We start from the raw sequence: 72,089 nt of genomic DNA on the forward strand, positions 1-72,089 counted from the left end.
AGTTGAAGGGAGCCATACATTTATCGAACATATCAAAGCAAAATAAAACTGTTTCTAAAGTACTTGACCTTTTTACCATTACAAGGACAATGTTTTGGTAGGTGGGAATGAGGTATTTGAGAATGGGAAGTGATGATGACAATGACAGTATTAAAACTAGTAATGTTAACAGTGGAGTCTAGAAAATCTCGGGGAAAGTTAAAATTTTTGCAAAGTTTCACTTTTATCTGGAAAAATATTGCATGATGCTATACCAGTTAAGGCAGTCTAATTAGATAGAAAGCTTAGTTGTGATGTTGGTTGTAACCTTTGTGTTCTACACCTTTTCTAGAGCTATCTGGTTTGGGTCAAATTTATCCATAAAGAGAGCAGAGTTTCAGCCTAATTCACTAAAATGAACTTTTAAAATAGCTCATCCAACAGATTTGATATAGAAACCTTTAACTTCATTTCCTAAACTCTACTTACCACTCTCTAGGCCATATGGCTTCACAGAAATCAAGTGATAATGCCAATAATGTTCTCCTTATGTCTAAGGCTTTGGTTTGCATGTATCAACAAGCTTATGCAGACAATCAACAGGAACAAGTTAACAGAAGAAACTCAGACTTCATAATAGAAGGTAGGCCCATCAAGGATTGACAAATTATTTTAATCCTAGATGGAATTCGGAAGAGAGATACCAAATGGAGTGGCATGCTTTTTTTGCAAAGTCTAGAAAAGGACGAAGACCCTTTGTTGGATGTTTTAACATCATATTCTTCAACAGTAAGGTGGCTTGATATAATGCAGCATGAAAAGCAAATTTTCAAAACTCAAATATAGCACTAGATTTACAAATAGTGACTCTTGATATCAGGTCCATTGCTAGATAATTTGGATAATGGCTCTCAAAAAAGATTGAGGGTTTAAGTTGGGAATTAAGTTTCTATTATTTCTCCATGTATTTATACCACTCCTTTCTCTATTAGAAAATTTGAGGTGAAAGTGTTCTTAGAATCTGTGTTAAAACCATGCTGCATCTCATGTTCTCTAAACTTATTTTTGAGTTGGGTATTTTAATTATTAAAACATTTAGCTTGGTACTTCGAAAGATATTATGATTTCCTGTCCTGATCCCTGTAAATTTGGTCTTTCAAGTGTGGTACATATTCTCTGTTTGATACTCTCAGTTAGCCACTATATAATGTACTTGTTTAGAGGTATTTGCTTCTTCTTTAGTTCTATTCTTTTTGTTAAATTGTTATGTATCTGTTGGGTTCTAAGACTTTAGGTTTAAATGTATTAGAACTTCAATTTGTAATATTGGCAAACCATGATCAAAACGTTTAGTCTTGTTTTAGACTTGCTCAAAGTATATTTAAGTGTAAAGTTGGAATCGAGTGTTCTGCAGGATTTACTGTGTAAATCTGCCTGGCTTGATCGATCGAAAATTAGACTCAATTGATCGAAGCTCGTGTAGATTGTTTTTTTGCAGAATTTTCTAACTCAGTCCAAGCCCGTTTGACGTGTAGGGTTTTATATTTTGTCTTAAGTATAAAAGGGAAAACCCTAGCCACGTTTTAAGGTTGCTCTTTATGCTCTGTGTGTGAATCTCTTGTGAGATCTAGAGGTGTTTGCCTTCACATACACTTAGGGTTGTCAAGATCTAGATTGATGTCAAGAGCTTGGTGATCAATTTAGTTGAAGATTCAAGAGCTTAAAGAAATACAAGCGGGAATGCTTGTGCTTGCTGGGAATCCAAGAAAGAAGTAGTCCATGGACTCGGAGCTGTAACATGGTTGTGGTAGTAAGTTTTCTACTCAAGGTAGCAATAGGATGTTAGTGGTCTAAGTTGCTATTGTGTAAAGTTAGATTCTTTCATAGTGGATTCAGTTTACCTTGAGGATAGCTAGGTTAAATCCTCTCTAGGTTTTTTACCGGTTTGGTTTTCCTGGGTTATCATATTGTTGTGTTCTTTATTTTCGCACTTTACAATGATATGATATATTTGTGTTAACCTAGATCTGTTTAATTTGACTAAGTAATCACTTGGCTAATTAACTAGGTTAATCTGGTTGTGTTTAAGGGGTCTAAAAACCATACAAGTGGTATCAAAGCAGGTTAGCTCTAGTGTTTAGATTTTTTGATCTAAGAGTTGATCCTTGTCCCCTGTTATCATGGAACACGGTCACTCTCTTGTGATCCCACCTCACATTGATGGGAATAATTATGCATATTGGAAAGTAAGGATGAAAGCATTCCTGAAATCTATTGATGAGAGAGTTTGAAGCTTGGTTGAATATGGATAGGAGACGCCCACTACTCCTGTGAGTGAGTGGCAAACTTCTCAGAAAGAAGCAGTCGCTTTTAATAACAAAGCTATGGATGCTATTTTTAATGCTGTTTCTATGGAGGAATTCAAGAGAATCTCTAATGTTGAGGTTGCTCACACTGCTTGGAATATTCTCCAAACTATGCATGAAGGCACAAAGGCAGTTAAGATCAATAAGCTACAGCAGTTAACAACTAGATTTGAAAGCATTAGGATGTCTGATGATGAAACTTTTGATGAATTCTATGCTAAGCTTAATGATATTGTGAATTCTACTTATAATTTGGGTAAAATCTATGATCAACCTAAGATTGTTAGGAAGATACTTAGATCTTTGACTGAGGACTTTAGGCCCAAAGTAACTGTCATCATTGAAAGTAAGGATGTGGACTCCATCCCTGTTGATGAATTTGTAGGATCTCTTAAGTCCTATGAGTTGGACCTACCTAAGACTAGTAAATCCAAATCAATGGCTCTTAAGTCTGTGATGATGTTGATGTAAGTAAATTTGATGATGAACTCTCTGTTACAGAGATTGCCTATCTTGCCAAGAACCTTAGAAATTTTCTTAGGAACAATAACAGAAGGGCAAGAGGTAAAAACAATACTAAACCTAGAAATTTTAGGAGGAATGAACCTACTAAGGCAAACAATAATGAGAAACCTAAAGAGAAAGTTTGTCAACCTTCTAATAATTCTATGGGTCAACAATGTTTTGGTTGTCAAGGGTATGGTCATGTGAAATCTGAATGTCCAACATTCTTGAGTACTAAGGGTAAGGCTATGGCTGTAACCCTTAGTGATGATGAAGTTTCTGATAATGAGTCTAGTAGTGATGAGGATGGAAACTTCATTGCTTTCACTAGTATTGCTGTAGTTGATGAAAGTGTTGCTGTCGAGGAGAACCCTTTTGATGGAGAACTCTCTAAGGATGCAGATTTACAAGAAGCTTACAATAAGCTTTGCAAAGTTGCTTCAAAGGATGCTATGAGTGATGATTTAGGCTTAAAGAAAATTGCATCTCTTGAACTTGATAAGAAAAATTTGCTTGTGAAACTATTTGATGCTAATAAATTGTTGAATAATGTGAAGACAGAGAACATGCTTTTGCTTGATAAAGTTAAGAATTTGGAACATGAATTATCTGTTGGTAGAAAATAATATAAAAGGTCTGCTAGTTCCAAACTTGATCACATGCTAAGTGTTCAAAAGTCTCCTTCAGAAAAAACTAGCTTAGGTTTTGTAGAAAGCATCTCTGTTTTTGAAACACATTCTACAAACTTTGTTCATTCTTCTGAGCCCACTATGAGTGAGGTTGTCAAACCTGTAGAAGTTACACCTCCTAGGAAGATTAGGGTTGATCTTCAAGAGTCTAAACCTAAGACGTCTAATCCTCCTAAGGGCAAGTTGCATGATAGACCTACATGGGTTTGTCATTTTTGTGAAAAGTCGGGGCACATACTTCCAAACTGTTTCAAGTTGCAAGCTGCTAAGTGAGCAAATAAACCAAAAGTGTCTGTGCATCAAGTACAAGATCCAATGGTACTTATTAGTGAGTTGGTAAATACTTTAAACCTTTATTCCAATCCTAGAGTTGCTCAGAATCCTAATGTGAATAATAACTCCAATGCTAGAGTTGCATCTAATTGAGTCTTTTTGACATGGTCCTTGTACTTTATCGCTCTTCTCTTTGTGACCATTCTCCTTTATTGTTTTTGTTTTATTTGTCTTTGTAGGATTTGTATTGCATAACATTCATGCATTTCATTCTAGGTTGTTTTTGGTTTTTTCTTCAAAACAAAAAGAAAAAGGGAAGCAAAATGTGTTTTGCATTTTTTTTCTTGGATTTGAAATCAAGGTTGGCCAATTTATCTTTACATAACATGTTTATGTACCTTGTTTAGCTTGGATGAGTTTATTTTATTGCACTTTATTAGTTTGAGCTTTGTAGTGCATGTTGTGTGGGAAGATGTTTATAGTTTTTTATCACTTTGTCTTGATCTTGAAGTCACATGCCTTTGATTGTTGGACTTGATCTTAATGAGAAAGACATAAATAACCATCTCACCACTGTTTACTAGTCAATCCTGAACACCTTAGTGCATATTGTAAGACTTTGTGCTCGAGAAAGTGTAGCACATGCACAAAAAAAACATAAGGTGTAGCCTCGGTTTAAATGATAAAATTGATATGTGCATTATTGGACTATAATTAAATCAATCAAATAAAATTGGTGTGTACATTATCACGGCTATTTACAATAAGTTTCTAATCAAATAAAATTGGTGTGTACATTATGAGGCAAGTCAAGAAACTTACATGATTACAAGCTTTTATTCTAGAAGATGTAAGAGTTATATGGTGTAACTCTTTAGGTGATAGTCTCTTTCAAAATTATGTGATGAATTTTGTAGAAATTGTGCTTAATTACCATTCACATATCATCTCACATGTATCTCAAACTTTTGCAAGTTGCACACATTACACAAGTTACTCTTTGCTAAACTTTGTACATGTTATTGTATGTGATTTTGGTTTGGCCAACCAAGTTTGAAAAATTCCTTGAGTTTTATGCAAAACGTATTTGAAGTTTGAGAATTTAAGGTGAATTGATTGAAAATCTTAATTTTTGGGAAAACTGGGTTCAAAACATGTGTTTTTAAAAAGCATTTCATCTCATACTCATGCATTTTATTCATAAAATAGTATGTTTTGAGGAGTTTCTGCATAAAATTGCTTTGTTTTTCAAAAAATTGGTTTTTCCAGAATTTCGATCAATTGAACCTGTTTTTTGACCGATCAAAATTGTGATTAAAATTTGGTTTGGTTCTGTGAGTTTCGATCGGTGCTCGATTACTGTTGGATCAATCGAAGGAATTTTTGATCGATCGAATCTAATTTTTGATCAATCAAAAATTGTATAGAGAGTTTTTTATTATTTTTAAACTAAGTTTTTCACGTGTTCAAACACTATTTCAAAATTTTCAAAACTCTTTCTCTCTCTATTTGATTGGTTTAAGAGTCAAAGCAAGATTTTTGTCGTTTTCCCTCAAATTTCTTCAAGGGTTTTTTTTCATCTAAGGCCGGTAAGACCTTTATACCCCTCATTTTTCTTTTTATTTTCATGTTTACATGGATTTTTACCATGCATTAAAGGGAAATATCGAACCTAAGGGAAATTTGGATTTTTGATAATTCAAGTTTTTTCTTTGGAAATTAATCAATGGGTTTTTGTTGTGGGATAATATCCAACTGTTCTTGGTGAATTAATTTGATCAATTTGATGAATTTTGAAAAATTGAAATTTCTAGGGCTTGAAACTACCCGAATTGGGGATTTTGTTCAATTGGGTTTGATTAGATGAAATTGGCTTGTTGGATTGATTAATATGATTATTATAATGTGTTATCTATCTTGTTTAATGATCAATTGGTCAATTTCTTGAAAATTGTACAAGTGGGTCTTCAAATTTTTGGGGTTTTTGATATAAACTCTATGCTCAAGCCAATTTTGTGATCTTAAAGTTAAATTGAACTTAATCTCACTACATTAGATCAGGCATCATCTGATTATACTGTTCATGCATCACATATATTGTTATTTTTCTATTCTGTTTTGTGCTAACTTGCAGTTTGCCATTGGTTTTTTTTCTTTCTTTTTGGTTCTTTTCTGTGTGTCTTGTCCTATCCTTAACACCATGACTAGGAAGACTAGAGCCAATAGGAAAGCCTCCTCTTCTTCTGCTCCTTCCTTTGAGAGTGATAGGTTTTTGAGTGAGAAAAACCAAGAAACATATGAGACTTTGAACCTTTTTAGAAACGTTTGGGCTGAGAGAAAGGTTCTTTTAGATGATCCTGACCCTGAGATTAGGAGAAACTTTGAGCCTAAGGGTTGGTTACCATTGGTGGACATTTCACATCCCCTCCGGCTACCTTAATTAGAGAGTTCTACTCGAACCCCTCTGTCCACTCCTATGATGCCAACACTCTTGTGAGAAATTGGATACGGGGTGACGAGTACACCATTACTCCTTCTGTAGTGGCTGATGCTCTTGGGGTGCCACTGGTCCAGCATCCTGTTTATCCTTACGATGAGTCTCCTCCCCTTGATGACATCATGTCATACATTACTGGTACTTCTATCCAGTAGGGTTCTGATCCTCGGATCACGTCTGCTGAGTTGACCGAGATTCATTATCTTTTCTTTCGAATTGCTTGTCATTCTTTGTGGCCTATCTCTCATTTGCACACCATCCCTATAGAGAGATGTGCATTTTTATATGCCCTTGTTACCAATGCACTTATGAGCTTTCCTTATCTTTTCATTCGTTTTTTGATTGTGGTTCATCGGAGTAGTTTTGTTTCACATGCTCTTTTCTTTCCTGTTTTTATTCATCGGATCCTTTTGCATTTAAGTTTAGAGGATATTTCCCGCATTTGAGCCTGTCCATATAGTTTCTCCTCTAGGTGCCACCTTTCTTAGGAAGAGGGCTGCTCAATCTCTAAACGCCCTAGGGTTGAGTCTTCTGGTGCCGCACCTCCTCCTCCCTCTTCTACAAGTGATACTTTTGCTGAGGCGTCTGTCTGTTCCTCTACCTCCTACTTCGGATGATTCAGACATTCGTCGTATGTTGGAGACTATCATGACCGTTCAGGCAGCTCATGGTTAGCTTTTGGTGGACATGCTTGATGAGCTTCGTGCTTTGCAAGTGGATTTGGATAGTATTAGACGATCACCTCCGCCACCTCCTTTTGATGATGAGTGAGTGCTCTTTAGCAATTCATCACAAAAAGGGGGAGTACATATGTAGAGGAGATTTTGTTGTTAGGGGGAGTTTTTTTTTTTTTTTTTGGAGCTATGGAGCTTTAGATTGTATCTAGGTGCTTCATTATGTATTTACATTTTTGGCTCATGATGTATTGTGTATGGGTTATCCATGATAGGGGGAGATACTGTGATTATATATGTCTCTTGTTTCACATTGTTTATTGATTTATATTTATGAGGTTTTTCATGATATATGTCTTTATTTTGTGTTATGTGAAATCAAGAAGTTATTTTGTGTTACTTGTATTTTCCACACATGTGTTTATGTGTTTGTTAAGTGTTACAGGAATATACAGGTTGATTCAGTCGTGCTGCTGTCTACACTTGCAACTGATGGATAGTAGTTGGGTTGAATTTGTTGTGTTGAACAATGTTTTATAATGGGCTATTTGTTTTGTAACTTTGAGCACTTTGTTTAAGTTTGTGTTTTGTCACAGATTGCCAAAAGGGGAGTTTGTTGGGTTCTAAGACTTTAGGTTTAAATGTATTAAAACTTCAATTTGTAATGTTGGCAAACCATGATCAAAATGTTTAGTCTTGTTTTAGACTTGCTCAAAGTATGTTTAAGTGTAAAGTTGGAATCGAGTGTTCTGTAGGATTTACTGTGTAAATTTGCCTAGCTCAATCGATCGAAAATTAGACTCGATCGATCGAAGCTCGTACATATTATTTTTGTGTTTTGTCACAGATTGCCAAAGGGGGAGTTTGTTGGGTTCTAAGACTTTAGGTTTAAATGTATTAAAACTTCAATTTGTAATGTTGGCAAACCATGATCAAAATGTTTAGTCTTGTTTTAGACTTGCTCAAAGTATGTTTAAGTGTAAAGTTGGAATCGAGTGTTCTGTAGGATTTACTGTGTAAATTTGCCTGGCTCAATCGATCGAAAATTAGACTCGATCGATCGAAGCTCGTACATATTATTTTTTTGTAGAATTTTCCAACTCAGCCCAAGCCCGTTTGACATGTAGGGTTTTATATTTTGTCTTAAGTATAAAAGGGAAAACTCTAACCACGTTTTAAGGTTGCTCTTTATGCTGTGTGTGTGAATCTCTTGTGAGATCTAGAGGTGTTTGCTTTTACATACACTTAGGGTTATCAAAATCTAGATTGATGTCAAAAGTTTAGTGATCAATTCAGTTGCAGATTCAAGAGTTTAAAGATATACAAGCGGGAGTGCTTGTACTTGCTGGGAATCCAAGAAAGAAGTAGTCCGTAGACTCGGAGCTGTCACGTGGTCGTGGTAGTAAGTTTCTTACTCGAGGTAGCAATAGGATGTTAGTGGTCTAAGTTGCTATTGTGTAAACTTCAATTCTTTTATAGTGGATTCAGTTTACCTTGAGAATAGCTAGGTTAAATACTCCCTAGATTTTTTATCGGTTTGGTTTTCCTAGGTTATTATATTGTTGTGTTCTTTATTTTTCGCACTTTACAATGATATGATATATTTGTGTTAACCTAGATCTGTTTATTTTGACTAAGTAATCACTTGGCTAATTAACTAGGTTAATCTGGTTGTGTTTAAGGGGTCTAAAAACCGAACAATATCTTTTCTTGGTATGTAATTTAATTAATTTCAAAATGGGAATGGAGCATTATAACATTCTTGTTTTTCTACCGTTCTCTTTATCAGTTGTTCAATATGTTTCACTTAGTCTTAGTAATGCATTTACGAGTGTGTTTAATTTTCTCAAGACGATTGACTTAATGCCTTGTATTCTACACCATCTATCTGTATCACGGCAAAATATGCAGTAAATGAATCATGGCAACTGAAAACAGATGATTATTTCCTGTAAGCATTATTATTTTTCCTTCTACCTTTAGTTGACTAAGCAAAATTTATTGAAATTTACTGCCATTAATAATCAAGGCCCATGCTTGTCCAATGCTTGCTAGAAGGTATGCAGACAAGGCAAATGCTTTTTGGACTGACTTTTTCACTAGTCGCCCAGCTAGCCTTGAAGCAATATGTTCAAACTCTGCCTAGGTAGTTATGTTGAATCAGTATAGATAGGGAATAGCTATTTCCTCCATTCCTCTACATTCTCTCTCTCATCGAGGACCCAATTTCTGTTTTCTGTTTCTGCTGCCGACATGTATCATGTTATTATTGTTGTTGTCTTAATACCTCTTCTGGTTCATACATAGTAAATCCAATGTGTTAGATAAAGGTCTATCACACTTATAATATCTGATTCTTAGAGATAAAGAGGAAAAAGGTCTCACCTTTATTTACCCTAGAGGATTTGTTTTGTGTTTTTTTAATTTTTGATTATTTCAATTTTTATTTGAATTTGCGCTCAAGTTTGGTTTTTGACTGTTTGCCTGTTTTTGCAGACTGTAATAATTTGAAGCTAAATTGAAAAGAAAGTTCCAACACCATGGAAGGGATCTCAAGTAAGAAAAGGAAAATAGGGCAGCCTGATTCAAAATTTCCTCTACTCAAGGTGACACTTTCACACTTTGTTTCTATGCATTTGATCTGATACTATTGAAACTTCAAAATATCCTTTAAGGTTGCACAATTTATTTATTTTTATGTGCTTGTTGCTGACATGTGTCAAATTGACTTTTCTTTGAAATTTTTTAATGTCACAAGACTCAAAATTACCTGGAGGATTGGATTGGTATTGATAAACTGCCAGATGAAATACTTGTTTCCATTTTGTCTCTCTTACCTACAAAAGAAGTAATAAGAACTACTGAACTAGCATCCTTGCCCACAGATGGCTTTACTTGTGGATTTTTGCTACTCATTTAGAGTTAGATGATGTGAGCATTGTGAATCTTTTAAACGCTCAACCTCCCACTTCCACTCTCTTTGATTTGTCTCAATTTGTACCTACATACCACCATTTCTTGTTCAAAGGAACAGATTTTTTTATTGGATAAATCAAGTACTGAAACACATTTAGATAAATTTTGCCTTCAACTTATCCAAAAAAAATAAATAAATTTCACCTTCACTTTTCTATGTATGGTGATCATTTTAAAAGTGATATTGATAGTTGGATCAACTTTTCATTTCAAAAGGGAGTTAAAAGGTTTCATTTGATTTTCACATGTAACTGGGCTTCATTTGATAGTTGGGAAGTCTTGATATTTATGTAGAAAATCTTGTATCATTTAAATATCTTCATTTGATTGTTGGAAGATTTCATTCAAGTGCACACCCCAGCCTTTTGCAAGGCCTCATGCCTGCTATATCATCAAGATTCTTTTCCAGCTTCCAAGCTATATCTTTTAGCTAGAGACACTTGTATTGGACATAGGTACCGAGGTTAGTACGTAAATCCAATTTTTTGCTCCCCCCCCCCCCCCCCCACCACTCTCTTTATTTTTTGAAAGAAAAAACATAGATACAAAAGAAGAAAGCTTCTCAATTTTTCTTGTGATTTAAATTTTTCAGTAGTTAACACGGTTCCCAAAATTGCCCAAGTTTAGGAATTTCAAATAATTGGAATTTGTACTGAATTTCCCGCTTGTTTTGCTCCTCCTTTGCACATCCCTACTATGCGCAGCTCCTTCATTAAATAGTTTTACAATTAAGGTGAATATTCTTACCTCAAAGCAATAGTTGTGGATTGGATGTTGTTTCTTTTTGGGTGAATTTTACTTTACCACCCACCCTAAAGTATTACTGATTTTGCAATGTTACCCTAAAATATTGATGTGTGCATTTCACACCCCATTTTAAGAAATTCTAGCAATGTACCCCTAAATGTGAAAAATGCATAAATTACCCATAACAAAAATAATGAGATGGCAGTTTAGTACACTTGGCATTGCAACTAAAAATAAGAAATTGTTTATTTTCTTCGTTTTCTAATTAAATCTATTGTATTTTTTCTTATTTTTTAACGTAAATGCCTGACATGACATATGCCACATGTACTAAACTACCATGTCACCAAATAGGCATTGCTTTTGTATATTTTTTCGCTGATTTATGGGGTGCGTGATACAGTTCTTTGAAATTGGGTGTTAATTGAAAATTTTAGTATCTGAGGGGGTCGCAAAAGGGGTGTTAGTTTTGGAAGGTAAAGTGTAAGCTTCCTTCATTACTATGCATTTTACATATTTGTTTTATGCTTTTATTATAAAGCTTTCCTTTCTCACCAGTTATTTTGAGGTTGATAGTTGGTCAAGTGTGTTAAGAATATAAAGTGAGAGAGAAAGACTGAATAGTCTGTATATTTTGTGTAAACAATAATGTATAATAGAGAGCCTTATATAGGCTAGGTATGTGTGTAGTACAAGTAATATGAGTAAGCTACAAGTACAGTATACTGGGCCAAGCCCAATGGGCTAATCTAGTCTAAGCTATACACTAACATCCCCCCTCAAACTCGAGGTGGCAAGGAGGAAGCCAACTGGAGTTTGGATATAAGATCTCGAAGACGACCAGGCAGGTGAGTCTTGGTGAAGATATCAGCAGGCTGGTCAGCAGAGGAGATGGAGAACAACTGGAGATTGCCTTTCTTGAGATGCTGGCGAGTGATGTGGCAGTCAATCTCAATGTGCTTGGTGCGCTCATGGAAGACATCATTATGAGCAATGTAGATGGCATTACGATTGTCACAATAAAGAGGAGTGGTAGTGAGCTGTGGAGCATCCATGTTAGCCAAGAGCTAGCGAAGCCAGACAAGCTCGCAGGTGGTGTCGGCAAGGGCACGATACTCAGCCTCAGTATTGGAACGGGAAACCACATCTTGCTTCTTGCTACGCCATGAGACAAGGGAAGTACCCAACAGGAAACAGAAACCTGTAATAGAACATCAATCAGTCGGATCACTTGCCCAGTCTACATCTGAATAAGCATGAAGCTCGAGAGAAGACCGAGAGGAGTATTGGAGACCATGATAAAGTGTGCCCTTGACATATTGGAGAATCTGAAGAACTGCAGCATAGTGGATAGAACTAGGGGCATCCATGAACTTACTAACCATACCCACGGCATGTGAGATATCCGGACGAGTAACAGTGAGATAGATCAGACTACCAACCAACTGACGATAACGAGTAGCATCAGATATAGGTTCACCATCCAAAGGTGTGAGCTTTGCATTGTATTCCAAGGGAGTGGAAACAGTCTTGTTGTCGGTGATGCCAGCTTTGGAGAGAAGATCATAAGCATATTTAGCTTGGGAAAGATAGTATCCATCAAAGGATGAGGTAACCTTAAGCCCAAGAAAATAGCTAAGAGTGGCCAGATCTTTCATCTCAAAATGCTGACTAAGGAAGCGCTGAAGAGAGCGGATACCTGCTGAATCATCTCTAGTAATAATCATATCATCAACATAAAGAAGAATAAGAGTGATACCAGCAGAGGATCTTCGGACAAAAAGAGCAATGTCATGAGGACTCGAAGTGAAACCCTGCTGAGCAACAACTGAGCTAAACTTCTCAAACCAAGCTCGAGGAGCCTGCTTGAGGCCATAAAGAGCACGATGAAGGCGGCAAACTTGACTTCCTGAGTGTGGATAGCCAGGGTGGTTGCATGTACACTTCTTCTTGGAGGTCTCCATTAAGGAAAACATTCTTCACATCCATTTGATAAAGAGGCCGATGGCGAACAGGAGCAAATGTTTCCTCATAGTCAATGCCATACTCCTGAGTAAAGCCCTTGGTAATGAGGCGAGCCTTGTATCATTCAACAGATCCATCAGCCTTAGTCTTGATCTTGTAAACCCACCTACAACCTACTACAGACTGACCAGTAGGCTAATCAACCATATCCCAAGTGTGATTCTTATGAAAGGCATCTAGTTCTTTGTTCATAGCTTGCTGCCAAAGAGGGTCAGTATAGGCCTCATGATAGGTGTGAGGTTCATAGAGGGTGGCAAGAGCAAAAGAGCAGTGACAATCAGTGAGATAAGGGGGAGGAATGCTTACCCGGGTGGAATGACGAAGTTCAGGACCAACAGGTAACTCAGGAGAGGGTGGTGCCACAGGATCCAAGATAGGCGGGTCATATGCCAGGGACAGAACTGGAGATGAGTCGTCTAGAGAGGCAGCTGATGTCGAAGAATCCTCCACAAGTTCAGGATAGAGAGGGAGGAAAAGATTGGTAAAAATGGGAGACTCTGAGGAAGAGGATGCAGGAAACTGCTGAAGACTCGTGAAAGGACGATGTTTCCAAAACTCAACATGACAGGAGACACGAAGCCGATGAGAAATGTGATCATAGCAACGAAACCCCTTTTGAGAAACACCATAACCAAGGAAACAACAGAGACGAGCACGAGGGTGGAGCTTTGTTCGTTCATGAGGAGGAATAGAGACAAAGCAAGCACAACCAAAAACCCGAAGAAAGGAGTAGTCAAGGGTTTGATCGTAGAGAAGCTTGAATGGTGATTTGTTTTGTGTAGTTGGTGAAGGAATACGATTAATGGTGTACATAGCAGTGAGTGCTGCCTCACCCTAAAAGCGCTCAGGAAGAGAGGTAGAAATGAGAAGGGTGCGGACGACAACAAGAATGTGACGATGTTTTTGTTCTGCACGACCATTTTGTTGAGAGGTGTAAGGACAAGACCGCTGAGGAAGTGTACCATGATTGTCTAAAAAGGATAGGAAAGATTTATCATTATATTCTTGGGCATTATCTGATCGAAACATTTTGACGGTGCAATTAAACTGTGTTTCAATCATTTTATGAAATGTTTGGTAAATAGACACAAGTTCAGACCTATAGTGAAGCAGATGAATCCAAGTATATCGAGAAAAATCATCCACAAATATGACAAAATATCTAGATCCCCCCTAGTGGGAACCGATGCAGGACCCCAAATATTAGAATGTATAAGATTAAAAGGTGCAGAAGAAAAAGAGTCACTATTATTAAAGGGCAATTTTGCTTGTTTGCCAAAATGACAGGAAGTACAATCAAATTTTTGAAATTGAACTGAACCTACCTTGAGAAGCTAACAACTGAAGACGAGATAAGGATGGATGACTAAGACAAGCATGTCATAAATTAGGTGAGGGGGTGGCAGTAGCAGCAGCTACAGAAACAATTTGTGAAGAAATCTTAAAATCATGAACTTCAAACATGCGACCAACCTTACTGATAGGCCAAAAATGTATTGACCCCTTGTGATGAATTAAGTTGATAAATTAGCCAAGTTATTAATTAATCAAGTTAACATGCAAAGCGCGTGGTAGCACAAACAAATCACCAATTAAACTAAGTATGCAGCGGAAATTAATGACACGGTGATTTGCTTACGAATGGGAAAAACCTACACGGCAAAAACCCCACCGGGTGATTTTAAGGTCACCACTCCCGAAATTTCACTATTATCACAACAAGCGGTTACAAGTAAAGGAATTCCAAGTACCTTAGCAACCTACAGTTGAACCCTTATCCCAATACCCAATTGGACTTGTTCTGTAGTGACAATCTCTCATTTTCAATGCACGGCTCCCAGTATGTGACTAACCAATTTGATGCGCAGATCCCAGTACGCGACTTACTCCTTTGCACGAATCCCAGTACGTGACTAACTCCACAACAACCCTTTGATTGTTGTAGTTGATTTGCAGCAGCTTCACATAAAAACACCAATAAGATCTTCAATGTTAGTGCAAGAGACTTTGCTTGGTTACAGAACCCAAAGGTGTACAAGAAATGCAGCAAGAACTCTTTCTTCTGTAGGAGGAGGCTAGGGTTTCAAAAAGAAAACCTTATGAAACTCTCTAGGGTTAGGTTTTTCTTTTTCCACCTCCTTTAAATAGGAGCTTAATGGGCTCTCCTATTCCAAATAGGTTTACACAAACCTTGGGCTTTCCTAGTTCAATAAGAATTATACAAACCCATAAACAAATAGCCTTTTAGAATAAAAACGTTGTTGGCTATAATGTGAAACCCGTAAGCTCGATCGATCGGGACATCTGTCGAGCTTTAATGAATCTTGACAGATTGAGCTTCTGTCGAGGAGGTATCAAGACCTGCAGATTGCACTTTTCTTGAGCAGTTCTTGAGTAATCTTCATGTCTTCAATTTAACCACTTGTAATGATCATCTTGAACCTACTTAGATTTACCCAAGTATAAGTAAAGTGCGTTTTGTCAAAGAATATGTCAATTACATAAAAATATGTCCCCAACACTTACGCCCGTCCCAAGCACTTGACCCGTTCGGGGATCCTGCACATCCACACCATGATTAGTAAATAGAAGATTTACGTCTAATTCACAAAGTTTACCAACAGAAAGCAAATTGAGGGATAACTTTGGAATATGAAAGGTGTCATTTAGGGATAAACCAGGAGAATAGATTGTTCCTTTATGACTAACAGGCATAGGAGTTCCATCAATAGTGTAAATAGTGATAGGGTGTTCTAAGGGTGCCTTATCTGAAAATTGGGATTCGTCAGGAGTCATATGGTTACAACATGCAGTATCAAAAAACCAAAGTTGTTTACCTGAGGTGACAGAAAGGGCAGTGGAAGTTCGGGATAAAACCTGTTGAACTACTACCTCAATATCAGCCGTAGTAAGTGAGGAAGGCAAAGATGGACCTGTAGGAACCGATGGATTTGAAGGAACCGATGGATCTGATGGAACAGCAGCTGCCCGAGGAATAGAAGCTTTATTCTACTCTTGCACAAATTTCTGCAGTTTGCGACAAACTGAGATGTCATGGCCTTTGGCACGACAAAACTCGCAGTGAGTACCTTTGGAAGACTGAGAGGTGGGACGCCCAAAGTTTATTCGTGGAGGAGTAGTGAAAGCAGCAACAGGAGGCTGCGGAGATGGTGTAGCCAAGACATGATCAGATGATAATGGCATGTGATAAGTAGGCCGACGATTCTCCTCAGAAATGAGCTTCTTGACTACAGCATCAAGAGAAGGAGTTGGAGACCGGCTCAACAGAGAAGCCCTAGTAGGCTCAAAATCCTCACGTAAACCCATCATGAAGTGCATAAATTTACGGCAATCCCGATATTTGACAAAGAGCTCAATGTCCTTAGAACACACTAGTGGAGGATCTGCAGCAGAGAGTTGTTCCCACATAGTAGAAGTCTGAGAATAATAATCAGAAATAGACTGACCTATCTCTTGGCACATTTGATAAAACTTTGATTCAATGTGGAACTCCAGGCTTGAATCATTAGTGCAATTATAGCGATCAGCTAGAAATTTCCAAGCTGCCTCAACAGTCTGAAGACGAGGAAGAAGATTATGAATGGAGGGAATAAAGGTATTGATAAACCAAGACAAAATCTTACTCTGAATACTCTCCCATTCCTCTAGGCGTTCTTCATAATCATCCACTGTAGCAGCAGTCTTTGAGGCATCTTCAGCAGCTGTGGCTTTGGATTTAGGTTTTGGTACTGGCTTAGGAATTGAACTAGTCACATATCTCCACAATTTACGACCCTTGAGAAAGATAGTCATATTCTGAGACCATGCATGATAGCTAGCAGGACCATCCAACATAATGGTGATAGGATGTATGATATCTTGTTCGTTTTATGGAGCCATAATGAAGAAAATGACCAAAAATTGGGATTTAGATACCTCAAATGCAGAAATGGAGCTCAAAATTAGAATCTACATGAAAAACTGAGCAAGACAAGTCCTGTTGAAATTTTTTGACTTTGGTTAAAAAGTCAACGCAAAGTCAACGATCAACAGTGATGGTCAACGGTCAAAGTCAATGGCTGGCGTGTGCTGACGTAGGCGGATGACTCAGACGCTGACGTGTGTAGGATGACGTCAGCCTAGGGCTGACGTGGACAGACGCGGATGGTCTTAGGGGCGTGGCACGAGTGGAGGCGCGTGGAGGATCTCGATCCAGCACATGCAACACGTGAAGAACCTTTGGTGGCGCGTGGAAGCGCGTATTCGACAGTCAGAATCTTTAGGCGGCGCGTGTGGGCGTGTGTGAGGTATTTTCTGGCTGTTCTTGGTTGGGTTTTGCTCGGGATTGGCTATTCTATCACTCTATGTCTTTGCTTTGACAGTTGGATGAACAGAACGGTGAGATCCAAGAGTTGCAGGGACTGTGGGCGTGACGATGGTGACTCGCTTCTGACAGTGGCTACTGGATGAAGGTGAGGGCAGCGGAAGAACGCCGGAGATGTTCACAGGAACCAGAAAGTCAGAGGAATGGCTCTGATACCATGTTAAGAATATAAAGTGAAAGAGAAAGACTGAATAGTCTGTATATTCTGTGTAAACAATAATGTACAATAGACAACCTTATATAGGCTAGGTATGTGTGTAGTACAAGTAATATGAGTAAACTACAAGTACAGTATACTTGGCCAAGCCCAATGGGCTAATCTAGTCTAAGCTATATACTAACAAAGTGTACAATTCTTTTTCATAGTCTGAGTTTTTTTTAATCTATTATCTTCATTTACATTTTGAATGTCACTAAACAACACAGCTGCATCTTGTTTTAACTTCTAAAATTATGTTTTGTTTTTTCGGACCTGATGTGCTCATATTAAACATAGCATGGATTGATTAGCTTTATTTATCATGAAGTTTGTGTTACTCATTAATGTTTTTATCTTCATTATAGTTCAATGTTTTGAATCCAAGTCAACTACTGCTGCGCAATAACGTAATAAAGAGTTTACTCTCTTTTCTAGACTTTCATGTACATCACAACACAAGTCTATAAGAGACTTCTCTCCTATCATAAGATTATCATTATTTGAATTTTCCATGTGGTTTACTGATGGAAAATTCAGTTCAAATGGAATGTATCACCTTGAGTAATGTAAGATTAACGTTTGAAGCATCCAATGGTTTAGAATTATGAAACTAGTTTAAAATAACCTAATTCCTGAATTAGCTGTGCCTCTCTAACCCATGAGCCAACCTGAACATGTTGGACCATTATTTTGAATCCAATCTGACATGAAAATTCTCTGAAACATGATCACAATTTATTGGGTTGGGTTGCAGTGAAGGATTGTTGAGGTCCTTTGGTTTTGCATATATTTCTTGCACCAAAGAATCCACAAGCAAGCAACTATTCTGCAGATTTGCATTGAGGGGCATCAAACCCTGCTGAGTGTATCTTGTTTTGTCTTCCAATACCTGGGGTAGACGTTTTCCTTACACCTGGATAGGTTTGTACAGATTGTACTTGAAGAGTATATGGATTGATTACTAAAAATATTGAGTATGTTTAGGATTGAGACATGGCCTATATAAAAAAAGGATGGAGACATGTTGGAATTATTGTTCTTTTTTCTTCATTTCTCTTATCTCTTTTTTTCCTCTACTTCTCAAGATACTTTTCACAGATAGTGTTAATAGAACTCTATAAATTTCTGTCCCTCCATCCTTACAAGTCAAAGTCAAATCCTTCCTCATCTTTGGAAACCCTTAAACTTTTCATACTTATTCTATCAAATAGGCATAAAAACATTACCAAACTAAAGCCAATTTTGTGTTGTAAAACTTTCTTCTACAAATCTAAACCCTATATTTACAAATCGTTATAAACCTGAACCCACCACAAGCATATGTAGGCAAATTCTCCAATTTCTTGTTTCATTGTTAGAGAAGTTAATTAGATTACTTGCATATAGCTTTCCTAAATTCTGGATAGTATTTTGTAGAATGTAGAAAAGAGTGGAAACATGGTATTTCGCTTGCATGGAATGTGGTTTGATGGGTCTAGACCATTTTGCAGCTCATATAAATTGCTCATTAGAAGGTAAAAGCCCTTAAGGAATAACTTATAATAAACAAGAAGTGTGTGGTTTAAAGTTTGACTATTGGATCTGTAAATACATTTTCCATGCTATTGCCGGACTTGTTTATTCTGTGCTTTAGATGCCCCTCTTAGAATCTTGACCGCACCCTATTTTGTTGGGCTGCATTCAATGGATTATTGAGGTCTTTTTTTTAAAAGAAAAAAGAACCTTCTTTCTTTTCTTTTTTAGTTTTTAGACTTATGAAATAGGAACTCCACTTTTTTATATATAAAAAAAAAAATAAAAAAATCAAAGAGGGTGCAACCCTTGTACACAAGGCATATACAAGAGAACCTTGGGGAAAAAAAAATCTAAGAAGCAAAAAGATCTAAAATCAGCAAGAAATATGTTTTTTTTTTTTTTTTAAAGGTAAAATTGGCAAGAAATATGTATATGAAAAGGAACAAAGTTTCTCTCCAAACTAGTTTGGAGAGAATCTCTACAAACTCCTCATATATCTCTATATTGAGTGTGAATTTTGAAAATCTAACCGTTAGATTGCATGTTCTTATTATATTCTTCATGCATGTAAAATTTCAAGAAAATCAAAGATCAATTGCTATCTCATCAAACAAATGTTAAAATTTCAAAATTTTATGATCTAAAATCGTGTATACAAAATAAGTTTATTAATCGAATAGTAAATAATATCCAATTTGAATGAAATTTGATATGCATGTTAAGAACATAAGGAACATAAAATTTATCGGTTAGATTTTCAAAATTCACAAAAAAAAGATATATATGAAAAGTTTCTCTCCAAACTAGTTTGGAGAGAAACTTTGTTCCTCTCCCCTGAAAATAAGGCACATCTTTTTCCTCTTAATGCATTTCATCAAACTTAAAGGAATTGCCTTCCATACTTCATTACCATCTTGTTTACTGAACTGTTCCTTCCAACATGCTTGATAACGCTGCCATTGTCTTTGGAATCATCCAATTTAACCAAAAAGAAACGACCTTATGATTTGAATAGATTTAGGCTAGTGTTTTATTAGTGCAAGGACGCAATAAAACCATAATCTTGCATGAAAATTGTGTTCCAAACTTTTTCTTTTATGAGAGATTGATTTTTCCCCCTTTTATTATAGAAAAGATGAAACCCTATTCTGGTTTATTTCTTATTTGCAATTTGCATTTATCTTTTCGCACCACATATTCCATAAGGACAGTAGCAGCTCCAAGAATTTTTTTCTAGGGTGCTCCTCAATAAGTATAAATTACACAATCTAATAAAAAGAAAATTTTATATATTGACAACAATAACAATAAAAAAACACGCAAATACATAAAGTTTTACAGCATAAAACTTGTGGAGTACAGTTGTGGTTGTTGTTAGTGTTGCTAAATAGGGATGGACGTCGATGGTTGGAGAGAGTAAGAGAGTTTCTTATTTCCTTATAGCCTTTAGGTTTGATTTAGTTTTAGTTTAAATTGTTTAATGACTTGTGAATCCGAGAGGCACTAAGGCAGTGAGGATTTTTTTTAAAATATTTGTTGAATTAAAAATCGTGTTGGGTTTGGGCCTTTTTAGTGGTTTTATTATAATTTTTTTTCCAGATTTTCGTTCAAGGTTTTTTTTTTTTTGGGGTTTTCACATGGTTTTATAAACTAGTACATTGAAAGAACCGAAAAATGGACTGGTTACTAGTTTTTTGGTCGAACCAAAATCCAACCGATGGTTGAACCGGTGACGTAATAAATAATATAATTAATAAAATTTTAAATTAAATAAATAAAAATATAATAAGTTTATTACTAATAATATGATAGAAAAATGTAAAAACATAATATTTAGTGACACTTTTCATGTAAATTTAATCAAATTTCCTTAGAATGGACAATCACATGTTTAATTATAATCATAAAAATAAAAATTTTATTTTATATATATATATATAATGAATTAATTGATGTTATATAAAAATTAAGTAACTTTTTAAGTTTATTCACTTAATTAACTAAAACTACTATTTTTTTCTAATCAAAATTATCGGAAAAAGAAAAAAGAAAAGTAGTTGTACAATGAAAAAAGCTAAATTTACATGACTTTGACCAATTAGTTGTATAATATATGTTATAATGTTTTTAAGGAAAAATAGTCGTACAATGACAGTGTGTCAGGTAAAGCAAAAATGAAAAGTAAAGTCGTAGTATAGGCTTAAAAGAATATAAAAGCATGTGATTCTTTTTGCTTGAAATACCCTAATATATTGTTAAGTTACTCAAATTATGGACCAAAATTTAATTTTATTGGCATAAAAAAAATTCAGGGTGTTCCCAAAATTTTTTTTAAAGGTAGATAAATATAAAATTTTAAATTATTATGTATAATATTTTTTTTAGGTCAGGGTGGTCCTGGGGATCTACCTCAAGGGGCATCAAACCCTACTGAATGCTAACAATTTTATTTAGTCTTACAATACTTGGGGTAGAACTTTTCTTCCCATTTTGGTAGTTTTCCCTGAACTGGTGTTGTATTCTCATACAGTATGAGATGAAATGACTTGTGAACAAGGTAGGCCTATTAACTTTCTGTTAGGCTTATGCTATGATGTATACAGTATACATGCAATAACATTTGTATTGATAATTTGGATTTGGGTCATATTATTGTTGCACACTAACTTGTGAACTCTTGGATTAGCTAGCCCCTCTCTAACCCATAGTTCTTAGAAACCCATCCAGGACATGTTTTGTCTTTTTGAATGTTAGTCATATAAAACCATATGAACTATTCTCTCTCTCTCTCTCTCTCTCTCTCTCTCTCTCTCTCTCTCTCTAAAAAGTTGTGGGATGGGGATAATCTCTATCTACACTTGGTTTCTGTTAGGATGTGTGCCCTTAAATCCTATTGTATGATGCTATGTATGTTATTATGTATGACTTAATGTTGTGATTAATAAAGTTGTTTTATTATTATCTAAAAATAATGGTAACATGAATATTGGGACATTATCATATAGTCTATGAGATGCATAGTATGTGATTTATGTGAAAAGTCACAGAAGATATAAATCACAAGTTCTTTGTAAACTCAGAATTGTAGTTTATAGTCGATAATGAAATTGGGCATTTTATCTGCGAAGACTATAACATATCAACTAAGATGATTTGTCTTGATCATGGAAATGTAGATTTCTAGTTGATATGTTTTAAGAGTTAAAATATATTGAACTGAACCGGTGTGAGATCTATTATTCTTCTAACGACTGTCAAATGAATAATAAACTCACGATTTGTATTTGCATGAACTCTTAATCCTAAGAGAATAATGGACTTGATCATGAGATGTAGGTTGCTTTGATATATCAAGAGTGAGATCTAGTGTAACAGTCAAAACCTTAGTATGTTGGACAACCACATTTAATGTTGATGGAACATATATTCTCAAGATGGAATTCATAGTCTCTTAACGGAGATACAAAATATTCCCTTGAGATAAGTTTAATGGGTTTGTTATTCAGAATGTTAGGCCCAATTACTCTAGTAAATTGTTGCTAGAGTATATATTTATGAAATTGGATTTCATAAATATATGATGAATAACTTAAAAGATTAAACCGGGTACTCAAGGATAAGATGTAATAATTTACAAAGTGGCAGTCTACATTCATGACTTTGTGTTACTAGGAATATTTTATGAAGGGGTTGTATGTATAATAAAGTCTTGGGATATAATTTATAGATAAAGTCTAGAGTGCAATTATATTTATATAGTGGTATTAAATATAATTAATGGTAATTTTGGACTTGTCAAGAGTTGACAGAAAAACCCAAGGCCCATTGGAGCTAGTGTCCTATTGGTCCATTTTGGTCCCACTCCAAGTCACACACTTAAGCCCAATTAGAAAGGCCCAAAAGGCCAACCCAATTAGATAATCGGTTAGACACAAAGGGAGAAACATACAAAATTTTCTGCAGAGAATTGAAAGAACACGATTGTGAAATGGTGTAAGAAGTGTTAGACACTTTGACATTCTCCCTTTGGAACTGATTGAGAGACCACACATCTTGGGCGTTAGTGGAATTGGAGTAAAGATTGAAAGTGTTTCCAAGTGCTTCTGATCTTCGGTTTTGAAATTCATCGCTCCAAGGTACACTCTTTTGTTCTCAAATTCTGAAACTTATATAGTACATGTAGATTCGTTATTTTTTTCCGCTGCGTATGTTTTCTATGCGATACAAACATGCATTTTTCCTTCAAATGGTATCAGAGCGGTCTTCATTTCGTATCTGTTTAACATGTTTTGAGTTTTGGAATTATAGACAATAGTTTCATGTTGTTAGAAATTCATTTTCTACATGGTTATTGAAATTATTGCTTGATAAAAAATGATTTTGATGTTATGATGTTGTTTAATTTTTAGTTTAAGTATGTTAAACTGAACTTTAAGGCTATAGCATCAATGAAATTCAGTTTTGATATCAATTTATGTTCATTATGATCGTATGATGGTTGTTTTGTTCATGAAAACGTTAAAAAACTGTCTTTTAAAAATTCTAGAAAATTCGAAATTCGCGACGCTCGATCAATCGAGAATCTGTCGAGCATCTATCGAGCTGGCAGAAGTTTTCTCGATCAATCGAGGATCTGTCAAGAATCGATCGAGTTTCGTAGAACTTTTTCTCAATCAATCGAGAATCTGTCGAGGATCGATTGAGCAACCAGAACTTTTCTCGATCAATCGAGGTACATCCTCGATTAATCAAGGACTGTGGATTCAGAATTTTTCTAAGTGTTTTTACATATATAAAGAGCAAGGTAATGTGTAATTAGTTTATGAAAGTTTTCTCGATCGATCGAGGATTTGTCGAGAATCGATCGAGTTTCGTAGAACTTTTTCTCGATCAATCGAGAATTTGTCGAGGATCGATCGAGCAACCAGAAATTTTCTCGATCGATCGAGGACTGTGGATTCGGAATTTTTCTAAGTGTTTTTACATATATAAAGAGCAAGGTAATGTGTAATTAGTTTATGCATGTTTTAAATTTAAAAACCTTCATCTTAAAACATCTAGTGGGAGAGAGATACAAGGGTTGCATCTCACGGTCTCCAATGTTGGTTCATAGTAGTGTGAAATATATATTTTTTCTTTGCCTCGAGCTTAATATTCCATGCAGAGAGTATTTATTTCATAGTCCTACAATATTGAATTTCTTGGTTTATAGTGGTTTGATCAAACGCCTTGTCTTAGCTTCGAGCTTTGCATTCCATGCGAATGGTGTTTTATCATGGTACTACAAAATAAGCCTGTTAATGGGATGAAATGTGGCTACACATGATTCTAGACAATGGTATACACTAAACTAAGTATTATAGTATCCTCTATGCTGAGTTCTTACTATTATTACTTAGAGGCTAAATTTAAAAACGGCATATTATTAGTATTTGATAAGAGTTATCATGATAGCACTAATAATGAGAATAGTTCTCAATCAATCATAGTATTTAATGTTCACTCTATGCTGAGGAATATTGAATATGAGATTAGGTTGTCATTGCATATATTATGTTATGGTTTTATTAAGGTTCCATACTATATGTTTATATGCTAAATTGATAATGTCCAGTTAACTTATTATATTCATGTTTATTATTTTCAGATTTGAACATGGCATCATTTAGCTCACTTGTTTCTATTCTTAATCAAAACAAACTGACTGGATGCAACTATATTGACTGGAAAAGAAATTTGGACATAATTTTAACAGCTAAAGAGCACAAATATGTGCTTACTCAACCATGTCCTAACTTTTCTTCATTAGATGCTCCTTTTAAGGAAAAACAACGATATGATCGTTGGCAAAAATCTAATGAAATGGCCAAGTGCTATATCCTAGTATCCATCTCAAATGTTCTACAGTATCAAATGCAGGATGTAGAACTAGCTTCGGACATTATGCATAGTCTGAAGGAGATGTTTGCTAAGTAAGGCCGTTCTGCAAGGCAAGAAACCATGAGGCAAATTTATAATACCACAATGGCTGAAGATAGTTCAGTGAGAGAGCATTGTCTTACAATGATCTCTAATTTGAATACATTAGAGGTTTTAGGTGCTGACATTGATGGAGAATCCCATGTGGATATGATACTCCAGTCACTACCGGAATCATTCAAGGAATTTAGACTAAATTATAATATGAACAAAAAGATTTATTTTTTGTCTAAATTAATGAATGAGTTAGTGGCGGCGGAAGGCATCTTTGGTACTTCTAGTGTTGAAGCCAATGTGGGTGAAGCTTCTACTTCTTAACCTAAGTCGAAAGGCAAGGGTAAGAAGAAGAAGAAGAAGAAGAAGAAGAAGAAGAAGAAGAAGAAGGACTTCACTAAGCAAGAAGGTAAGCAAATTGTCTTAGGGGTTGCTGATAAAGGAAAGAAGCTTAAAGGAAAGTGTTTCCATTGTGGTGAGAAAGGACATTGGAAGAGGAATTATCCAAAGTTTAAAGTTGCCAAGAATAAGGGTATGAAAAGTTCATTTCTTCTTGAAATATGTTTGGTACAAAATCCCACGGATTCCTGGTGTGTGGAATCAGGTTGTACTACTCATATTTGCAATTCTTTGCAGGGGTTTTAGGAGACCAGAAAGTTGAATAAAGGAGAATTATTTCTTACCTTAGCGAATGGGAGTAGAGTTCCAGTTGTAGCTGTTGGTGTTGTTAATTTATGTTTTGAGTCTAGGGTTTTAATATTGGAAGACTGTCTATTTGTACCTAATGTTCGTAGGAATTTAATTTCTGCAACTTATTTAGGTAAACATGGGTATTGTCTTATCTTGAAAGACAATGTTGTAATAAAGAAGGATAAAATGTTTATCTGTTCTAGCAATATTGTGGATGGTCTTTATATTTTAACTCCTGATAAGCATAAATTATACAATTCTGAATTAGATAATAATTCACATGTGAAATCATTAAAGAGAAAGTTCCTTCTACTAGTGAAACATATCTTTGACACTTGAGTTTGGGTCATATTAATTCAAGAATTCAAAGACTTATCAAAGATGGACTCTTAGGGCCCATGGACTCTGATGAATTTCCAGTTTATGAATCTTGTTTGGAAGGTAAAATGATCAAACGACCTTTTAATGCAAAAGGTAGAAGAGCTCAAGATTTGGTACAATTAGTACATTCAGATGTATGTGGTCCTATGTCAATCCAAGCAAGAGGTGGTTATGAGTATTTCATTACTTTCACTAATGATTACTCTAGATTTGGTTATGTGTACCTAATAAAACGGAAGTCCGAAACTTTTAACAAGTTCAAAGAGTTTAGGGCTAAACTTGAGAATCAATTAGGTAAACGCATAAAGGCCATTCGATCTAATCAAGGTGGCGAATACCTTCTTGGGGATTTTAAGGATTACTTGACTAAAATGGGATTATATCCCAGTTGACTGCACCTGGAATTCCACAACAAAATGGTGTAGCAAAAAGAAGGAATAGGACTCTTCTAGATATGGTTAGATCCATGATGAGTTATTCGACTCTACCAATTTCTTTTTGGGGATATGCCTTAAGTACTGCAATGTATCTTCTGAATTTAGTACATTTGAAGTCTGTTCCTAAAACACCTGTAAAGTTATGGAATGGGCGTAAGCCTAGTATGAGACATCTCCATATTTGGGGTTGTCTAGTGTTGGGAAATTTAGACCCTGGATGATAGAATTAACAAGTTTTAAATTCAAGTTGTTAATTAAATTTATTATGCATAAAACTTGTTAAAACAAACAAACATCAATATCATGTCAAATATAAGTGCAACGGAAAAATAACTAAGACAAGATAAGATGACCTAGGAAAACCAATGAAACCAACCAGTTTTACAGTAAAAAACCTGGGGGGAAACCTTCCCAAAAAGCAATTCACTATAGTAAAAAGAAGTTTTAGATCTAGTACAAAACCTTTATCCCTAAACTCTACAATCCCCGTAGGTGAACTCACAGCAGAAGCCTTCTACTGCTTCAGAACCTTTAAACTCTTCAATATATGAACGCCACCCTTTAATGCACAAATCCCAATACGTGACTAACTCCTTTGCACGAATCCCAATACGTGACTCACTCACCAACTTGAGAAAGAAGAATGTTGGCTGCAAAGTTCTTCACTTCATCAACAATGAAGATCAAGAAGCACTTGGTTACAAAACCCTAAGGCGCAAAGACGCAGTAGCTTCTTTTAAAGAGAATAAGGCTTTGGTCACCTTTTGCATATGTTCTCATTGTATTCTCTTATGTGACGGCCTCTAAAATAAGCCTTATATATGTTTAGGGTTGTGAGAAAAGAAACCCTACACAAATACAAAAGCCTGGCCCAAAAATCAGATCTGAAAATTCTGATTTCCGTAACTTTGATAGATACCTCGATAGATAGCAAGTATCGAGCCTCATTAAACCTCGATAGATAGCTATCTGTCAAGCAGCTGTCCGCAGGTGTCCACAGGTCCAGCTATCTGTCCGCAGGTATCCATCTATCTGTCCAGCTTTAGTGAATACTTTTTCTTCACTTGTTTCTTGGTCCAATCTTCATGGCTTTAATACTAGACTTGAACAACATGTTCTTTGAAGTATTAAATACATCCTAGATCTACCCAAATACAAGTAAAATGCGTTTTGTCAAAGGATTAGCCAACTACATAAAATATGTCCTTACCATCCAACACATGTGTTGAAAGGAAAGTTTGACAAGTTACAGTCTAAAACAGAAGTGGTTTTCTTTGTAGGGTACCCCAAAGGAACAGTTGGAGGATTATTCTATACTCATAAGGATAATAAAGTGTTTGTTAGCACAAATGCCAAATTCTTGGAAAATGACTATATGAATAATTTTACTCCTAGAAGTAGAGTTGTCTTGGCTGAAATGAATAAGCCTATAGTTAAACAACCAATGTATGAAGCTAGGGATGATGTGGTTGTATTAGATACACAACAAGATACTACTCATGAGATGTCTAATACACAGGTGCCTCGTCGTAGTGGGGGAATTGTTTGGCCTCTTGTGAGATTTATAGGTTTGGGAGAAACTTATGAAGCTATCTCAGAAGAGGCTAAATCGGATCCCTACACTTATGATGAAGCAATAAATGATATAGATGCACATCATTAGGTCCAAGCTATGAAATATGAATTGGATTCTATGTATTCCAATGATGTATGGGATCTTGTAGAGGCGCCTAACGGCATTAAATCTGTTGGTTGCAAATGGGTTTATAAGAGAAAGAGAGAGATAGATGGAAAGGTTGAAACCTTTAAAGCAATGCTAGCGGCGAAAGTGTATACACAAAAAGAAGGCATTGACTATGATAAAACTTTTTTGCCAGAAGCCATGCCTAAATCTATCAGAATTCTCTTATGTTAGGACATATGTGTTTCACTTGTTTAGAACATATGTCATTCTTTTATGTAATTGGCTAATCCTTTGACAAAACGCATTTTACTTGTAATTGGGTAGATTTAGGATGAGTTTTATGCTTCAAGATACTGTGTTTCAAGATCAAGTGTTGAAGTCATCAAGTCTGTCCAAGAAACAAGCTGAAAAGTGCAAGTTCATTAAAGCTCGATAGCTAGCATGTGTCGAGGTTTAAAGAGTTGTTCCAGCCCCGGGGCTCGACAGCTTCTCGATAAGTGCTCGACAACTTCTATCTGTTGAGAATTACGAATTTTAGAATCCTGATCTAATTTTCTTGGAATCCATGGATGTGTCTTTGGGCCTTCTTTTATCACAACCCTAGACATATATAAGGCTTATTTTAGAGGTCGTCACATAAGAAAATACAACGAGAACATATGCAAAAGGTGACCGAAGCCGTATTCTCTCTAGAAGAAGCTACTGCGTCTTTGCGCCTTAGGGTTTTGTAACCAATTGCTTCTTGATCTTCATTGTTGATGAAGTGAAAAACTTTGCAACCAACATCTTCTTCTCTAGTTGGTGATTGAAGTCGCATACTGGGATCCGCGCCATTGGTTAGTCACATATTGGGATTCTTGCATCAAAAGGGTGGCGTTCATATATTGAAGAGTTCAGAGATTCTGAAGCGGTAGAAGGTTTTTACTGTGAGTTCATCTAGGGGGATTATAGAGTCTAGGGACAAAGGTTCAATACTAGATCTGAAACTTCTCTTTACTATAGTGAATTACTTTTCGGGAAGGTTTCCTCCAGGTTTTTTACTGTGAAACTGGTTGGTTTCATTGGTTTTCCTAGGTCATCATATCTTGTGTTATTTACTTTTCCGCTGCACTTATATTTTGACATGATATTGATGTTTGTTTGCTTTAACAAGTTTTATGCATAATAAATTTAATTAACAACTTCGGTTTAAAACTTGTAAAATCTATCAACTAGGATCTAAATTTTCAAACAAGTGGTATCAAAGCGGGTACACTCTGATTGGATTAATTTCCTGAGTGTGATCCTTGACCCCCATTGTCATGGATCGTGGACAATCTCTTTTGATTCCTCCTTTATTTGATGGCACTAATTATGCGTACTGAAAAGTTCGTATGAAAGTCTTTTTGCAGGCTCTAGGTGAACAGGTATGGCAAGCTGTTGAAGTTGGCTGGATTAAGCCAAAGGAATCACCAGTGGATTGGGATGATGCAAAAATCATAGCGGCAAATTTCAACAGTAGGGCCTTGAATGCTTTGTTTTGTGGGGTGACCAATGATGAATTCAAGAAAATATCATCCATGGAAGTTGCCAAGGAAGCATGGACCATTCTTGAGACCACCTATAAAGGTACCATGGCTGTAAAGACTGTGAAATTTCAAAGACTCACTAGTAGCTTTGAAGAAATAAGGATGGAGGAGGATGAGACATTTGATGAATTTTATGCTAAACTCAAGGATATTGTGAATTTTGCCTTTAACCTTGGAGAGTCTATAGCAGAATCCAAAATTGTTAGGAAAATTGTAAGGTCCTTACCTGAAAGATTCCATGCCAAGATCACTGCCATTGAAGAAGCAAAGGACATTGATCAAATTCCTTTAAATGAGCTTGTAGGGAACCTTCAAACCTATGAGATAGTATTAGGCTCAATGGGAAAAAGTGGAAAGAGTAAAAACTTGGCTCTTAAGGGTATAGAGGAAGAGATTGAGGACTCTGAAGATGAAGATAATGATGATGATGAGGATATGGATCTAACCTTCATAACTGATGAGATTATCAAGCTTCTTCAGTTTAGGAAAAAGGATAAGGGCAAACCTCCTAGGAAATCTAAATCCCTTAGGAAATCTAAATCCTCTAGGAAATCTAAATCCTCTAGGAAGGGTAAGAATGAGAAGCCCCTCATCCAATGCTATGAGTGCAAGGATTTTGGTCATATGAGGATAGAGTGTCCAAACTACCTTATGAGGGAAAAGGCCAAGAAGTCAGAAGATAAATGGTTGGTTGCTACTTGGAGTGACACTGAGAATGACTCTTCTGATGAGTATGTGGATGAATGAAGTCACGTTATGGCCTTTGCTGCCTCAACCGATAGGGTGATTGTGGAGAGTACTAGTGACAGTGATGATTCTTCTGATGATGAAGTATCCAAGAAGTTGACTCTTCAGGAAGCTTATGATAAGCTATGCATTGAATTCATAAAATTTGAAAAGACTTCTCATCTTTATAGAAAAGAGCTTAATGAGGTAAAAACTGAAAAGGCTGATATGTTAGTCAAATTGGATGAGACTACAAGGTTAGTTGAGACTTTCATTGTGGAGAACACCTCATTAGAAGAGAAGGTCAAGAATCTTGAGGTTGAGCTTAATCAAGCTAGAACTTAAATAGAGAGGATGTCTAGTGCAAAGCTTGAAGAGGTCTTGAGTGCTCAAAAGCCTAGTTCTGATAATACTGGCTTAGGATATGCTGTCTCCTCCAGCCCCTCCTCTTCCACGGCTTTTGGATTAAGGACTGTCATTGTGCCTCAATCCGAGAAAGGTAATAGAGGTATGAAATCCAAAACTGTTTTAGCTAATTCTAAATCCTTTATTGGACCTCATGTTTGTCACCATTGTGGTGTTTCTGGACACATTCGTCCTAATTGGTTTAAGTTGTATCCTCAAAAGCAAGTGTCCAAACGGTCACATGTTTCCTCTCAAGGACCTACACCTTTGTTTGGAGAGTTATTAAAAGTTTTGAACTTTTTAACTCAATTTTAGGAGAATTTTAATTCTTCTATGTCCTTTAGTAGTCATACTAGGACACGTGCATTTTCATCTTTACGGCCAAAGACTCGTGCTGTGTGGGTGAGAAACGAGTCTAAGACTTAATTGTCTTTTCTGTTTGTCCTTTGCTTTAATTCTTTCTATCTAAAGTAGGACTCTCTTTGCTTGATTTCTTTTCTGCTTTTGGAATCATGCTTTTATGCATCTGCATCTTTCTATCATGCCTTCATGCATTTGCATCTTTCTTTCATGCTTTCATGTTGTTTGTCTGTTTTTGTTTAGTTGTTTAGTTTTTATTTAGTTTTTTTAAAATAAAAAAAAATTGAGAAAAATTGAAAAATACAAAAACAGTGTGTGTTTGTGTACATCGGTTCCTGTGAACCTTAAAATGGCCATTGAAACAGAGTTTTCTAAACTTTGTATCTTTTGTAGCTTAGATGAGCATCCCTATGCACAACTAAGCAAGTGAGCTTTGTGGCTCTTTGTTTGTGATGAGTAAGGTTAAGTGATCTCTTGTACTTAACACTCGTATCACTCTTTTTGACGGGAATGACTAGAAAATCCTAAGAGAAAGGCATAAATAACCATCTCACCACCATTACCCGCCAATCATGAAATGACATCTGTATGTTTCGGCATAGCAAAAGTGCAATGTCAATGACATCTGTATGCTTAAGCATAGCAAAAGTTCAATGTCAAAAGCTTAACATAATTGGGTATTTCTTTTCTCTCATTTGTATACCCATGCATGGTTTGCTTAATAAAAAGAAAATATGCAAAGAAAATGAAAGAAAAAAGAACAAAATGCTTTAAATATGATTGCAAGCATGTTTTCAAGGAGATGTGAGAATTATAGGATGTATCTCGAAGGTGATAGTCCCTATCAAAAAGTTATGATTGTGTATGAGTTAAAGTGATTGCAATGGCACTGGCACTAACATGAGAGAGAGAAAGTTGGGACCAAACGCGGCCTAATCTCTTAGGTGAGATAGTACTAGTTCTAGTAGTAGTATAAGAAAAAGAAGAGAATAAGAGAGTGGAGTGGAGCGGATGACGTAGACACACTCATTTTTTTCTTGCTTTTTTTTAGTGTTCTACTTGCTCTGTTATGGACTATTGTTTAGAGTTTGCCCATTTGAATTTCATTCCAAACTTGAACTTAACACACTACGACTATAGAGTGGAGACACCGTTTTCTTATCAATGCTTCTTCTAGAGGCAGAGGGGTGGTTAAGTAATTTTGGGTTAATTTTGGGTCCATTTTAACATGGATGAACAACACATGTTAAACGAATAATCCAACGGTTAAAAAAAAAAAAAAAAAAAAACACACACACACATACACACACATTGTCAAATTGTAAACTCTCTCTCTCTCAATTTAGTGTTTTTTTTTTTTGGTGATTTCCCATCAATGTAGGACAGGGTAGCCCATTAAACCCATGGACTAGGTCCCTTCAACATATGGCTACCTTGGAAAGTCACACATAGGGTCCGTTTGGATACAGCTGAAAACTGAAAACTAGAAACACTGTAGCAAAATAATTTTTAAATATGTAAATAGTGCTGCGGGTCCCATTTTTAATATTTTTTTCTAAATAAAGTGCTTGTGGGTCCCATGAACAGTGCGTGAACAATGCAGCTACAGTGCGTGAACAATGCAGCTACAGTGCATGAACAGTAAAATTGGTCTCCCGCACAGTGAAATAACGTGCATGAACAGTACCGAGTACTGTTCATGCACGTTGAAAAAAAAAAAAAAAAGCTACAAAACGTAGAATCAGAAACGTGGCAACAATAATTTGTATCCAAACTAAACTATAATTTCAATTACTTTAATATCCCACTTGGTTGTTAGGAGTTTTACTTGTTGCTGATAATGGCATGAGGAATGAGGGTGCTTGGGCAGTATTAGGCCAATCACTTGGCTTCATGTTTTCTCAACACACTCATAGCTCCTCATGCTAGATTCGTAATGCTCCTAAGGGCTCTTTAAAGGGGACATGCCTAGTCTCTCTACTCGAGTTGGATCGATGAGCAGGATGAGGGGGCAGCATATGGAAGGACCTTGCTCCACATGATGCCCTAAGGCCATGGCAAAGGAAGGCCATTGTAGGTAGAGTTGGTTTTGATGGTAGGCAGCTGCAAATGGTGCTGACCCTACTTAGTGGTCTGTGGCATTGGTGGCTTAGTTGTTGGTTGCTTGTGTGTGGGCTTGGTTGCTTGAATGCAAGGCAGGGATGGGCTAGTGTGATGATTAAATGCTATATGCAAGGCATTGGAGTGGTGGGTGCTCTCTGATTTGTGGAAAAATGCTAGTGGGCTGATGGCAGTTACTTGGTGTGTTGCATATGGACATGCGGTGTGGGCTGTATTGCTGATGGAGGAAGGCTTGAGCATGGGCCAAGCCTCTCAAAACAGGGGAAACATGCTGTGTGGGCTACTGTGTGATGGGAAGAAGCCCCTTGATCTATTGAGACATGAGCTGTGAATGTGCTGATGTTCAGGAACAATTATTAGGCTGTTACCAAGTAGTTTCTAGCTCGCTCGATTATCAGACCTGCTGTGTAAGGCTGAAAATGTGGAGAACAGATCAAGACAGCATCAATTGAAAGTATCCTAAGTCAAACCACAAGTGGCAGAATGTCCAAAATCTAGGCAATTTCTTGGCAGTAATTGCCATAACAGTTACTTGACAGTAACTGCCATAATAGTTATTTATGATGTGTATATGACCCTAAGGCTGTTAGGGGTGTCAACAGCAAAATGTATTTGCCTTAGAGAAAATTCTATGTATTTCTCTTGGCTTCTAAAATGGTTTTCTTTGTACTTGAGATTAAGTAATAAAGGTTGGGGATGGGTTCCTTGTAAACATAGTGTGTGCTGTGTGTGTGAGTCCCTATATAATATGTTCTAAGTGTTCTTTCAGTGTGTGTGTGTGTGTGTGGTGTTGGCTGAGACCAAGTCTATGACTTAGGGCCGTCACAGGCAGAAAATTGAGTGAAAAATTTAGCCCTGTGACACAGGCTTAGGCTTGGCAATTTTTTGTGTTTATGTGTATCTTTATCTCTTTGATTTTTTTTTTCTTTTTTTCTAACATCACTATACGCACGAACCTCACTTACCTGAGCTTAGCATCAGAGCCATCCAATTTGGTAGATCAAAACTTGACAGCAATGGGTTTTGGGGACTGAAATTGTCTGTGGGTTTTGTGGCTGAGATTGACAGAATCAGAAAAAGAAACTGTGGCTGTTTGGACTAACGTAGTGGGTTTCACGGTGGTGGCTCCCAAAATGGACGTCCTCCGACGGGCTTGGGCAGTGTGATCGGGTTTGATATGGGTTTCTAGCCGTGGGAGTTCCGATGGGTTTTAGGTTTCTGTCACGGGTTTGGCCCTCCTTTGATCATTCTGTGGAAAAAGTTGCTGAGAATTGTGAAACTGTCATTGATAATTTGCTATCAATCTATGAGAGAGAGAGAGAGAGAGAGAGAGAGAGAGAGAGAGAGAGAGAGAGAGAGTATGATGGGAATGCGAGTAAGAGACTCATAAACCGATTTGTAATCCTTTTAAAAGCTTTGATTAAATTTCAAAATTGACTATTATTCTTCTCCGGCAAATTCTTGTTTTTATTTTTTTGAAGAATTCTCTAGAAAGTTCATAGATGAGAGAAAGAAGACACAAAATTGAGAGATATGTTGCATTTGTGATAGACTTTTATTAACCTTTTGATTGATTATTTGTCACGTGTCTTGCATCCACATTAAAACGAGAGAGAAGGAGAGGGAGAATTATTTTAAAAATAACACTGATGATGCGAAGAAAATCAGTAGGCTAGATGCTTCAGATTAGAAAGAACTACTAGCTGTCTTGATGGCCTAAAAAAGAAAGAAAAGCGATCAAAGGTGATCGGGGTCACCGGCCAAGAACCCTCTGATGGAAAAGTTAGTTTTTTTCTCTCAAATTTTGGAGTTCCAACTTTTTAGGATGTGTAAAAAACGTACATTTTTTTGGTCTAAATGAGCGTTTATATAGTGTCCTAAAGACAGTTATCAAACTTGTAACCTCCCTTGGATTTGAGGAGGTGTGAAGGTTCAGAGATAACTTCCACAACCGCTTAGGAGTTACATATTTCTCACATAACGGTTGCTGGAAGTTATGCGTGTAATAAGGAGTTGTAGTACACACTCAGGAATTTTCCTAAGTGTTAAGGGCCTGTCCAGGGGTCCTTCTTTTGAGCGTACCTCGCTTTCAAGGAAGGTCGCTCCCCTATGAACGACCTTATTCAAGACGAGGTTGATGGCTCCCTTGGACGAGACGGTGTGGTTTTATCAAACCTGACCAAGCGAAGCTCGTCCAAGCACTGTCCTGCATGGACGAGTTTTTATGGATGAGGTTCTTACAACCTTTGCTTTCCTGGTCTTGTCCTAGACGACCTCCATGGACAATATTGGAGTTGGTATTTTATCATACCCCATCAAACACCATTTTGCTAACAATTTTGTTAGTTAGCATCGTTTCCAAACTATTTTGGAAACTAACATCTTGAATTTAAGAGACTCGATTTTACTGTAGCAAATCGAGTTTTATGTTCTCGCAGTGTTGAGGTGTGGAACTCGAGTCTTAGAAACAACGAAGAAGGCAAATATCAACAATGAAGAAAGAAGAAGGCATATCAACACAGAAACAACGAACCCAAATCAATAAAAAATAACGAACCGACGCCTCTGCTCTTTGAACTTCCATGATCGAGCCTCCTTGGCTCTTCCTCTGACCATCATCGCCACCATCAGAAGTGATGATGACGAAAAACCACCAGTTAGTCACACGGTCCTTACAAGCTCGAAACAATACCTGCACAACAAAAAGAGATGACCTAACAGAAAGCACCGGTGTGGTGCCGGCCCAATACCCTCCGAAGGTCAATTTAGAACTTTACACAACTCTAGATTGCCATAGCTGGGATGAATTATGCGTACCTTGATTTGTGAGGGTTTTGGGGTATTTATAGTAGTGTAGGGTTGACATCGATGCCTTGGCCAAGAGGTTTTTTCCTTCTAGGAAAGAACCTCTTGGATTTTGTGTATTTCATAGAGTTCTTTTTCTTGTAGAGAAGATCATCATTAATGACATATATTGTGGAATCTTTCTTGATTGGAATTTTGTTCATATTGGGACTCGTAGAGTTGATTGTGAGACGCAAGTTGTTTCCATTTACGAGTCCTTGGAGATTTGTCAAACCAGATGAATACCACGTGGCCCTCAGATCCATCCACTGTGTGTCCGTGCACCCTTAACCCATCCACTATCAGCCTACCAATCTAATACCATCACGTTCGTTTAAATGTACCCGTCATCCATTATTTTTACTCTCTTTAGTTGCCCCCTCACTCCTTGGGTCCGTGACCTCAAAGTGGACGGACTAGTGGAGTGACGGTCTATCTGTTTCTTGGGAACCAGACCTACCGTGACAAGCTGGCTGAGGTTATTAATAACGTTGGACATGTGGTGTTCACTCAGTGGCTTATCACTCAAAACGAAGCACCCCTTCATATTACGTGCCAATTCTTCTATACAAACCTGCCTTTCTACCCCTCATTCTTGGCTTTCCATAGAAATTTTGAGATCAGAGTGCCACCGTCGCCCTTGTCAGACAATCATACCGTTCAGATAGTTCATCTATCATCTATCCCCCTGTGCTTTTCTATTTCGACCGGTATGTACTCCTCTCCTTTCATTGAATAACTTTTTTTCCTTTTAAATTTTTGTACTATCGTCATCTATTTTAGATATGTCAGTGTCTTAGGGTTTACCGTCACATGTAGGTGACAGATGTCTAGTGCATCAAGTAACCATTCGTTATCTGCGACGGGGCAGGCTAAGATAAAGGGTTCCAGTTAGGCCAGAAAGACCCTGACACTTCAAGTGAAGAGAGGAATCCGTCCGCTACTTCTCCTTCCTTAGATGATGAGGGTTTGGAGACGGATAGGCCAGAGGATGTTTCTAGTGACGGCCTTGACGGCATTGATCCCCCAATCCAATTTGTCATTGGCCCTGACGGATTTAGGGAGTTCATAATACTACCCTTGTGGACGGTTAATGATTTTAGGTCCACGGTCAAAGAATCTCACTTCAAAACACTTAGGGCTGAGTACCAAATACCTGACAACATTTCTCTCTATCTACCCCATAAGTCAGAGAAATGTTACTATAAGGGTGTTGAAGGCGTCGGGGTTTATGAGCAGATGCTAAAGGCAGGGCTCAGATTTCCCTAAAGTTCACTCCACCGTCGCCTCTTCCAATATCTAGGTTTGGCCGTCACACAAATCTCCTCAAACGCCTGGAGAGTCTTTCTTGGCGTGGAGGTCTTGTACGGGGTCATGTCTGACGAAGCACGAAGGTTGACGGTGGAGGAATTCTTTCACTGCTACCGTCCCACTGAGATTACATAATCAAGGGGTATGTATAGCTTTATGCCTAGGAGCTCGTTGTTGAGGCTCGTGCGTGATACCCCCAACCCTAATAGGAATTGGAAGAGTCGGTATTTTTTTATGGAAGGGAATGAGTGGATGTGTCGTCCAGGTGATAACAAGTATATGCCCGTTGACACAACATGGGGAATAATGCCCCCGTCTGGTATGCACTCGTCCAGTTTTGCATCTGTATATATTCATGTCTTTATTCCAACCATCTTCTTTGGCAGCTCGGGACCGTCCACATGTCTCACTTGAGCACTGGAGCTTCCTAGAGAAAATCTTTAACAAGACCAAGCTAGAAGTGAGGACGTGGGCTAAGTTGGTCACCCTAGACACACTCTTTTGGTATTGTGACGATCCTAAACCCTCTATAGCTGCCCGTCGCTACGACGCTCAAGTTTGCAAGCATAAGTCCGTTGTCTAATTCTTTTAATTTTATTTCTTCTCTTTCTCTTTTTTTTTTTTTTTTTTAATTTCTTATGCAAGGCTGTATGTCCGTCCACTTTTTTGCAGAAATGGACGACTCCAAAAGAAGGGCCTTCATCAAACAGCAAGCCGCCAAAAAGAAACAGGATGGTGGCCAACCCTCCAAGGGGATGAGTTCAACTGTTCCGTCTTCTAAAAGGAAGCAGCTGGAGAAATCCGACCGTCCTCCAAAGAGACCTAAAATCACCCCTGAGCCCGTTGTAGGGCTTGAAGTTGAAGCTAAGAGAACAGTCACTCCCTTCAGGCTAAGAAAAGGCAAAGGCTTCATGAAGGGTCCTGCCATTATCAGTGAGAAGCCACTTGTCCTCCTTCGTGAGGATTTGGAGTATGCATTGGAGAAGCCCTCGTCTAACATTACAACCGACGACTATGAGGATCTTGGCAACCATGCTACCGAGGCGATGGGAGCGACGGGTCTTTTTACCATTGCTCAGGTAACACATATCTGTCTTCTTTCTTCTTCTTTTTTTTTCTTTCTTTTTTTTACCTTATTTCTAACTTCCTTGCTTCTAGGCGATGTTGATGATGAAATGACTGATGGGCTATTGCTTGAACCATGAGACGGCCTTGGACAGTCTTAGGAAAAAGGCTAACTTGACGAAGGACGAACGAACTAAGGGCCTGGAAGATGGGTATGGAGAAAAAGTTTGCCTGCTCAAAGCAATTCAGGGGGGAGCTTGAAAAGCAGACGGAGAAATTGATGCAAATCCTAAAAGATAAGGAAAAAGAAATCATGGACACCAAGGATTAGCTTCGTCAAGCTAAGGAGGAGGCAATACAATGAGTACCGTGACTTCGACGCCCTTCTGGCAGAGCTTGTTAGCTCATTTGTTGAAGGTTTTGACGATGCCCTCCATCAGGTTAAGACTTCATACCTAGACCTGGACGTGTCCTATGTCACTATTGATGTTCAGGCGCAGACTCTAGTCCAATCCGTCCATTCTGAGAGTACGGATGATTTGTTTGCCGTTAATGACCCTCCTGTAGATGGAGACCCAGCTCCCATTAAAAGCCAAGCCAAGCCCGTCAAGGGTGGCGCCCGTCAACCTAATGAAGAGAAGATTGGAAGTATTCCTCCGTAACAGTAGTTTTTTTTTTTTTTTTTTTGGTGCAACTGTAAGGATTTGAAGAACAGTCTAAATTTTAATTTGACTGTTGTTTTTTGTACATAGACATTTCCCTTTATGGGTCTTTAGTGATGTTCAATTGCTTAATTTTTAATCCGTCTACACTTATGTTTGGATAGATCTGTTTTAATCTAAGGTGTATCCCTTAATTTAGGATATATTGTCTTTGTCAAACCGTCCTATAGACTTGTGTTTTTATCATGCTGCTAGAATCTGTCTTGTGGAATTGTGATTCATCCTTTTGGTGAATCTGTCATGTGGTCTTACAAACCCATCTACTTATGGATGTTAAGGACATATTTTATGTAGTTGGCTAATCCTTTGACAAAACGCACTTTACTTGTATTTGGGTAGATCTAGGATGTGTTTAATACTTCAAGAAACATGTTGTTCAAGTCTAGTATTAAAGCCATGAAGATTGGACCAAGAAACAAGTGAAGAAAAGCTTTTCACTAAAGCTAGACAAATAGCTCGACAGTTGCTCGACAGATAACTATCTATCAAGGTTTAATGAGGCTCGACAGATACTATCTATCGAGGTATCTATCAAGGTTACGGAAATCAGAATTTTCATATCTGATTTTCGGCCCAAGCTTATGTATTTGTGTAGGGTTTCTTTTCTCACAACCCTAAACATATATAAGGCTTATTTTAGAGGCTGTCACATAAGAGAAAATAAGGAGAACACATGCAAAAAGTGGCTGAAGCCTTATTCTCTCTGAAAGAAGCTATTGCGTCTTTGCGCCTTAGGGTTTTGTAACCAAGTGCTTCTTGATCTTCATTGTTGATGAAGTGAAGAACTTTGTAGCCAACATTCTTCTTCCTCAAGTTGGTGAGTGAGTCATGTACTGGGATTCGTGCAAAGGAGTTAGTTACATACTGGGATCCGTGCATCAAAGGGTGGCGTTCATATATTGAAGAGTTCAGAGGTTCTAAAGCAGTAGAAGGTTTCCACTGTAAGTTCATCTACGGGGATTGTAAAGTCTAGGGACAAAAGTTTTGTACTAGATCTGAAACTTCTCTTTACTATAGTGAATTGTTTTTCGGTAAGGTTTCCTCCCAGGTTTTTTTACTGTGAAATTGGTTTGTTTCATTGGTTTTCCTGGGTCATCATATCTTGTCTTATTTACTTTTTTGTTGCATATGATTTTGACATGATTGATTTTTTTTTTAACAAGTTTTATTCATAATAAATCTAATTAACAACTTGAGTTTAAAACTTGTTAATTCTATCAACCGGGGTCTAAATTTCCCAACAGTGGAATTGCAATTCATCTTTTTGGTGAATCCGTCATGTGGTTTTATAAATCCGTCCACTTGTGGAATTGTAGTCCCAATATAACTATTTTAACCTGTCCAGTTATGGACTTTTATTTTACATGGTGGTTGAGCCCATCTTATGGACCCGTCACCTAATTGTCGTCTCGTTGGATGAAACCGTCCACTATGTGGGCTTATCCCATCGTCCTCTCCGTCTATCCTGTCTTTGTCTTTGTCCATTTTTTGGACATGCGTTTTCGTGGACTTGTAGCCTTATAGCTCAACACATTGTTGAAGCCGTTCACTTTAGGATTTTATTACCATCAACTTTTTGGATGATGAAGGCATATAAACGTAGATAACACATGATATTTCTGAATGACTTCTCTTATTGTGGTAAACATGTATTTAAAATTGTTCCATAAAACAAAAACTTGCCCGTTGGGCTTAAAAGGACTATAAGTGAAAGCTTCAACTAAAATAAAAAAATTAACTAAAAAAGAAATAAACTGGGATTGAGGAGCGTGATATTATTGTCGTCTTTGTCACCACCTACTGGTAGTACTTCTTCAGGTGCTCTATGTTCCATGGGTGATGCAACTTTTTCCCTTCCAGCGTCTCCAGGTAGTATGTTCCCTTCCTATGCCATAACGTGATCCTGTACGGTCCTTCCCAATTCGGTCCTAACTTTCCCTGAGAGGTGTCTTTTGTAGCGTCGGTTACCTTCCTTAAGACAAGATCTCCCACTTGGAAGTCCCTGTGCCTGACTTTGGAGTTGTAATGCTTCGCCATGAGGTTCTGGTACCACGCTAATTTTTGCTCGGCTGTTGCCCTAACTTCCTCCACCAAATTAAGCTGTAAGCGAATCGCTTCATTGTTCTTGCTCTCGTCGTGGTTCCCTACCTGGTAGCTTGTAAACCCCACTTTTGCTAGGATGACTGCTTCGCTACTGTATGCCAACTGAAATGGTGTATCTCCTGTTGGTGTCCTTGCCGTTGTCTTGTATGCCCATAAAACACTCGGTAATTCATCTGGCCATATGCCTTTTGTTCCTTCGAGCCGAGTCTTGATGATTTTGAGCAAGGATTGGTTCGTGACTTCAACCTATCCATTGGCTTGCGAGTGGGCGGGTGACGAGTAATGGTTCCTGATTCCTAGTTGTGAAAAAAAGTCTCTAAATGCATCGTTGTCGAACTGCTTCCCGTTGTCTGAGACAAGAACCCTAGGTATACCATACCTACAAATGATGTTCCTCCATACGAAACTTCGTATATTCCTTTTCGTGATAGTGGCCAAAGCTTCCGCTTCCACCCATTTGGTGAAGTAGTCAATGTTGACCACTAGGAACTCCAGCTGTCTTATCGCTGTTAGGAAGGGACCCATGATATCTAACCCCCATTATACAAACGGCTATGGAGCCGTCATAGGGGTGAGCTCTTCTGTTGGTTGCCTTATTAGATTGCCAAACCTCTGGCACTTGTCACAGGCTCTGACATATGCGTCGGCATCCTTTTGCATGGTTGGCCAGTAATATCTTGCCCAAATTAGCTTATGCACCAAAGACCGCGATCCAGAGTGATTTCCATAGATTCCTTCATGGCCCTCTCTTATAACGTAGTTTGCTTCTTCAAGGGGGAGGCACCTCAGGTATGGTTAGGAGAAACCCCTCTTGTATAGGACGTCTTTATTAAAATGAAACGGGCCGCTTTAACCTTCAACTTCCTCGCGGCCTCCTTGTCATCTGGTAGCTCACCGGTCTTCAGGTAGGCTGCTATTGGAGTCATCCAATAGTGTTCATCGCTTATCTCATGCACGTTGGTATTGTCTATTAGTGATGAGAGTTGAACGAATGATAATACCTAATCGGGGACTAACATAGGTTCTGCTGAAGCTGCTTTAGCAAGGTAGTCGGCACATTGGTTCTCCTCCCTTGGGATTTGAACCAATTTCATTTGGAGTTTACTAACTCGACCCTTCACTTCCTTAAGATACCTCTTCATTCGTTTATTCTTGCACTCATAACTGCCATTAACATGACTGGTTACGATTTGGGAATCGGAGTGTACAATCACACTCTTAGCTCCTACTGCTATTGCGAGGTCCAGTCCTGCTATCAAGGCTTCATATTCTGCTTCATTATTGGTTATGGAAAAGCCCAAACGGTTCATGCACTCGATCTTATCTCCTTCTGGAGTGTGGAGTACCACGCTGGCCCCACCTGCATGTCTATTGAAGGATCTATCTGTGTGGATGCTCCATTGGGGAACTTCCTCTGCCCTTGGTCTTCCATGAGAGTGAACTCAGCGATGAAGTCAGCTACTACCTGTCCCTTCATAGCAGTGCATGGTCGGTACTGTATGTCGAACTCACTCAGCTCGACCGCCCATAATGCCATCTGTCCTACAGCTTCAGGGCTACTCATAGCTCTTCGCAAGGGTTTATCTGTCAGGACAATTATGGTATGTGCTTGTAAATATGGCTTGATTTTTCGTGCCGCAGTCACTAATGTGAAGGCTAGCTTTTCCATCTGAGGGTACCTTTCTTCTGCTCTTCTGAGCACTCAGCTTGTAAAATATACGAGCCTTTGCACCTTATCTTCTTCTCTGATAAGAGCCGTACTGACGGCCGCTGGGGAGACGGCCAGGTATAGAAACAGCTCTTCCCCTAGCTTGGACGGGCTGAGTAATGGCGGAGAAGAGAGATACGCCTTCAAATTTTCAAACGCCTGCTGGCATTCGTTTGTCCATTCAAACGATCTCCTCAGCATGCGAAAGAAAGGGAGACACTTATCCGTCGCCCTTGAGACGAACCTGTTTAGAGCTGCTATTTTGCCATTCAAGCTTTGTACTTCTTTTACCATCTTTGGTGGAGCCAATTCCATTATCGCCTTTACTTTCTCTAGATGGGCCTCGATACCCCTTTGGGATACCATGAATCCCAAAAACTTTCCTGCAATTACCCCGAACACACATTTGTTCGGATTAAATTTCATGTTGTAAGACCGAAGGGTATCGAAGGTCTCCTGGAGGTCACTCAAGTGGTCGGCCTCCTGTATGCTTTTCACCAGCATGTCGTCTACGTAAACTTGCACATTCCTTCCAATCTGGTGTGTGAACATCCTGTTCATCAACCTCTGATACGTGGCTCCTACATTCTTGAGTCCGAAGGGCATTACTTTGTAGCAGAAGAGCCCTTGGCTCATAACAAACGACGTCTTCTCCTGGTCGGCTTCACCCAATTTGATCTGGTTGTAGGCGAAGAATGCGTCCATGAAGCTTAACAGTTGATGTCTTGCAGTTGAGTCTACCAGGGTATCAATACGTGGGAGCGGGTAACTGTCCTTAGGGCAGGCCCTATTTAGATCCGTGAAATCACACATCCTCCACTTTCCATTGGCCTTCTTAACCATCATCACGTTTGCCAACCAGTCTGGATAGTATACTTCACGTATGAAGTCTGCTTCCTGTAATTCTGCACTTCCTCGACTATGGCTTTGTCTCGCTCTGTGGCGAACACTCGTTTTTTTTGTCGGACGGGAAAGAATGAGGGCGATACATTCAACCTATGGACTATGATCGACGGATCGATTCCCGGCATGTCCTCATGACTCCAAGCGAATACATCTTGGTTTCTCCTTAGGAATGTTGCGAGTGCTTGCCGTACTAATTGGCTGGCCAAAGTACCTATTCGCGTGGCCTGCTCGGGCCTAGAATCATCGAGGGGTACTTCTTCCAATTCTTCCACTAGTTCTGCTACCGTCCTCTATTCTTCTATATTCATGGCTTGGAGGTGGTCGTCCATCTCCATCATAGCTATGTAGCATTCGCATGCGGCCACTTGATTTCTACGCAGCTCTCCGACCCTATACTCGGTAGGGAATTTGATCATTAAATGGTAGGTCGAAGTCATAGCCTTCCATAAATTGAGGGTGGGTCGTCAGAGGATGGTATTGTAGGCAAACGAGCAATCAACTACGAGAAACGCCACGCCTTTAGTGATTTGTTAGGGGTAATCGCCCACCATCAGAGACAATGTGACCGCACCAAGGGGGTAAACCCTTGTCCCTCCAAAGTCGACGAGTGGGGCGTTCGTCGGAACCAGTCTCTCTCTACCAATCCCTATCTGCTAGAATGCGGGGTAGTAGAGGATGTCAACCAAGCTTCCGTTGTCAACCAAAACCCAGTGCATATTGTAGCCTCCCGCTCATATATAGATGACAAGTGCGTCATCATGCGGGTGGTGAAGACGTCGTGCATCCTTTTCCGAAAACTCGATGATAGGGTTATCAATTCGCGTCATCTTCAGTACAGAACCCATCAGTTGGACCCTCTGAACCATCCTTAGATATGTTTTACAGGCCTTTTTGGACAACCCTGCAATCGTAGTACCCCCTACAATCATTCTTATGTCTTCTATCAGTGGTCTGGGGCACTCGTTCTCCTGTCGAGGAGCTTGGTCCTGCGGTGGATCCGTCTTTTCTTTGCTAACGAATCTTTGCAGCTTTACTTGCTTGATAAGAGCTTCAATCTGTTGCTTTAAGTCGTAGCAATTAGCCGTGTCATGGCTGTAATCACGATGGAAACGGAAATATTTGTCCCTTGACCTTTTGTTAGGATCTCCTTTCAGCTTGCCGGGAAAAGTTAGGACTCCATCATCCTTAATTTGCATCCGCACTTGGTCAACCGGAGCTGTCAGCGGGGTGAAGCTTATGAATTTCCCCGCGGGTGGCTTGGAGCGTCTGTCCTCCCACCGTTCAATGGTCTTAGCCATCTTCCGTCCTCTGTCTGGCCATACATCTTCTTGTATTTCCCTTTTCCTGGGCTTCTCTTCTCAGGCTAGTAGTGCGTCTTCCACGTTCATGTACTTGGTCGCCCTGTAGAGCACTTCTGACATAGTTTTTGGGTCATTCTTGTATAGAGAAAATAGGAACTTACCCTTCCGTAACCCATTGGTGAATACCTCCACGAGTCTTTTGCCGTCCGCTTCGTCGATTGAGAGGGTCTCCTTGTTAAAGCGAGCTATGTAAGATCTTAGCGTCTTGTCTTCCCATTGCCTAATGTTCATCAAGCATGCCGTGGATTTCTTATACATGTGACCCCCGATAAAGTGTGAAGCGAATTGGGCACTCAACTCCTTGAAAGTGCCAATGGAGTTGGGCGTCAGTCTGCTAAACCAGATCCTTGTAGGCCCTTTCAACGTGGTGGGAAAGGCTCGGCACATAATCTCGTCCGGCACTCCTTGAAGGTGCATGATGGTCTTGAAAGACTCCAAGTAGTCTAAGGGGTCTTTGGACCCGTCATAGCTTTCCACCTACGGCATACAAAATTTCGCGGGAAGGGGGCATGAACTGATGAACGCTGTGAATGGCGAATCAGTTCTCATGACCAAGTCATCAAGATCACTAGACACCTGTCCTCTGAGGGCGTTCATCATAAAGTCCATCCGCTCCCTCATGATTTGCATCTTAGCGACTATGTGAGGTGGGACAATATCAGTGACAGATGGTCGGCTTGTATCCTGCCGTTCCAGTCTGCTCGGAGCATTGCTGCCCTCCGGCCCCTCCTAGTTCCTTCTCTCAGTGCTTGTTCCTTCTTGGTCTTCCTCCTGTGTACTAAGGCCTGCATTCTTTTGCCGCAACTGCTCCTCCAGATCATGATTTTGCTTGGTGAGGCGCTCCACCGCTGCTGCGAGGGTTTGAACTTGTCTTTCCAAGGCCATGGTGTGCGGTTTGTCACCCTGATTATTGTTGGTTGTTGCCATCGAATGAGTGAGTACCATGCAACTTTTGTCCGGGAAGCGGTACATATGGCTTATTTCAATGATCTAACGATTTCCTATAGACGGCGCTAACTGATGATGACGAAAAACCACCAGTTAGTCACACGGTCCTCACGAGCTCAAAAAAATGCCTGCACAACAAAAAGAGATAACCTAACAGAGAGCACCGGTGTGGTGTCGGCCAAATACCCTCCGAAGTTCAAGTTAGAACTTTACACAACTCTAGAGTGTTAGAGTTGGGATGAATTATGCGTATCTTGATTTGTGAGGGTTTTGGGGGTATTTATAGTAGTGTAGGGTTGACATTCATGCCTTGGCCAAGAAGTTCTTTCTTTCTAGGAAAGAACCTCTTGGATTTTGCTTATTTCCTAGAGTTCTTTTCCTTGTAGGGAAGATCATCATTAATGGCGTATATTGCGGAAGCTTTCTTGATTGGAATTCTATTCATATTAGGACTCTTAGAGTTAATCGTGAGACGCAAGTTGTTTCCATTTACGAGTCCTTGGAGATTTGTCAAACCAAATGAATACCACGTGGCCCTCAGATCCGTCCACTGTGTATCCGTGCACCCTTAACCAGTCCACTATCAGCCTACCAATCTAATACCATCACGTTCGTTTAAATGTACCCGTCATCTATTATTTTTACCCTCTTCAAGCAGTGGTCCAATCTCTAGCTCATCTCTCTCAACCCTAACCAAAACCATTTTTGTGATTTGTAGGTTTGTTCCTAAAGTGGGTGTGGTTTCTGCCATGGGTGGGTGTTTATGGGTTTGTTCCTAAGGTAGGTGTTCTTCTTCTTCTTCTTCTTCTGCCGTGGGTGTTTGTGGGTTTATTCCTAGGTTCCTGAGGTTGTTCTTGATTTGGGTCTGGAGAAAGGGTTCTGCCGTGGGTCTTTGTGGGTTTGCTCTTGATTTGATCTAGAGAAAGGGTCTAGCCTTCGGAGAATGAAGAACAAAGGAGAATGAAAAAGGAAAAAGAACATGGAAAGTGAATTCGAGTTTGAAAGACTCGAGATGTTAGTTTCCTAAATAGTTTGAAAACGATACTAAGTTACGACATTGTTTTAAAAATGTTGTTATTTTGAAAAAAATCACAAGAGAGGGTTCTAAATGGAAGGCTATTTTTAACCATTTTAATTTTCAAATTCAATGATAAATTGCTTCATCCCCAATTAACTTGAAATGACATCCTATATTATTTTTTTTTTAAAAAAAAACCCTTGAAACGACTCAATTCACATGAAAAAAGTATAGGTGATTTTTATATATTGATAAACTCTTTATTAAGCTCTAAAGTTCTTAACCTTTTTTTCAAGATTAAAAAAAAAAAAAAAACTCTTATTTTTTTATTTTGTTTTTCTTAAATAGTGTATCAAACATATTAAAATGACTCATAACATGTCACCCGCTTACTGAACGAATTGTGTTCAGGGTTGATGGTTTTTGACTTTTGACTTTTGACAAGGGTATTAAATGTGTTGAGTTAGAGTTAAATTATGTATTTGAATATTTTTGACATAATATGACATGTACAAAATCTACTAACACAAATTACTATGCCTATATTAAAATAATAAAATTAACAATGAAATTGGACAAAATTACACCGAATAATAAAGTTAAAATGCCAAAATTTAAAAATGAAAATCAATTGAAAGTACGTCATAATTAGACCATGCAATTTGTAATTTAGTCAAAATTTAAGGTAGCAAATGTAAATGACCATCAAATAACAAATTTGACCATAATCCTCCTAAATTTATGAGTCACTATTAGTTGGATATTTGGTATCTAGCTAAAGTGTTAGACATTGATGCTTGAAGCTGCTTCACGTGGTGGCACCTTGCATGCCATGGGATCAGTGCTTTGAGGCAATAACAGTCTATGCTACCTTGTTGTGGACCTTGCATACTCCTGTTGCCTAAGTAACAACGTGACAATGGGTTTTGTGAAGGTGATGGATCTGTGGTCATGGCTGCGCAAATTGCAGGCCATGTGTGTGCTATCAGCTATGGACATCATGTGAATCATGTATAGTGAATGAGCCATGGCAGCCTTGCATGGCTTGTCCATGTGCAAATTGATGAAGTAGTGTGTGAGTTTAACACTTCAACCAACAATTTAGTTTTTTAAATCACAATGACAACCCATAGCTCTTTTTTAATTTCCCATTTCATAATGAAATCTTTTAAAACAAGAGACTTTAACAATTAAACCAATTAGAACTCACATTTGATTTTAGGATAAAAATCGTTATACATACTCTGTTTGTTTAATCTAAGTGTATATGTATGTGAAGTTTTCTTCTAGAAACTTGAACCTCTAACCTTGCATCTCATATCTTACAAGCACTTATACTTTTGGAGTGATCATCGTATCAAAGATGTGTGTGGTCACACTCATTTTTTTTTTAAACTAAAATCATGTGTTGAAAATTTGGTTTCAATTAATGGGTAGTGTATGTAAAAAGCATTACCCTTAATTTTATCATTGACAGTATACTCTCAAGAATAACTACTAAAAAAAGTAATTGAAATTTTTTTTTTCATAGCCTTAACCAAACTGTCAAGGTAAAATCTGATAGGAACGAACAGTTAAAAACAAAAGCTGATAAGAACGAAGAATTAAAAATAAAATTTGATGAGAATAAATTAGTTGATAATAAAAATATGATTAAAAACATTAATATTAACAGGTAGGATTAATTAAAAATAAAATTTGATAAGAACAAATTACTAAATTAGTTGATAATTAACATTACACCTGGCAATCAGGTAGGATATCCAATTGGTATAACAGCTTCTAAAAACTAACTTTTATTTATGGGTCATGCTAACAGGTGCCCTTAGGGCACTGGTTGACAATCTATTTTAAAAAAGTTTTGATACCATTTTTATGGGAAATGAAAAAAGTTGTCAAAACATTAATTACTTTGTTTTTCTTTTCCTATAAAATTTTTCTTTAAATGGATTATTAACGTTTTTCCTAAGAGTATTCGTTAGCATATCCCTTTATCTAATAATAATAATAATAATAATAATAATAATAATAGGTAAAACTGAGAGAAACTCAAATTAAAATTCCAAATTAGAGTTCCAATTTTGCACCATATGTCCTAAATTATTTATTCTTAAAGGGTTTTATTTCTTAATTTTAAAATCAAATATGGGACCACATCATAAATATTCATGCAAGTGAGTTATTAAGTACAAAAACCAAAGGCTTTAGAATAAATGAATCATAAAAATAAAAAGTGCTTCACAATAATTTTATAAAAAAATGTACAATTTATATTTTATACTTAATAATATACTAGAAAATTTTTAAAGATTTAAAAAAATATATAAAAATGACTATCAATAGTATTTAAATTATATATATATATGAATTATATTATGCATTTTATTGTATATCTTCAAGTGTATCCATGCATATGTATGGGGTTACAAGTTAGTTTTATATAAAAACTAGTATTAAAGCCAGGCGATGCACAGCTTAATTAAAAAATTATATATAAATAAATCATAATTAATGAACCATACGAATAAAACCACATTAATTTATAACTATAATTAAGTCACTTATACGAACACCATTTATGACTTCATAACTTTTTTTTAGAAACTTCATGACTCCACATGTTTGGCTTCATAGAACCCTTTACGAATCTTTATGCAAAATTAAATATTTATAAGAATCAATAAAATAAATGATGAGCAAAATGAATAAAAAAAGATTTGGAACTAAATCATATGTAATATATATATTACTCTCGTGCAGCTTAATTCACAAAGCATGAAATAAACTAAAATACCTAAAAAAGAAGAAGAATGAAGATCTCAAAATAGCAATAACTTCTTATAAACAAATTTGAAAGTTAAGCCATAGAGAGTATTTCAAACTACATGAAATTTATTATATGCACAAAACCTAATCAACATGACGCATGGGTTAGGATTTATAAATAATTCAGGTTGCTATTGATTAGAATTTTAATTAATTCTATTAGGAGTTATTATGAAACACCATACCTTTATGTTTAGTATAAATCTACCTAAAATTCTAAAAAGAAATGACAATGCACTAAGACATGCAAATCTAAATATTAGAAACTAAAACAAAGTGATTTTTTTGTACGATGATAATTAAAGATAGAGATCAAGGTAAAAAATAAGGATTAAATGGATTAGATGAAGAATTTGGATTGTAATCAAATTAAGATTTTTATCAACTTAGAAATTATAGAAGAAGAAAAATTATATATATTTTTTCTTAAAATCTAAAAAGTTAAAAAAAATTTCTACATTTTGGTGAAACTACTTAGTGCAACTATAGCTTCTAAGCCTAATTTTTATTATATAGTATATGATATGATATATGATATATGATATATAGACTTAGATAAGATATACTGATATACATAGGAAAAAAAATTATATAATTGCCGGTAATTTTTACAAAAGCAGAGTCTTTTTGCTAAATAAAGACCAAATTATAATAATAGGAACCATATTTTTAAAAATTGGATTGGACTAGCCAGTTCAACTAGTTAAACTGGGAATCGGGTACTGATTCAGTCCAATAAAAATCCTCAAAACCGATAAAAACAGAGAAAAACTAGGAACAAAAGCAAATTTTTTACTGTACGATTTTTAAAACCATCATAGGAACAGGTCAATGCCATGTTTTTAGATGGAGACAAATAGACATTAGTCATACCATATTCTCTTTGTCTCTATGCTTGATCTCTTTGAGTCCAAAAAAAAAAAAAGTTGATCTCTGTGTCTCTCATGGGCATGAAGTCTCACGCCTTATATGCTATCCTTGGCCTGATGATTTCATTGGCATTACTACCAAATCCTACCATCACAACCAAATGCAGTTTTCCAGCTATATTCAACTTTGGTGCCTCAAATGCAGACACCGGTGGTTACTCAGCATTATTAGGACAAGTTCCACCGCCCAATGGAGAAACATATTTTCACACCCCATCTGGACGGGCTTCTGATGGGCGCCTTATAATTGATTTCATAGGTACTTCCATTGCTCTTAATTAAATCTCCGATTTTTTTTTTTTTTTTTTCATTTTGTGGAAGCACATATCCATTAATATTATGTAGAAAATAGCCAAATACATTAGTGTTAGCATATCTATATGTGTAGAAAATACACGATATAAGATTATAATCTCATAATCTCTATCATTCAACTTCAAGAAATGAATTAAGAAACAAAAAGTTCTATCATTGAACTTCAAGAAATGAATCACAATATCTACTAATATCTTAATCTAAGTGTTCAAGAATGAGTACAAAGTATCTTATACTTATTTATTGGTAGTAAGATTTTTTGTTTTCCCCCTACCGTATGATATACCAAGATATGCTAAATTTTTTTACATTTCTTTGTTTGTTATCAATCTTTGAACTCTACTCTCCCAACCAAAAAAAAAAAAAAAAAACTATTGGTATTTTCATTTTCTCCTTTCTTTTTGGGTTAAGAAATTAAGATGGAAGTCATAAGTATGCTTGATTTAGAGGACTAAGTGTAGCATGCTAGTTCTAATGGTACAAGAAAAACTCTTTGTTGATTTTCAGCGGAAAGCTTTGGGTTACCATATCTTAGTGCTTTTCTGGACTCTGTGGGTTCAAACTTTAGCCACGGAGCCAATTTTGCAACCATTGGATCATCAATCAGACCTTCGAACACAACTGTTGCACAGGGTGGAAATAATCCAATTTCATTGGATGTGCAGTTTGTCCAATTCTCAAATTTTCATAAAAGATCCCAAATATTGAAAAAACTAGGTGACTCCCATGTTTCTTTTCTTAGACATATCATTTGGGTGAGGCTTGTGTCCTGTGGCCAGTTCCTCTGAATATATTGAGATGCGAACATGTGTTTAGTTTTGGACACGTGTTCATATCCTAGCGTGTCCGGTGAAATTAGCTATTGGACACAAGCCCAACCCGTATCATTTTTGTGCAAAAATTTTGATTATCATGTGTTGAAAATGAAATGTGAATATTGTTTCAAAAAATCTGGCACGGGAGGGGTCTTTGAGAAATTGTTACCCAAGGGGAATTATTTTTCTCAAGCTCTGTACACATTTGACATTGGCCAAAATGATCTTACTGCTGGTTACAAACTCAACATGACCACTGAACAAGTTAAGGCATATGTTCCTGATGTATTGGACCAGTTCTCAGATATCATTAAGGTAATACAAATTCACAACAATTACTTCAATTTTTTTTTTTATTCAAGTGTGAGAATGGCTTACAAGTCACATGCAGAAAATATATGGTGTAGGTGGAAGAATATTTTGGGTACACAACAGTCAACACCGGCCCAGTCGGCTGCCTTCCATATGTTATGGACCGATTTCTTATTACAGCGGCCCAAATAGATAAATATGGCTGCGCCAGCCCATTCAATGAGGTGGCCCAATATTTCAATCTCAGATTAAAAGAAGCCCTAGCCCAGCTCAGGAAGGATCTTCCAGAGGCAAGAATCACCTATGTTGATATCTACGCAGTGAAGTACACCCTCATTACCCAAGCCAAAAAATATGGTACTTCCTCGCATCCTTTTTACACTAGTGGATTTGATTTGATAAATAACTACTTCCTGGGCTAATGGACAAAGGTTTTTTTTTTTTTTTTATAAGGCTAATAGACAAAGTTAACGTCACGATTCATAAAATTATTTTTATTTATTATCTAAACAAATTATATAATTTATTATATAAGTAATGTGACTAAAAATACATGTAGATAATTTTACTAAGAAAAATGTTAAAATCACAAATTATTTTACAAGTTTTTTGTTTTTTTAATAAACAGTTGATATAGCAAGTAGTTATTAATGAGTAAAAAAATGATGTTAGTAGTGGGTTTAGAATAGAACCAATAATTTTTTTTTTAATGGAAGAACCAGTAAGAATTTGTCCTATAAATAGTTTTTAAAAAACATTATAAAATAGTTTATGGTTATAACTTTTTTTTTTTTTATCAATTTTAATGTAATGAGTTTAAGAAATTTTTCCTCCAAAATCTATCTTTTGGAGAATTTTTTTTCCTTAATGAATTGTATATGATTTTTTTTTTCCTTGTTGAATTTGAAGGATTCGAGAAGCCTTTTATTGCATGTTGTGGCCATGGTGGGAAATACAATTACAACCAAAAGTACTATTGTGGGTTCAAGAAGACAATAGGTGGCAAAGAGATTGTGATTTCAAATTCATGCAAAGACCCATCGATTCGGGTTAATTGGGATGGGACTCATTTCACGGAGGCCGCTAACGAATAGCTAGTGGCTCATTTACGGACCCACCCATTTCATTGGATATGGCCTCTCAAAGAATGGACAACTAATAAGCACACTGACACACACTCTCTCTTTGGGGTCAAAGAAACCTTTTTCTTAGCCATTTTGTTTTGGAAATAACTTTGCACAAGACAAGAGGGAAGGGGACATCCTTTTGATATGGAATTGTGTATATAGGACTGTAAATAAACCAATCTGTTTATGAATAGTTTAAGCTCGATTTGAGAAAAAACTTGTTTATGTTCATTTGTTTATAAAACAAGTCAAGTTCAAGCCTTAAATTTAAACTCAATTATTAAACAAGATAAGTTCAAATATAATAATACATTCTTGAACAAACTTGTAAATATGAGGGCTCAATTGAACTAGATGTAATATTATATTTTTATATGTATACTTGTCTAAAAATATCTTTATATAAACTTAAAATTGGATTATATAAATTTTATAATAGGTTCATATGAATTCAATTTATTATTTGTAGATTGATGATACCAAGAAAATCAGTAGGCTGGATGCTTCGGACTTGAAAGGACTACTGGTTCTTTCTACGGCCTGAAAAAGAAAGAAAAGCGTATCAAAGGCGACCGGGGCTGCCGGCCAAAAATCCTCCGATGGCAAAGTTAGTTTTTTCCTCTAAGTTATTCGAATTCCAACTTTTTGGAGTAAAAACTCAACATACCTTGGCTTGTCTGAAGCGACCTTTATATAGTGCTCTTATAGACGGTTATTGAGATGGGAACCTCTCCTGGATTAAAGCTGAAACGTAGCGCCATAACCGTCCGGAGTTACATTTCTATTTCACAACGGATACATGACCGTTATGCGTGGGATAAGGGATTGTCACATTTTATTCGGAGATTCTCCCAAGTATGGTACCCTCGTCTGAATTTCCTTCGTCGTGCGCCACCTGCGATTCCAAATGTAAAATCCCTAGTCCATGGATCTTCATGTGGACGAGTCTTCTCAGGGGTAGGCTGTGCGCACCCCACGGACGAGGGATGTAACTTCGCTCACCCTACGGACGTCCTTGTTCGTTACCCTCGTCTGAGGATAACCTCGGACGAGCTCGGAGGGTGATATCCGTCCATGGACGGGTTGGAGTGGTTTGAGTGTTTTCATCCCACATCGGTTGCCCCTCGTCCGGGAGTTATGCGATTGTATCAATAGATTTTAAAACGCACCACGTGTCACACATCCATCAAAGGAGGTTAGTCAAGGTTTACTCCTCCGAGGCATGCGCCACGTGTCACCTTATGATTAGGTCCGTCGTCGCGGTTACGAGACTTTTATGCTTATAAATAGTGGTTTCTCCCTCATGCCCCTCTCACTTTCAAATTTTCCGCTTTGACCTCTCGTCGTCGCTTCGTCTAAGAGTATCCTCAGCGTCCTTAGTGTCCCTCGTCTAGAACCAGGTAATCTTTCTATACTCACTTTAGTTTTCCTTGTTAAGTGTTAGGACGTTTTCAATGGCCTCCTGCTCGTCTAGCGACAGTGTGGTCAGGGCCATAGACGAGTATCATGACGGCTCTAGTTATGACACCTCTAGTAACGTCAGTAGTAGTAGTGGTCACACAGGCGAATATACATGCTGTTCACAGGAGTCCCTATAGAAACTCTTCGAGAGTATTAGGACGGGGGCCGGCCTGCGGGCTGACACCTCGACGAGCTCCCCACCGTCCTCTCCTTTAGACGAACAAGAAACCGTATATAGTTGTGCTCTAGAGGTTCCTTCGAGGACGGACGAGAGAAGGTTAGATTCCCTTAGGACTTGGTTTCAGATTCCTGATGATTTAAACCCTAGGCTAGGCATCGAGGTGAGTGGTGTTGCCGGCCTCGTTTTGGAATAGGTGTTTATGAAGCCTATTTGTTCAGGGGGGCTTAGACTTCCTTTAAATGCCTTTGCTAGGGAATTACTAACTGGCGGGCTTGGGAGTGTGTTCGGCTTAACCCCAACGCATGGAGACTGGTTGTCTCCATGCAAGTCTTATGGATGGAGGTGTTTGACGGGGACCGTCCTATCCGTGGACGAGTTCTGTCTGCTATAAACCCTCAGAGATAAATCAATCTCGAGGCTTTCCATCGATTCACAGCCGGGGGCAATGAGCTCCGCGGTTCAGTCTTTACCCTCGTCGACGAAGCTGGAAGACGGAGTTTCTTCGTCTGACGGTTCTACGGGCGGGGCATCCCGTTGAGATTGGTAGAGACTCATTTGCTCCTTATCTTTTGGAGACATAGGGAACCTTCGTCCAGAAGGTATGTCACGTTCTTCCTTTTTGTTTCTTTTATATTATACTTTTTGTTTGGACGATGGTCTGACCTTATTTTCTTTCTTCCCTTTCCAGCCGTTGGACGACCCTCTTTGAGCAAGTTCCATCGTGACCGCGTCCACGGGCCCGTCTACATCTAGACGAGACTTCCACTCGTTAGTGACCCTTAAGCGTCTACACAAGTGGGGACTTGGCCACGAGCCGTCCGTCGACGCCTTAGCACACGAGCTAACCACCCGTGAGCGTGAGTGTTGCACTTTAAGACATGTCTTTTCCATTTTGTTTTTTTATTTTTTATTTTTATTTTAAAATTTTTTTTTTTTTTTTTTTTTTTTTTTTTTTTTTTTTTAGGAATGGCAACCATGAAGGGAAACAAGGGGAAGGAAGTCGTCGACGATGCAGCTAGATCTGAGCCTCACCCCAACCTCGTCTTGTTTTGGCGAGAAAAAGGAAGAGCTTGTCCAAGCATGTGGACTTGACTAGCACCTGCCAAGTCGTCGGGGGAAGAAAGCTAGTACGGGTCGTCCGGGCACAGCCCAGATAGGCACAGGCCTACTTCCCGACCGGCAGTCTGGTCCTTGATGTTGACTCGTCCACGCCCCTGGCGCCACTCCGTCCAAGTCCCCACCTTGACTCGTCCCCGGCCCCTCGAAGGGATTTCTACTAACTTTATTGAACGAGGATGCATGGAACGTTTTCAGAAAATTTGTGAAGGCGAGGGACGTGGCTCCGTGCTACAACATGTCCTTGAAAGATTTCGAGCATTCGGCGTCCACGATCTCTTCAAGGTGATTATCTTTGCCTCGTCTTGATTTGCCCATGTTTGCCCGACATTGTTTCTATCATCTAAACTTCCTTTTCTTTTATGTAGGCTATGTCCAAGTTCATCGCTGCGTCCGAGCGAGCCTTTGGTTAGACGGGGCGAGGGTCCTTCTAGAGAAAAGAATAGAAGAGATCAAAAACGACGCCAGGACGTGGGCGAGAGGTGGCGAACAAGGCCAAGGACGAGGTTGAGGAGTTCAAGGTTTTGGTGGAGGAGCTGAAGTCGACCTTGCCAAGAAGGACGGCGTCTTGAACTTCTTCAAAAGGAAAATGATGAGTTGAGCCAACTACGAAGAAAGCTAAAGACGAGGCGGTGGAGGAGTTCAAGGCGTCCAAGGAGTTTGCGGCACGATGGACACGAACTATGCAGCGGGGTTTGAGGACTTTAGGATGGACGCTATGGACGGCTTTCCTAGAGTTGACTTTAGCGTCATCAAACTCAACCTTGTCTGTCTGCTACAAGTTCTCTCGTCCACACGGAGTTCGGACGATGTCAATCGTTGAGGACGGCACTTCCACCGACCCGGCCAGGACGACCCTAATGCTGATGCCCCTTCCCCTTGAAGAAGTTATTGTTGTTTAGTTTTCTTCTTTTCTCTTTTATTTTATTTAAAATGTATCTGAGAACCTGAAATGTTATTCAAGTACAATTTCCTCGTCTAGAGTATTCTAGACGAGCTTATGAGCAATGTCTTTTACTGTTTACTTTATAAGGGTTTTTGGACGGTGGCCGTCTACCCTTTTCAAGTTAAAGAATATCTTTTTTGTTTGTTATAATTTATGTCATTGTCCTTTAAACTATGCTCTAAGTGTTGAGTGACCGTCTACAATCTTTCTATGGACGACCCACTTAGATGATGACGGCCATTACTTTGGCCCGTCCCTTAGGCAATTTTTATTCGCTTTCTCATAAGCAGTTTATAATGTTATGTCTTCTCGTCTTGACGAGTGTTCGTCTCTGGAATGTTATATCTTAAGTCTTACTTTTCCTTCTTAGACGAGTGGGCCTTGGCCTTTCTCTCTTGCTTTATCCTTTTTAAAGGAAAGCACTGGACGAGAAGGCCTTGGCATTTTTTCCTTTACCTTATCCTTATTTAAAGGAAAGTTTTGGACGAGAAGGCCTTAGCCCTTTTTTTTTTCTTTGCCTTATCCTTATTTAAAGGAAAGTTTTGGACGAGAAGGCCTTAGCATTTTTTCTTTTACTCTATCCTTATTTAAAGGAAAGTTTTGGACGAGAAGGCCTTAGCATTTTTTTTTTTCTTTGCCTTATCCTTATTTAAAGGAAAGTTTTGGACGAGAATGCCTTCGTCCCGAGATTTTATTTGTCTAAGGCTTTTGCCTCGTCCGTGGATATTATCAAGGAAACTGGAATTCAAGTACATAAGAAATCCAAACCATATTATTACATGAACATTGTTCACAAACTTGGCACGCGCTTATAAGCTAGTGCCTTATTAAGATATCAAGTACATAGCATTATCTTTCATAAGCTAATGCAAGTAGTGCGAGAAGTTTAAGAACTAGTGCACTTTTATTCATAACACACCATAATAGTAGTAAAAGCACAAGTAAATAGAAGCAAACAAGCGAATCACAAGCTGAAATTTTGCACGACTTCCCTCGTCCCCGCTCATCAAGCTTGATAGTACCTTCGCGGGTGTTCAACGTTCCAAGGATGCCCTAACTTCCGCCCGTCCGGGGCTTCCGTAGTAGGACCCCTGCCTTTTGCGGTTAATTACCACTGTAGGGTCCTTCCAATTGGGTCCAAGTTTTCCATGTGCTGGATTCTGGTCGCCAAGGAGACCCTTTTGAGGACAAGGTCCCCCGTGCCGAACCGTCGGGCTTCACCATGGCGTCATGCTCATGCGACCATGAGATTTTGTACCTTGCCGTCCTTTGTTCCGCATCCATTCTTACCTCATCGATAAGATCGAGGTCGAGGCGAAGAAGTTGTTCCCCGTTGTCTTTCTCCTGGTACTCCATCACTCGGTGACTAGCCATGTGGACCTCCGTGGTATGACGGCTTCACTCCCATAGCTAGTTTGAACGAGGGTACATCTGTTGGAGTTCGTGCGGTCGTCCTATAGGCCCGAAGAACACCCGGTAGCTTCCGTCAGCCATATCCCTTTTGCCCCCTCAAGGCAGGAGTCTTGATGATTTTCGGCGGGATCGGTTTGCTACTCTGCTTGCCCATTTGCACTGTGGATGGGAGGGTGAAGAGTAGTGATTCTTGATGCCAAAATGATTGCAAAAGTCCACGAAGGGTGCGTTGTCAAATTGACGCCCGTTGTTAGATACTAATACCACAGGTACTCCGAGCATAGGATGTTCTTCCATACGAAATTTTTCACGTTCGGTAGGTGATTGCGCAAGAGGCTCGGCTTCTACCCAGCTTGGTAAAGTAATCTATTCCTACCACCAAAAACTTCATTTGGACTCCTATGGGAAAAGGACCTAGGATATCCGGTCCATTGTGCGAAGGGCCATGGCGCTGTCATTTGAGTCTGATACTCGGACGGTATGCAGGCACATTGCTATAACGGCTGGCATTGATCACATACCTTGACATAGGCTTTAGCGTCTGCCCTTTGCATTGTTGGCCAATAAGTGGGCACGGACGATCTTATGGACAAGGGATCTTGCCACTGAATGATTTCCACACGATCCTTCATGAACTTCCCTCGAACATAGTTTGACTCGTCGAGCCAAGCATCTTAAGTAGGGTTGAGAAAAGCCTCGCTTGTACAACACCTCATTTATGATGACATACTTGGCGACGACCCTTAACTTTCTCGCTTCATCCTTGTCTTCGGAAGCCTCCCTCTTTTGAGATAGATTATTATTAGACTCATCCAATTTTCTTCTTCTCCTGTCTGTGTATGTCGAGGGATGTCTATGCTCGGCATGTCGGGACGTCGTCAAACTCGTCTATGACTCCTGCCGAGGCGGCTTTTGCCAAGGCGTACGCCGGCGTTCTCCTCCACTGGGAAGTTGAATAAAACTTATAGTTGAAAATTTCCGGGCAAGGCGTTTCACTTTGTTAAGGTACTTCTTCATTCGATCTTCTTTGACATCACACATCCCATTTACTTGGTTAATGACCGGTTGAGGTCTCCTCACGATTGCTAACGACTCCGCCCCTAAGGACTTGGCCAATTCCAACCCCTTGAGTAGAGCCTCGTACTCGGCTTCGTTGTTGGTAGTTGGATACTGCGGACGGACCGCATACTCCGGCTTGTCACCCTCGGGGGACTTCGACAATTCCAACCCCTCCACCAGTACGGTGTGGACGATCCGTCTACATTTACCACCCACATTTCATTTCCTTCGTCCTTGCTCGAGTCGTCCTGGCGGGGTGGTCTGCAATGAAATGCCAATGCTTGCGCTTTTATTGCGCTCCTCGGGAGGTACCTAACATCGAACTCGGCTGAGCTCAACGGCCCAGCTGTATTAACCGTCCGGCGGCTTCCAACTGCTCATCGCCTTTTTATGGGATGGTCTCGGGACGTTGATGATGTGTGCACTGAAAATAATGTCTCGGCTTCACGGAAGCCGTGACTAATGCGAAGGCTAGTTTCTCCATCATCGGGTCTAGTCCTTCCGCCCCTCTCATCGCGTGGCTTGTGTAATAGACCGGCTCTGGACTCTCCCTCTTCTCGGACCAACGGCGAGCTTCTTGCGTGTGGGGACCTTGCCAAGTACAAGTACAACTCTTCCCAGTGCAACGGACTCGCGAACGGGGTTGTCATTAGATACGCCTTCAAGTCACCGGAAGGCCTTCGACACTCGTCCGAGTCCATTCAAAAGCCTTCCTAAGGATTTTAAAGAAAGGTAAACATTTGTCGGTGGCTTTCGATACAAACTGTTGAGGGCGGCGACTCGTCCGGTGAGCGGGACTTCCTTGATATTTCTTGGTGGCTCCATGTTGATCGCACAGATTTATGCGGGTTCGCCTCAATTCCTCTATGCGACACCATAAACCCCAAGAATTTACCCGATGAAACCCAAAGGCACACTTGCTCGGATTTAACTTCATGTAGTACCGTCGCAACGTGTCAAAAGTCTCTTGAAGGTCGTCGAGATGTTTATCCTCGTCTGGCTCTTCACCGGCATGTCGTCCACATAAACTTCCACATTTCGCCCGATTTGAGGACGGAACATATGGTTAACCAGCCTTTGGTAAGTCGCCCTGCGTTCTTCAAACCGAAGGGCATAACCTTGTAGCAATACAACCCTTGGCTCGTGACGAATGAGGTCTTCTCCTGGTCCGCTTCATTCATCGAATGGTTATACTGAGAAAGCATCCATGAAGCTAAGTATCACGACGTGACTCCGTCGAGTCCACTAGCTGGTCAATGCGCGGCAATGGATAGCTATCCTTGGGGCAAGCTTTGTTGAGATCGATGAAGTCCACGCACATCAAGCACTTTGCCATTGGCTTTCTTGACCATGACTACGTTCGCCGCCAGATGCGGGTAATGAACTTCTCGGATAAACTTCGCGGCGACCAACTTCTGCACTTCTTCCTTGATGGCATTGTCTCGCTCGGGAGCAAAAACTCTTCTCTTCGACGCCTTCATTTCGAATAGGGACACACGTTCGAGGCTGTGGGTAATGACGCTCGGATCAATGCAGGGCATGTCCTCGACTCCATGCAAAGACATCGAGGTTTTCTTCGAGAAATCGAACCAAAGCGTGCTTTGCCCTCTTCCATGCTTGCCCCAACTGCGGTAGACTTCTCGGGATGGTCATCGTCCAAAAGGACGTCCTCTAATGCTTCGGTGGGCTCGGCCCGACCCTTCTTCCTTCTATATTCATCGCTTGCATGTGCTCGTCCATGGCCGGCATGGCTGGGTGGCATTCCACGGCGGCTAGGCGGTCTCCTTGTACATGTCCTACTCAGGTGCTCGGTCGGGAATTTGACGGACGGGTGGTAGGTGGAGGTTACCGCCTTCCAAGGCTGTTCAAAGTTGGCCTCCCAATGATTGCATTGTATGACGATGCACAATCAACAACAAGGAAATTCACCTCCGCGGTTGCTCTGCTTGTGGATACGTCCCGGCCGGCCACAACGTGATGGTGCCCACGGGTTGCACCTTCATTCCTCCAGAATCCGCAACGGCGAGTTTCCTGGTCGAAGCCGATCTCGTCCTAGCTTCATTTGTTGGAACGCGGGGTAGTAGAGAATGTACTGCTGCCATTGTCAATCAATACCCTGCTGGTCGTGTAGTCGAAGATGAGTAGTGTAAATGACTATCGCGTCATCGTGTGGGTGGTGAATTCGTCCTGCCTCCTCGTACGTGAAAGTGACGGCTTTGTTGGTCTACCTCCGTGGTTCTAGGAGGTCGTCCGGTTGGATGTTCGCACCACCCTCGGGTATGTCTTCCTTGATTTGGACGATTGTACCGCCGAGCTTCCTCCCATAATTACCCTTATTTCTCCTAGTGGGGGCGTGATGATTCTTCCACCTTGGCCTTCATTTTCTCATCTTTCTGGTCTCGTCCAAGGAAGCTCCTCAATTTCCATGTCTAATGAGATTTTCTATCTGTTGCTTCAAGTCAAAGCACTCGTCCGTGTCATGCCCATGGTCCCTATGAAAACGGCGGTACTTGCTCCTATTACGCTTGTTGGGGTCTCCCTTCAATTTGTACGGCCACTTCAAGGACGGATCATCCTTGATCTGCATAAGAACCTGCTAATGGCATAGTCGGGGGCGTGTATTGCTGATTCCTTGCGGAAAGGCAGCCTTCTTTACCATCCTTATCTTTTCTCTCGTCTACCCGAACTTTCTTCGGACGAGGTCCTTGGTCTGGTAGCGATGGTGGCCCCCTTCGAGCGCTGCACTTTCTTTTCTTGGCTATGATGGCATCTTCAACATTCATAAAATTCTGGGCCGAATGGACAAGCTCGGCCATAGTCGTGGTTCTGCTCGTGAGCTTATGGATAAACAGAGTCGGAATTGACCCCATTGTGGAAAGCGGCCAGCAATAGCTTGTCATCCATCTCGTCCACCGTCAAGGCTTCTCTGTAAAACCGGGTGATAAAAGATCGCAAACTCTCGTTGTCCCTTTTGCTATGGTCGGTAGGCTAGGAGGATCGCTTGGCAGCTGTCCTCCAATGAAGTTGTTGACAAACGGCTTACTCGGTTCTTCAAATGATCCCACTAAGTTTGGGGGAATCTTATTTGAACCACACTCGCGCTGGTCCCTTGAGTGTGGTGGGAAAAGCTCTGCACATGATCTTGTGGGACCCCCTGCGGGTGCATGGTCGTCTTGAAAGTTGCAATGTGATCGCGGGGGTCGCGATTTCCATCGTACGAGTCTAGAGAAGGCATTTTGAACTTCGGGGGTGAGAGGGTAGATATTGACGGAGAGGCGCAAAAGGGGAGTCCGTTCGGTGAACCCTATCATCTCTTGGGTTTGCTCGCCTCATGTTTTCCCTCATTTCATCCATGGCTTTTCTCATCTGGTCCATTTCTTTTTCCAAGTGCGGCACCCTTCTTGAAGCGGTACCCCTTGTTTGATCTTCGGACTCTACATTCTCCCTCCTCCTTCACTGACTTGGGGCCCTTCCCTCAATGTGTCCTTGACGCTGCCTCCTGAAGTTGATCTCCTTATTCAATTCCTGGTTCTCGCAGTCGATTCTGCCATAGCGCAGCCGCCATGGATTGTATGTGCTGCATAGAAGGCGGTGGCATTACGAGTCTTGATGCGATCACGAAGGGGATTCTGGAAGCATCCCTACTCTCTGGTGGCCTGGGTGGTAGCCCTTGATCTTGTTCGAACCATTCAACCTTTTGTCCTGGGATAGAATAACAAGTTTACTTCTTTTCCCACGGACGCGCCAGCGATGATACCAAGAAAATCGGTAGGCTGGATGCTTTCGGACTTGAAAGGACTCCTTGGTTCTTTCTACGGCACGAAAAAGAAAGAAAAGCGTATCAAAGGCGGCCCAGGGCTCGGCCAAAAATCCTCCGATGGCAAAGTTAGTTTTTTCCTCTAAGTTATTCGAATTCCAACTGTTTTGGAGTAAAAACTCAACATACCTTGGCCTTGTCTGAGCGACCTTTATATAGTGCTCTTATAGACGGTTATTGAGATGGGAACCTCTCCTGGATTCGAGGTGAAACGTCGCACCATAACCGTCCAGGAGTTACATTTCTATTTCACAACGGATACATGACCGTTATGCGTGGGATAAGGGATTGTCACATTTTATTCGGAGATTCTCCCAAGTATGGTACCCTCGTCCTGAATTTCCTTCGTCGTGCGCCACCTGCTGATTCCAAATGTAAAATCCTAGTCCATGGATCTTCATGTGGACGAGTCTTCTCAGGGTAGGCTGTGCGCACCCCACGGACGAGGGATGTAACTTCGCTCACCCTCTGGACGTCCTTGTTCGTTACCCTCGTCCTGAGGATAACTTCTGGACGGCTGCCGAGGTGATATCCGTCCATGGACGGGTTGGGTGGTTTGAGTGTTTTCATCCCACATCATAGATTATTGATGATATAAATAGTCTATTTGTACTAAAAATTTATAGAATTGTGGAGGGATAAAATATTTTAGTCATGGTTTCACAATATATAAGAAAAGTATAAGTTAATCAAGTTGCTTGTGAACAATTTCGGACTTGTTCAACAAAAAAATAAGCCAATCCCCTGAACATTAAATCTTGTTTAGTGATGAGCTTGACCTTTACTTATGTTCGAAAAAAATTAAATGAACAAGTTAAAACTTTCAATACTTAGCTTGACTTGTTTACTGTTCCAGCGTTTATGTTGAATTATTGGGCCCATTTTTGGCGAAGACTAGCATTTAGGCATTCATTCCTGTCTTCCTTTTTTCTTTTTCTTTTTTTCTTTTTTTTTGGCTAAATAAACTATTAAAAAAAAAAATTCCATTTGGCTGTGTAAACTCAGGTTACTTGCATGTGAGAGGCATACTGTAATGGCCATCTGTAGTCTTTTTCAAAAAATATCTTTTATCTTTTTGGTGTTAGTTCCTCTTCTTTTTATTTTTTAACCAAACAATAAGTTCACAATTTTGAATGCTGGATGGTCAAAAAATTCTCAGCCTCACCATACCGTATATTAACCTTCATATTTCACTTCATATTAACCTCAATAGATGAACAAAAGTAACCACACCTTTTTTACAAGATAGTAGTACTCTCTAAAAATATGCAAGCTTCTTTTAAATGTTGACATGCATTTCCTACTTCTATGCATTTCCTACTTCTATGCTTAAGGGTGTGTATGGATCGGGTTGGGTAGGATTGATAAGTTTTTCAACCCAACCCACTATAGTGAACTAAAAAAAATTCAACATAACCCAATCCATCACCAGGATCCAACCCAACCCAGCTCACGTGAATCGGGTTGGGTCGGGTTGAACCCATGAGTTAGATAGTTTTTTTTAATTAATTACTACAGTATTATTATTATTAAATTGAGCATTAGAACAATACCACTACAAATAATAGCAAATTTATAACTAAATAATCATGAGTATATCACCAAACAAACACAAATTATATGAGAAGAACTTAGAGTTTGAGTTGTATTTAAGAAGAGGGGCAACAGAATAAATAACAAAATTATTTAATACATTTTTTAAAATTTAAAAATATATTAAATATAGGTGAGTCGAGTCAGGTTAGACAAATTTGTAAATCTCATAACTCCAAATTTAGTTATTTAACGTTGTTTCCAATTAATGAAACAACTTCCCAAGAAAAGTCTAACAGAATTGAAAAGTTGCAACCCCTAAAATGAACATATTCTAAAAGGAAATACCATTGGACAAAGCAAGTGATTGTATTGTCCCGATACACACATTTTAGTGTCCATTCCAAGCTCCTCCAATTTCTGCTTCAGGATTTTATTTTCAACTGTATTGTTTCAAGTAGGGATGTGCAGCCAACTTGTCAACCCACCAAAACCGACCCGACCCAACCCAACCCGCCGGGTTTGGTCAGTTTTTAGGCCTTGGTGGGTTGGGTTGGGTTACACAAAAAATTTTGATAGCAGGTTGAGTTGGGTTTAGGTCATAAAATTTAAAACCCACCAAACCTAACCCGACCCACCCATATATTTAATATATATATATATATATAATTAATAAATTTTTTAAAATAACCAACTTTTTCTATCCTATATAAAAGCCAATTAGTTCACACAAACCCTAGTAAATTACTATTGTTGTTTAGTCATTAATGTTGTTTGCCTTTAAGGAGTTATATTGATTCTAATCTTTGGGTTTTTTTAATATATTTATATTTTTTTCTACTCAATTTAATAATAATAAAAATAAAAAATTTGTCCAACCCATAGGTTCAACCCAACCCATGTGGGTTGGGTTGGACTTATGTGATGGGTTGAGTTGGGTTGAATTTTTTTGACCCACCATGGTGGGTTGAGTAAAAAAATTCCTTCAACCAGGCCCAACCCGACCCATGCACACCCCTAATTTCAAGCCTATATTTTACTAGGCTCTCAAAAATATTTTATTAAAAAAATAAAAACCATCGGTCAAACAAATATATGTCACTACAAGCCTTCATGTACCTAAACATTCCCCCTCACAATTACACAAATCAATATTTGATTCTCTTCTAAACTTAGCAAACAAAAACATCATCTTCAAGCCTTCAAATACAAAGATAACACGTATATAAGCTCTCACAAACATCGGTTTATGAATCATCCAACAATCTTTGCAAAGAATAATAGTATCAACAAGCCCTCCAATACATATATAATCCATAATGACATACACATTTTTTAAGGGGAAAATCCCTGGTCTGGGAACATTGGCAGAGAGATGGAAGAGAAGCCATTAATCTAGAGGGGTAAAGAATGAATTTTAGAGATGGGTTTTGAAGAATAGGCAGAGAAGAGGGGTGTATGAGTGTTAAAGAAGTGTCTATGTGAAGAATTATCAATTGGGATTGCAAAAGAATTGGTCTTGAACATTCTTGGAGCCGATCATCTAACTTTGGCTTTTGGTGTGCCTTGTCAAAAATTATACTTAATAAACAATTTTGAATTTACACAAAAGTAATAACACCCAGAATTCTCGAGGGAATTTGCAGGCTAGCGTAGTAGGGAGAAAGAATATAATAAGTTAACGTAAGTTTTTAAGAATTTTGGAAACTAGCGTCTCGAGTTTTTAAAACTCGAGATCAATGACAAAAATCGAGGGTCTCAAACTCGAGTTCTACTGCTGACGTGGAAGAACTTAGCCACGTGGAACTTGAGTTTGAGAGACTCGAGTTCCATAGAAGCAGATTTGAAGATGGAGAAGGAGAAAAGGCGAAGAAGAGAAGGAAAAGAAGATCCGGATCAAAAGAAGAAGTCGACGACCTGGAGAAAACTGGATCTGAAGAAGATGGAGGATGACGATGACCTGCACGAAGAAAGGAACAATCTGAGTCTGATCTGCACGACGACGAAGAACAGGGACGAAGAACAGAGGAAGAACAGTAGGCGATTCTCTGAGTCTGATCTGCAGGAATTCTGACCCAGCAAGGAAGAAAAAGTGAAACTCAAGTCTTAGAGACTCGAGTTCCACGTGGATTTCCACCTATATTTTCTTCCACATCAGTTTCTACCACTTACAAATCGAGACTTAAAAACTCGAGTTTTATCTTGGAAATCGAGTTTTAAAAACTCGAGATGCTAGTTTACAGCATTGTTTTGAAACGTGACAACTAACTAAATTTTTTGATATTTAATGGTATTTGGAAAAAAAATTCCAGAATTCTCACTACTCTTTACAACTATATACATACACAGTCTAAAACATATAAAAAAGCAACACAACATAGAAGATAAGATGCTAATGAAATTGAGTTTGGGGCATAAATGTTTTGTTTTCAAGTGTTGTGGTAGGCAAGAAAAATACCTGGTGGAGTCGGGAGCTTGAAAGAGTGAAGGGTGGTTGTAGTGGCAATGGCACTGACATGAGAGAGAGAATGTTGGGACCAAACACGGCCTAATCTTATGGGTGAGGTAGTACTAGTTCTAGTAGAAGAAGAAGAAGAAGAGAATAAGAGGGTAGAGTGGAGAGGACGACGCAGACAAACTCGCATTTTGAGCGGGTTTCATGGTTGGGGTTGCGATGATTGAGTGGGTTTCGCGGCTGGGTTGCGGTGGTTGAGTTGTGGTGGTGGCTGGCGATGAGAAGGGAGAGGTGTGGCTGCTGCTTTCTGGGCTCAGGAGAAAGAGACACAGACAAAGAGGAAGAAGAAGAAGAGAGACAGTTGAATAGATATAGGTAGCTTTTTGAATAACGCTAAAATATTTTGAAACAACTAAATGTGAATGCTCTTTAAGAGCATTTGCATAAGTGAATGCAAAAATTTTGTAAATTTGCACGGAAAAAACCTACTTTTTCTATTTTACATTCCTATTTTTACAAAATACCTACATTAATTTGTCTATTATACACATTTATTCAAATAAGATATTCATCTTCACCCACCATCAATGATCAATACAAACCCACCATCAACCCACCCAGCTACCATCATCAACCCACCTAGCCACCATCATCAAGCACTATCACCCCAAAACCCACTAATCAAACAGAAAATCCAAAACTGATAAAACAAAAAATTAAAAAGGATCTAAGGTAAGTGAGATCGTATCGGTGAGTGAGTTTCGGCGAGAATGAGGCTGGACTGATCGTATCGGTGAGGCTAGACTAAGGGACCAGAGATAAAGAGAGAGAGAGAGGTGAGAGTAAGAAGCTAAAAATGAGAGAGTGAGGTGAAGAAGAGAGAAAAAAAATGTAAAATATTAAATGCAAGAGCTATAGTAACCGTGCATATATGCACGGTTACTATAGCACTTATGCATAAATGCACAATTTTATACCTACTGATGTAGTTGTTTTTTTGGTTAAAATGTGTAAAATGAAGTGTTTTTTCTATGATGCAAAACTTTGCATCCACTGATGTGGATGCTCTAAGGGTTCTACACTTCTACTTGCTTTTATAGACTCTTGTTTTGTTTTGCCCATGTGAATGCTCTTTCTTATAAATAAATAAATAAAAATGACTCCATTTTTAACCCTCTAGTTTTCTTTTTCATCTCCACGGTTAAATGTAAATGGTAAATTGCTTCATCCGCAATTAATTTTGAAATGACTCAATCCACATTTTAAAAAAAGTGTCATTTATATATAACTCTTTACTAAACTCTAAAGTGTAGATTATCAAACACCCACACCCAAAAAAAAAAAAACTCTAAAGTGTAAGCTTTTTTCAAACAAACTAAAAATTTAAAAACAATTATAAAAAAAAAAACCTCTCTTATTTCCATTTTATCTACTTTAGTTTGGTTTGATCAAGTTTTGTCCTATTGTTAAGCCAAAATGGGGAGTTTGAACGAAAAAGGCAAAACGTTAATATTATCTAAGAGCATCCACATCAATGGAGGTAAAACTTTGCAAAATACAAAAAACAACAAATTTTACACATTTTGCTCCAAAAATCTTCCACATCAGTCCTTCTAAAACTGTGTATATTTACACATTTGCTACAATAACTGTGCATATATACACGATTATTGTAGTTGTATATCTTATTATTTTATTAATTTCACATTTCGCTCTTTTTTCTCTCTCTTCTCCATCTGCAAAACCAACTCAGACTTCTTCTCTACCTCATCATCTCTTCTTCCATTGATACACACAAACACAAGCACACCCACACAGACAAACCAACAAAAAGACGCACAAAAACACATGGACCGTTTGATGCGTGTGGATTGGTGTTGCAACAGAGATCTATGCTTACTAACAGCGGAGATCCGTTAAAACAAAATGCAAAACCCACCATCTCTCATTGTCTCACAGAACCTGCAAGAGCACCACCACCAAAACACAGATCCCACCATCCATCCGACACCACCATCACCCGTTAAAACAACAGAAACCCAAAATACAACGAAAACCAAACTTGATCAACCTAAAATCCACAGAAAATCAACTCAAAATTAAACCATCAACGAAAAACCCATAACTCAAACCCAAAATCAAATACAAACCCAATGGTGGCAAAATGCTTGAAATCAGATGAGAGAGATCTAACAATGCAAGCTTTGGTGACAGAGTGAGAGCAAGCTCAGAGAAAATCTGTGAGTGTGCGGGTTTTAGATGAGAGAAAATTGAGAAAAGAAATAGGTGAAAGAGATAAGGGATCTATGAAGGAAAGAGATGAGGGATTTGAGATGCAGAGACTTTGAGGGATGAGTTTGTGGGTTTGGAAAAAGAGAGAGGCGGAGAGTTTGAGGGTTAGGGAAAAGCAGAATAAAAAATATTATTTATATAAAATAGGTGTATAATAAATAAATTGATGTGAGTGTTTTGTAAAAATGGGTGTGTAAAATAAAAAAAGTATATATATATATATATATTTACAAAATAAACAGTAATTATGCATCATCTGATGTGGTTGCTCTAAAAGCCTTAAAATAAGAAGGTGCCAAATAACCAGTACGCACCACTAGCGATGATCACCCCATAAGTATAAGTACTTGTGGGCTGTGAAGAGAGTAAGTGCTAAGGTTTAAGTCTCCTAAAGGGAGTTTCACATACATACATTTAGATTAGACTAAACTAAAATTATATCTCAATGAAAAAAATAAAAATAAAATAAGAGAGGTACCAAATAAGTTTAAAAGACCCAAATACCTTGCATGGCCTCAACATCTACATAAAAATAATGAAGACCCTTGCTACTCAACATCTTCTTTTTCTTTTCTTTTTTAATATTCACATGTGCTTGACATAGAATTTAAGTTTATGAATATTTATACCGACCTAACAAATTGTCATAATATTTTCATAATAGTTGAGTTGTTAGTTTTTTTATAGGTCAAAATAAAATGAAATAACAAAATGTTTATTGTGAAAATGTTATGACATTTTGTTGTTGTCACAATATTTTCACATTTGCTGAAAATACCATTTCCTTATGCACATTTTCTTGAGCTAGCTTTTTGTTTATTTGTTTACACACCACTTTTAAAGTATATAAAATAAAATAAAAAAAGTTTTTCACACAAAAAATCTTGGGGAAAAGGCAATTCTCCCCTTTATACTTGGGTAGTTCACAATTCTCCTAAACTTTAAAATCAATAAATTTCCCCTTTATATTTTAGAAATCAACATATACCCCCTACTATTAATCTCTTGGTCAAATTCTAACAAAATCTTATGATTCTTAGAATATTCCATTGTGCTATGTCTGAAATATCCCCTCTAAATTTTAATGTCCCAAAACATTTTTAGTCATGCTTGAAAAGTTGAAATATTGGTGATATAAGGTGTTCTATATGCTACCTAGAAAACACTAATTTACTAGGTTTTAATCTTCTAGACCTATAATATTATCTAACGAAAACTTCAATTGCACATATGCCTTTTCTTTTTTTCCTTTTTCTAATTTATTTTCTTGCTTTAGACGCATAAAATATAAGATGACGATATTCATTATCGTTCTTAGAAGTTTTTAACTTTTTAGTGAGTGGATGACATAGTTACTCTAATTTTTTTAACAAGTATAATTTTCTTGTTAAATAGTTATTCTAAATTTGCGTGTACTAAAAAATTTTATATGAATGAAATTAACATTATATGATATAAAGTACAAAGTTTCATAGTTCTTTAAATAGAAGCTCTATTTTAATTTGGTGCTACCAAAACTAGTGATTCATAATGTGTCAACCCGCTTACTAAATGAATTGTGTTTAGGGTTGAAAGGTTTTGACAAGGTTATTAAATATATATATATATATATATATATATATTTCATATAGAGTTTTGACTTTTGACGTTCGCTTCTGTTAATTGTGTTCTTTTATTATCAGCTCAAGACACCAATTAATTTTTTATGTAAGCCTAGATTAAACCATAAATCTCTTATTCAACGATCAGAGACTTTATGAGTTATGTATTTGAATATCTTTGACATGATATGATACTTAGGGTGCATTTGTATAAATTATTGGAAATTTGTGTTTTAAGTTTAAAATTAGCTTTTGTAAAAAAGTTATGAGAAGTTGTGGTTGCAAAATAAAGTTTTGGGTTTTAAAAACAATCTTCTAAACTCTCAAAACTCCTAATCAAACTGACCCTTACTAAATGTACTAACACGAATTACTACGACTATATTTAAATACAAATTAACAGTGAGATTGGACAAAATTACACAAAATAACTCTATTAAATACAAAATAATGTTAAAAGACTAAAATTTAAAAATGAAAATTAATTGAAAATATGTCAAAATTACACCGTGCAATTTGCACTTTAGTCAAAATTTAATTTTTCTAAGGTAGCAATGTATTTTTTTTTTAAGGAGCTCTAAGGTAGCAATGTAAATGACCCTGAAAGAACAAATTTGAACATGTGTGTAAATGACCCTGAAAGAACAAATGTGTGTATAACAAACATTACCCTTAATCAAGCTTTTTTTTTTTTTTTGGAATCATTGCCGAGGTCTAAAGCTAAACAGTTGG

At 38.3% G+C, this 72,089-nt stretch overlaps 2 protein-coding genes and 2 pseudogenes across 2 annotated transcripts; 2 read left to right on the forward strand and 2 right to left on the reverse strand.

Annotated features, from left to right (window-relative positions):
* The first annotated feature begins 9,522 nt into the window (after positions 1–9,522).
* Positions 9,523–10,252, forward strand: LOC142629028 (uncharacterized; annotated as a pseudogene).
* Positions 10,253–40,912: 30,660 nt separating this feature from the next.
* Positions 40,913–42,528, reverse strand: LOC142629029 (uncharacterized). The gene is made up of 2 exons (XM_075803029.1): positions 42,328–42,528; positions 40,913–41,359 (listed from the first exon to the last, which is right to left on the reverse strand). The coding sequence occupies exons 1-2, from the start codon at positions 42,526–42,528 to the stop codon at positions 40,913–40,915; spliced, it is 648 nt and encodes a 215-aa protein (XP_075659144.1).
* Positions 42,529–45,190: 2,662 nt separating this feature from the next.
* On the reverse strand, positions 45,191–45,610 carry LOC142629030 (uncharacterized). Its single transcript, XM_075803030.1, has one exon. The coding sequence runs from the start codon at positions 45,608–45,610 to the stop codon at positions 45,191–45,193; it is 420 nt and encodes a 139-aa protein (XP_075659145.1).
* A 5,325-nt stretch (positions 45,611–50,935) lies between these two features.
* Positions 50,936–53,515, forward strand: LOC142627148 (GDSL esterase/lipase At3g26430-like; annotated as a pseudogene).
* The last annotated feature ends 18,574 nt before the right edge of the window (positions 53,516–72,089 follow it).

This window comes from Castanea sativa, chromosome 3 (genome assembly GCF_040712315.1).
Source record: "Castanea sativa cultivar Marrone di Chiusa Pesio chromosome 3, ASM4071231v1".
In the NCBI taxonomy this organism is placed as follows: Eukaryota; Viridiplantae; Streptophyta; class Magnoliopsida; order Fagales; family Fagaceae; genus Castanea; species Castanea sativa.

Excerpts from the sequence above, each read along its gene's own strand:
- LOC142629029 (XM_075803029.1), bottom strand. The coding sequence starts at position 42,528 with ATGAACCGTTTGGGCTTTTCCATAACCAATAATGAAGCAGAATATGAA. Across the intron at positions 41,360-42,327 it reads TTAAGGAAGTGAAGGGTCGA|ACAACGGCAAGGACACCAAC; the intron begins GTTAGTAAACTC and ends TGGGCATACAAG.
- LOC142629030 (XM_075803030.1), bottom strand. The coding sequence starts at position 45,610 with ATGCACCTTCAAGGAGTGCCGGACGAGATTATGTGCCGAGCCTTTCCC.